Source organism: Manacus vitellinus, unplaced genomic scaffold (assembly GCF_001715985.3).
Source record: "Manacus vitellinus isolate BGI_N305 unplaced genomic scaffold, ASM171598v3 scaffold_6_pilon, whole genome shotgun sequence".
NCBI lineage: Eukaryota > Metazoa > Chordata > Aves > Passeriformes > Pipridae > Manacus > Manacus vitellinus.
In genome coordinates this window covers 35,603,194-35,675,282 of record NW_021940750.1, presented here as the reverse complement: position 1 = coordinate 35,675,282, position 72,089 = coordinate 35,603,194, and the positions used below count along the sequence as shown (strand labels likewise).

Genomic DNA, 72,089 nt, shown 5'->3' with positions numbered 1-72,089 from the left:
CTAAATAAAACTTTTCCCTCAACTACTGCCATATTTAAAATACATTTGTATTTTCATGTGTAACTCATAAAAGGTCAGCCCCTGTGCTTTGAAAACTCTGCACAAGTTTATACTGCATAAATAAGCATGTTTTACACAGCAGGCATGTAATGTTATCTTCCCCTCTGACTTACACTCAGATTAATTATTCTTCATAATTTTTAACTAAAGCAAGTTAAAGGACTTTGCTTTTTGGTCCTGTCCTTCAGACATTGATCAAAATCTTCTTAATAGAGTAACACTAAAGTTTGCCGAAGTTTAAACAAAGTGAAGCTCAGTTTTTCTTAGTGGTTGGCTCATGTCACACTAAAGCCCTGATCACTGATCAAAACAGCATTAATTATTTGTTTCACATTGCGGTTGCTGTGTCAAAATCCTTTAAATACCTCTTGGAGCAGAGAGGGAATCTTACGGCCTGTGACAGAGCAGCTGGTCTGGACATGGGCTGATGCCCCAGTTGACAGGTTGTTGGATTAGAAAGAATATCAAAGGCAGTGAGTAAGATTAGGGATAAGTGAACATCTGACAGCAGTTTGCAGCAGGGGAGAACAGATGATAAACAATGGGAGCGGGGTGCGTGGGGGGGGCGAGAGGTGAGAAGGCCATGGGAAAAGTGTGGCGGCAATCACTAAAGCTCCAGGTTGCTGAGCCTCATGAATAGAACAGGAAATGGGATTTGCTGGGACAGATGTGCTGAGCAGTGATGAATACATTATAGGGAAATGAGGCTAAACTCCTGAAGGTGAGAGATGTTCTTTCTCTGCAAGTAGAAAATATGGGAAAATAAAAGTTTACCCCCCCTGGAGAAGTAAGCATTAATAATTGAAAAATAATCTAGAAAAAAGATGGTGATTTTAATAAATTATTATTCCACAGTAGCATTCACGATGAACTCTAGGTCATGTGCAGTCTTACAGTGCTATTGCATAGGTAGGATTGAAACTATTTATTTTAGTCATAAGATTGCACAAATGCTGGGATAGTTTGAATGATGGAACAGCCTGGGATGAAGGCTCTGACTGGATAATGCTTAGACACATATTCTGTATCTGGCATGTATTATATAGCACTCACATAACATATGTTTGATCCTGCCACCCTTAAGAGACTTGCACTGAGTGATCTTGTGAGGTCCTTCCAGCCTTAACATTTTTTTCAATTCTGTAAAGTGATTGAATGCTTGCAGAAAATCATGCATAACTCTTCCTGTTCCTTAGGGTATTGTTTCTGTACTTCGTAGACTTCCTTAGTTTATATTCTTGAGGGATCCTTTTCCAGTATTTATGATACATTTACCTCAGAAAGGCAACAGAAAGATTTTGTATGTTTACTGATAGGACTGTATGTCAGTTCTCTGACTAAGAATTTCTTCTGTGTTTTTTTTTTACATTTTTTTAAAAGAAAAACTCCTTAAAAAACTTCTTGCACTAACATTTTAATAGTGTACTACTTTAGCTGAAGGGGGGAGGTGCAGAAAGGATGATTGTTGGTGTTGTTCTGAGAAGGTATCAATAAGATTTGTTCACAAAACATATAGAAATTTCTTCCACAATGTATTCTCCCAGTTTGAGTTACAAACACGAGCTTGCTAAAAGAATGTAGACACACAAACTGTGAGAGTCACCAACTGGAAAACATAAAGCTCAACAGTGTAAGGACAAGAGGTGACCATCTGTCCTCCCTGACCTCAAATCCCTCATATGTGCTGCCTCTGTCCTCCAGAGAAGGGGACATGTAGCTGGCCTCCTTTAGTCCCTGTGTGCTCCTAGCCATGTGTACTGTAACTGTAGCTCTGGTTTTTAAAAGTACAAGGGATTGTAACCAGAATTTGGGATTAATATGTCCTATGGCCCCTGCTTCATGGAATTAGCTGTTCATGTTCCAGAAATCCTCTGTGTGGTTTTTTGACCACAGCGACATCACTTGAATACAGCAGCTGTAGAGCTCAGGAGTTTCTGGAAGTTCCCCGGAATTACTGATCTACAAATTTTGTCCTTCAGCTGGCTGTAATCAAAGAAACAAATTGGTGGTGAGCACAGCAAACCTAGATTAAAAAATATACTTTACTGATTCTGATCAGCATAAGTACTGCCCTAATAGTTCTGTTTTCCATAAAACTTTGATTTCTGCATTGGCATTAGACTGTAACCGAAGAATTTACCATTTGTTACAGCAGTTCCCATTTTAAAAAAGTGGTTGAAAATTATTTGCAGTTGGCTTGAATAGTTCTTTGTATCTCAATATTGAAACTGCTGCAGGGTCACTGTCATCATAAAATTTCAGAAATACTGCAGTAACATATGGAACTGTACATAAATCACTAATCAGTTAATCACCAATTAATTCAGTTTATTGAATGCCAGTTGTACATGACTTTCAAGTAACAGGTACATTTCTGTGTAGTAGTGCTCTCTTTAGAGTGGGTGACAAGTTAGATGATGTTCACAAGTTCCCACAAATTACTTGAATCTTTCTGTGTATTATTTTTTTCCCAATGGGAAGATGAGATGACCACCTCTATGGGAATCGGATTTCAGTTGAGTCTATCAAAATTGAGAGGTAAAAGTGAAATTAAGAAAATAACAGAACCTGGAGCTAGTTGCATCTGTCACTTTGAACTGATTTTGGGGGGGATGGGGAGAAAGGAGAGGATGAAAAGCCCTGAGGATCTTTGTGAGGAGGGTCTGTGAGAAAGTCTTAGGAGAAAAATCTAAAGATTGTTCCTAAGCTTTGGCTTCTGTTAGCCCCCTGCTGCTGTTCTTCATCAAGTTGTTTTAATGGCTTTCAAAGCAAGTGAGTGGAAAATGGTTTCTCTGGAACTTTAAGGAGCATGAACTGAAAACTGTCATTGCTTTATAAGTGAAACACATCAAAGATTGATGGAAGAATTGCTTGTTAAACACATTGTAGATTTAATTAAAAAAAATAGGACATATCATAAAAGAGACATCATATCATCATAACTACCTAAAGGTGAAAGTTTAATGGCTTGTCATCTGCTCAGGAACCTGTGTTAAGTATCTCTTTCATAGCTTTTTTGACCCTCTCTATGTCTGCAAGATTTTTTTTTTTTCTGAGAATTTTTTTTTTCCCCAAAGTACAGAGGGAAAAGTACCCAAACATAAAAATGTACCTGGTGGTTACTGTGCTTTTTCATTTTCTTTCTGTGTTTAGGGATGCCTTCTTCTGGTAGTTTTAATTATCTAGTGCTTCAAATTCTTATCTATTTCTGAAATAACTGGTTTTCTTTGTGTTGCAGTGCATAATATTTGTTCTGTGTGTTCAGTGTGTGCAAAGTGCATTTGTGTGTCATCTAGTAATTGTGTGTTTCTTCTGGAACCTGGTCCTCTCACTTTCCAGTCCTCTTCTCACCGTCTTTTCCCTCCACAATCCTCCCAGACAGTAAATAAATAGTATGTTCTTGAGAACTGTGTAGTAATTATTAAAAAAAAAAATAAAAAGTGTGCCTAGAAAACAGTGTTTCCACTGAAACTCTGAGCTTCATTTTGTTAAGCTAAATGCTTGTTCTGATGTCATGCTGCATGTGATCAAGGTGCACATTTTGGAAGCAAATGCAAACAGTTGTTTTAAAAGGCTAGAAGAATTCCTCAGCAAGCTGATAAAGCACACTGTGCACAATTCACTCTCCATCTTCAGATTTCAAAGATATTCAGTGTTGTAGTTCTAGTTTTAATTCGCAAGTTTTTTTCTGGAGTTAAACAGCTGCATTTATGCATGATTCTGACTCTAGATCTGATTCTTAATGTAAAAAATTGTTTTTCCCAAGAGCATAATATGTGATGACTGCAATTACTGGATTTTGTACATGTGATAGGCTTAAAAATCGTATTTATTATCAAAAATCATGGCATTATTTGGGTGATTCATAAGATTTTCGTGATGTATGAGACCAGTTAAATAGGGAGTAAGAATATTGACTATGCAATCAACTACATAGGAATTGATAATTTAGTGTTATTGTTTTAAGGATTCTTTTCAATTACATTTGTCATTTTAGGTGATGTTTTAATTGGCTGTAATGGTTGTTTGTGAATTCAGAATGGAGGTAGCATTTTGATTTGCTGCATAAGGAGGTTCAAGACTATAAATGGGCCTGGCCAGACATTAAGATCCTTAGCATGTATTTTTATAACCTCCTCAAACTCCAGCCTTGCTGAATAAATTGACAGTTTTGCTCCTTTTGTTAATGAGGTCAGGTCTTCCCTTGCATTGTTTCTACTCAGTCCTAGTTTAGGCAAATTCTAAAGTAATCTAACTTTTTCCTTTTTTTTTTTTTTTTTTTTTTTTTTTAACTTAATAAGGAAGGTGATTGGAGTAGCAGCAGTGCAATGCTTTTTGACCAGAAATTATATGTTCTGACAAACTGAGCTGGAAGTCAAGATGTGGCAAAAATAGGGGAAAACAGTGAATTTGTATATTGACTGTAACATAGTAAATAATTAAAGAAAGTATTTAGGATATGAGCCTACACAGCTCTTGTATATATTCTTACCCAGAACTGCTGAAATAAACTATTACTGTTGACTTTGTTCAGTTTCATTTTGGCTTTAAGACCTGCCTTTGTTATCATTTGGCTACTTAAACTTGTTGAGCTTTTGAACCAGCAGGCTTAGAAGAAAAATTTACCATCAAATCTTTTGGCAAATCTGTCTTAGAATTTCATGTGTATGTCTGCACTTAGCACTTTGCTTTCAGCATTGTAGTATTTCTGACACTTGAAAATATTGGACTTGGGCAATTTCTGGCTTACTTTGTCTGCAAGGCTTGTGTTGCTCTTCAGAGTGACATTTCCGTAGCACTGCAGTTCGCACAGTGTAAAATTTGATCTGTAACTCATCTGACTTGCACTGCTCATATAAGTTAAAAAATAATGTGAGATAATTTCATGTAGTGATAAGACTACAAGGGAGAATGGCCTTAAACTGGAAGAAGATAGATTTAGATTAGATATTAGGAGAAAGCTCTTTACTGTGAGGCTGGCAAGGCAGTGGCACAGGTTGCCCAGAGAAGTTGTGGGTGGATTCCCCATCCCTGGAAGTGTTCAAGCCTAGGTTGGATGGTGCTTTGAGCAACCTGGTCTAGTGCAAGGTGTCCCATGGCAGAGGGTTTGGAACTCAATGATCTTGAAGGTCCCTTCCAGCCCAAATCATTCTGTGATTACTGGCCTTCTATTCAGTGGAACCAGGCACTAATCATTAGTACAGAAATTACTACTGTAATACTTTATGCGATAGTTCCGCCAAACTTGAAACCTCAATGTCTCCCTGATTGTTTCCGTAAACCATCCTTTTTTCTTGTCAAGGAGAGATGGTTGACCTGTCAGTCTGAAGAACCTTGTTTCTTTTTGTCTCATTACTTTCTCTTTGATCTGTCTAGGAGTTAAAACGTCTTGGCAGAACTCTCACAAGGCTCATGGGAACGTACGAGCCTCCCTAGAGCATTATGGTACACTCCATAGAGAAAGATTAATTTGTAAAAGTAATAATATAAATGTCAAGATTTAAGTGTAAGAATTATGTTGGGGGGTGGGAGAGTAGAGATTTAATCACACCCAGGGGCTGAAAAAAGTTAGTCAGGGAAACTATTTCACTAAACGGAAAAACTGTTGAAATATTTGCTTTTGAAGTGTTTCTCAAAAAAACTAGATGAATGCCAGTTGGCATTGTGTCTTCCCTCCCCTCTGTCTGTACATTCCCCTAGGATAGAGCAGTGTCATGCCTTCCAGTCCTGCATTAAGTGAGATGACAAACCACACCTAACAGTTGTGCCTTGGGGAGATGATGAAAGGGAAAAGAAACAACTTTCAGCTGTGCTATGTTTTGTATACTTTTTTGTCAGAAAAGTGTGGCTTGCTCTTGCAAGGGAAGGTGTGTAATTGTCTGTAACACTTGTGCATGTTAAATTTTCGTTCTCAGACCAGCCCTGCTGACCCTGTGGAGTGAACTTGTGACCTTCATTCTTTGTCTAAGATTTTGGTCTCTTCTGTACATGCTGGGTTCATGCCATTGCATGCTCGGGATAAAGTCTTAAACTGTCTTGGTATTCTGTTGAAGGAGCCAACAGCAATGGCCAATAAGTAGTTTAAACATGCTCACAGTATTCAGTACTGCTGAGGAGACATGCTCAAAATCCTGGGACCTTGTCTATGAACATCCTTGTAGGAAGCAGTAACCTGGAGTTCCTGTGAGCCATGGTGTGTAGGAGGTGTCCTTCCCTGCTCTTCCCTCACAGCAGTGCTGCACCTGCCTTTGTTCCCAAGTTGGATGAAACTTGGGGTCACCCAAGTGCTGCCTACTAACCTTGGTCAGTCTTGTTAATGCTGTTCTTTGTTGGCATGTACCAGCCTGGTGTGCTGGTTATTGAGCCAGTTATTGAGCTCTGTTGTTCCTGCATTGGTTTTAATTCTGCATCAGAAATATTTTGTCCTTTGTAAGTTATATATAAATGAACAGATTTATTAACTATTTTATAATCATACTTACGTGACCCACACTACTGCTTTTAGGGTACATTTGGAAAACCAAGTAACTTTGGAGTTATGCATGATGGATTGCTTTCTGTGTTTTTGTTTTTGTTTTTTTTTTTAATTAATCCAATTTTAATGATACAACAGTCAATGCACAGGCTTTTTCTTATCAATATTCTGCTTTAGGTGATGTGGTCGGTAGTTTTTGTTTCTGAAATTAGAACAATGTTCATCAACTGCATAGTTTTTTAATGCAGATTTATTATCTCTCTAAAAATGGAGTGGTCCAGTATTGTGGTAGAAGAGGGATAATTTTTTTTCCCTGCTGGCTCTTTGTCAGCCAGAGAAGATTTTAATCAGATCCTATATAAGTTGCAGTGGATTGTTAGAATGACTAAAGAGCTAATGAGAAATATTAGGCAATTGATGGTGGTGATTAGCTTTTGGCTGAAATACCAGTGGCAACTTAAACTGTGGTTTTATGGTGTTGTCAGTGTTGTTTTCCTGAATGGCATAGCAAAATTAGCGATGAAAGGACAGTTTCTTTCCTTCCTCTTTGGGATGAGGGTCATGACCTAGGGTAGCAAAGAAGAAGAAATTATGCTCGTAGGCGTAGTGGTTGCCTTGGTACTGATGATTTTAAGATTCATTTACTTCTTCTACTTACTATAGTTGTGTTTGCTTCTCTCCCTGCTGTGCCTGCAGACATGAGGTGAGAGCCCTAAATCCCAGCAAAGTCAGTGGGGTGAAAGTCTCTCCGAGTCAGAGATCCTACATGAGGTGGCAGTCCCAGATGCCTGGGAGGTGCTGTACCTGTCAGAGGAATCACAAGTTGTGGGAATGTGATGTGGACCAAAGGAGTGTTTGCCCAGTGTGTAGCATTTGGAGAGTCCTCTTCCTAAGGGGTTGAAAGGTTATTCTGACTAATGAGTGAACAGGATCTGTACAGGAAGGAGCTCAAGAATATTGAGTGAGAATTCTCATCAGCTGTGGGGTCTCGGACTTGCAGTGGGTACTTTATATTGAATTTCACTCTGTCTTGAAACAGCTACTACAGACAGACATGATTGATTTAGGTATGTTATGATGAGTGCAGAATTATTTCCCTTGCCTGTCATTAAATATCACTAGTCTGAAATTTCAGTCAGGCCCTTTATCTTGGTAACTTTGTGGTCAAAAGAATCAGCAGTTATCTACGTCTTGGCAAAATTTAGCAGTTTGGAAAATGTTGTCTTCAGTAACTTAGGAGTTTAAGTGCTGTTTTCCGAAGGAATTTTCAGGAATCAGTCTCACTGAATTTCACTAAAGCCCCATCAGGTAGAAATAGTTTTGTAATCTTAATCAAATATTGCAGTTTAAATCCCACCACAGAATATGACATTATTCAGTAAAGGTGTGTAGATGCTGTTTGGGGGTTCTGGTGTCTGGTTGAAATTACCGTGGTCCAGAGAAAAGTCTAAATTCTTCCACCTTTCCAGTGAGGGCCTTAAAAGTGGAGGTTTTTGAATGCTAAAAAATGCTTTCTTAAATCTTATCTTTCATGAGTTGTTCATGAATTATTATAAACTGAAGTAGGGGTATGAACCCATGTCTGTATTTTCCAGATTCATTTATTACTGAACTACAAAGGCCATGCTGTTTGTTTGTTTGTTTCTAACATTTCATAAATGAACATGCAACAATTTATACAGTTGGGGAAAACTCCAGAAAAAGAAATGAAGCAGGGAACACCCAGGAGCTCTCAGCAGCCTCTGGTTGAGGTGGTTACCTGGCTTTTATTCTCTGAGCTGGAGCCTCCTGGATCTGTGTTTCTCAGCCTCTTATTATAGTTATTGCATATCATGGGAGATTTTTTCCTTTAACCTTACTAGAAAAATATCCATAAAAGATTAGAGAAATGGCCTTTGCTGTGAAGGTTTTCAGCAAATATAGATAGAAGTGGTTGTGTGAGATCTGCAATACTTTGAAAGTACAGCACTTATTTACAGTAAAGTATTTTACTGTATTTTACTGTCACATCAGCTGAATGCACAGTTTTTGGAAATTATATTATCTCTGTTAAAACATCTTTCGTTATTAGGAATATATTCCTTAACTATGTCCAGTCAAAGTTTCAGGGTTTATATTTTACTGTAATGTTGTGGGAAAAGTAGTGTTAGTAATTTTGTAACTATGGAAAGGGTGTGTTCTTTTTATCCCTGCAAAATAAGCAAGTATGTCACAGACTTCCAAGGGAAGACAGTGTAGTGAAAATGGCAAAATACATGCAGCAAAATTCAATAACATGACAGGAATTTAGGTAAAAGAGTAGTTGAATACTAGCTTTAAATTTTGTCATTTGTATACAATGACACTGGAATCTGAAAACTCCACCCGTTAGCAATTGGTTCCTTTGTGTAGAATTGAATTGAACTCAGTATTAGGAAGTCCCCATCTGTATCTCAACTTATAACCTTAAATTATATGCTGGCTTGGCAGTAAAATGATGTGAGAAAAGTCATAAATTTGACCTTTGTGCATATCATGTTTCTTAACACACGCACTGTGTCCTTACTCTTTGCAGTATGGATTTCAGTGTGCTGCTGCAGATTTGCCTTGGAATACAGTGTCTTTGATCTGTATATGCAATTCTTGTTGATAATGGTGGATATCAAAAACAGAAAAACAAGGTTAGAAAAGAGATTTGACTTAATTTAGTGTACTTATATGTGCTTAATTCTCGTGTTTTCTAAATTTCATTCAAAGGTAAGCGATCTCACTGATAGCTGAATGCCAAGCTAAACTGCAACAACTCCATTGTTGAAAAGTACACACAAAAAACAAACTGTGACCTTAAAAGTAAACTTCCAGAGGATTATAGGAGAAAGTTTACTTACACATCAAGTATCTCAGTTGTAATTGTTCTGGCAGTTGATGTACATAAAATGAACAAAGTGGCTTGGCCCAGTACTGCATTAACAGTTGAATAAATTAATGCATTCTCCATTGTTTATCTTACCTCCCAAAGTGTGAAAAAATTGCACCTTTGAACAGTAAACTCTCTTGCTATAACCATCTGTTTGCAGTTTCATTACAAACTCCTACCAGAATAACCCTCACTTTGAAGAGAAAATTGATATGGGTTGTAAAAATTACAGTCTATGACCTTAGGTTTTATGTCTCCTGAGGTATCCCTGGTGTGGTCTCCACTGGAATACGTTATGGTTTCTTCAAGAAGTGCCTTTATGTCTTCGAGCTAATTTCAGATAAGAAGCCCAGGCATCAAAGAGTTGGCTGTCACACAGAGCTGAGCACTCCTGCCTCTTGTTCAAGGCCCAAAATGAGCATTGTGAGACCACAGCAACTTTGTCCTGCCCTGCCCAGAACTGCTGTGTCAGCTGGGGCTGGCATGCCCTTCTTCAGTGTGCAGGATGAGTTGTCCCCATGAGCTCTGCTAGCTCAGTCTTACCTCTGGAATTGTTATTATTGCCAATTAAAGCCAATTAGCAGAAGTAGTATTTGTGCTTCAGGTAAAATGTTCACTTTTAATGTTGTTAAAAAGTCATCCGTTTGTGTATTTTTGCGTGCATTAAACCCAGTCTTTTCTCACTGAAATATTTGAATAGGGAAGTTAAAAACTGCAAAATGCCATTATTTGTAATCATGATGCTTTTAAAATAAACACTCTGGATAGTTTAGTAATGAAATCTTGCAAGCTTTGTTTAAAAAGCAAACACTCCCCCCCCTTCCTCTTGAGCTTAAACAGTGGCTTGTTTAAAAAAACAGTAAAATTCCATAACACTTAAACTCTTTTGAAGTAGTTTTTCAACATCAGCAAGTAATTCTGCAAATTGCTTTTGAAGATGAGGCTTCATTTACTCCAGCGTGTGCAGTCTGATGGAGTGGATTAGTGGGTGTGGAGTGAAATTGTAATTTAGGCTTTTTTGTGTGCATGTGTCTCTCTGTAGAACACTCCCTATTAGATACATCTCTGTCCTCTTGGAGTAGCTGTGGATAGACCAAGGCTGCTCTGTTTAACAGTCACTGGTAAAACCTTGCAATATATATAATGACATTACTTTCATGCTACTAAATACCATTTTTTAATTCAGTTTTTTTTTTGTTTTGTTTTTTCTTTTTTTGTTTTGTTTTTTAATTAGGTCAGTTCCCAGAACCAGCTTCCTGTGTAGTTACACAAATGTCAGTGATGGGGTAGAGCAGAGATGTGCAGCTGGGGCAGCAAAAGGAGCAGCCTTGGTTTCCATTGACTTGCACTGTTTTGGGACTGCACCCCAGGACTGAGTGGGTTCAAGGCCAACACTTTGCATTTGAATTAGGAGTTATGTCATATGATACCCCAGCATGAGACAGTACTGATGTATACATTCAAAAGGAAAAAAAAAAAGCCACTCAAGTAATGCAAATTAAAATGATTTTATTGATTTTATTGGTTTTTTTAACTGTTGCATGGTTTCATGCCAGCTGAAAGTGCTTCCTTTCATTTTGAAAGATATGTAGTACTTTCTATGAAATCTGTAATTATATAAAAAGAAGACAACTTTCTTCCTGCTTGCCACAAATCAAACCTTTAAAGTAGACAAAAAAATTATGATATTTCAAACAGATTTCAGATGAAAAATAGTCTGTTCAGGACAGAGCTTTCCCTTGAGATGAAAAAATTGAATATTAATTGTTGTATTTTTGACTGTTCATTTGCACTCTTTTTTTTTGTGGATGAAGGTCTTTCGGTACAGCATGGCAGTTCTCTGGCTTCTATAAACAAAAAACCACCCCACTAATTCATTAATCCAGAAAAAAAAATATTCAACAGGAAGCAATGGAACTTTAAAGTGTATGGAACAGGTATTTTATTTTACTCTTATCTGGAAAGTTTTAGAAGTCCAAACTTGTTTTAGCTGTCTTTCTGTTTGATTTCTGTTCTTCATACAGGTTTCACAGCATCATGATGACTACTAATACTTTATTTCTTTTAAAAAAATCCCAAACTCTGGATTTTTGGGGGTCAAAGCCGATGGTTTATTTATTTATTTATTCACATAGTTTTTTGTATATGGCATGTGCTGAAAATACTGTGAAAAATGTGGAGGCAGTGCAAGGTAATTTGGTGAGTAATTGTCTGATAGGGAAGTGAAAAGCATAAAGTCCTGATTTTGTCCTGGAAGTGCAGCTTCTGTGGGCACTGGAAACATTATGTATTGATTCTGTGTAACAGAGAGTTATGGCATTAATAATTCAGCTGGCAAGAAATGGTTTATATTGGATTGTAAATCCTCATATGTTTCTACTGAAAACCGCTACAGATGTGACATCAGGTTTCATTAAGCTGAAAAAAGAAATGTAACAAGGAAATCTCAACTGATAGCAGCATTTCTGTAGTGAATGGAGAAAGGAAGGGGAAGGTTCATTTACAGAGGGGTGAGGGCTTGGCTTTTTTGGGTTTATCATAGGGGAAGTCCACTCTGTTTAACCCATGAACTGTGATTTGAGAAGCAGCAGCTGATACACATCTTTCCCATTGTAGAACCACATATTTTATAAACCAAAAAGGACTGAATTACTGAGTTGCTTTTATTGCAAATTTATCTCTTGGCAGCTTTTACTGATCATAAAAAAGGGGAATATGGGTGAAAAGCATTAAGCTAAGACCACTTAAGGAAATAAAGGTGGTAGAAGGCAGCAGGAGCTGGCTGCATTGGCGCAGATTTTTGTCTGTCTCCAAGAGTCAGTTACTTGATTCCCCAGGCACACTGATCATCTGGATTAACCTGATGAAAACCCATCTAATAAAGTGACAAGTTTTGTGTTCTCTCACCATGCAGTTCTGGGCAGCAGGTAAACACCTCAGCAGGAGAACAGGTGGGGAGTTTCCAGATAGAGGCGTTGCTGTGCACGTTGATCCTAAACTGTGCAGATACACTTGTTGAAGATTGGTTGAATGTGAAAATAAGTGCAATAGAAAATCAAGTTTTACACAGATTTTTCAAGAAAAACATAACCCTCCTACCTTTAAAATTTTTTTCTGAGAACAGAAAAAAAGCAAAACCTCGTTATTCCTCTAGGGAATTTTACTGCCTTATTCCATGTAAATCATTAAACGGACTGCACACTTGCTTGGCTCTGCTGACTCTGGTTTAAGACCGTTATTTACCAATTAATTCTCTTATCTGTTTTTCTGTACCTATAGTCTAATTATTTTATTACATGAATAATGCTCATTATCCTTTTGCATTAAGGACATTAACTGCTTTTGTGTCTTAGGACTGTGGAAACAGAGTAAATGGAGCAATAAGGACAGAGTTATTTTTATGTTGTAATTGCTTCAACTTCTCAAATTGGATTTTTTCACAAATATGGAACATTTACTTCTTGGGTAACTGCTTTAAACCCAGTCCAACTGGTATAGACTAGGGGATCATGACTGTTGTTTGCCATTTTAACCCTCATAACTTCTGCACGTAGCTTATCTATACCATAACGTATTTGTCATTTTTCTTAACTGCCTCTGTTTGTTTACACCAACTTTTGTCTGGGCTCTAACTGAATTGTAAGATCATTGAACAGGAACTGTTCCCACTACATATGTTTAGTGCCTTTCACAATGGGTAGCCAAACGTCATGTTGTCTGTCCTGTAATGTAAACAGTCAGGAGTTAATCATTGTCACGGGCAGATATTTTTCTTTCTTTTTTAGTGGCATATGTGAAGTTAATTTGCTTCTTTTGGACATGTCTCCTGCATTTTAAGTGATCTGCCTGCGTGGCCTGTCACCATTCTCCTAAAAAATATTTCATACAACGTATGAAGCCTTTTTGCTGAGGTGATTTTGGTGTAACTTTACAGTTCCTGGCCACTTAGACGTTGTCTGTCCAAGCAGATGTTTTCTATGGATAAACATGGGAGATGACATAAGGCAGTGCCTTTAATTTGGTCACTTTCAAAATTGTTAAATAGTTCAATAAGACAAATAAGACAGGAGAAGCTTTAGGTAGATTTTGAGTAAAGATTGTTTCTGCTTCAATTATGCATTGTCTGTCCAGAGCTCATTGCAAGAAGTCATTAAATCAGTGCCAACCCAACATAAATTTTGGTTTTTTTGAATGGTCTGAACTCCCAACAGGGTAACAACAGGAAATCTGTGACTGTAAATCTGCATGCGGAGGATTTATTTTATGCACCCTCCTGTAGTGTTGTCAAACTACCATGACGTAGAGTTAAAGGAAACATTTAAAGAGGTTTTGTGAGTGTTCTTTCACCTGTTACACTAACACATTTCCAGTTTACTCTCCCAGGAGAGCTGTGCACCTCAGCCAGACTGAGGGGGGTTGGTTTGTTTGAGCTGGGGGTGTTTTTGAGGGCTCAGGATGGTATCAGTGTAACGCTGAGTATTGGTACCTGTGGAGACACATCACCCCATGTGTGAGCTGGTTCAAGAGCTTCTCGGGTGGCAGACTGTGCATGGGCCCTGCCCTCAGGGAAAAGGAGGAGGAAGGCATTCAAGCTGCCCCAAAATGAAGAGTAGAAATTCGCAGTAACTTGTGTCAGACCATGTCCAGGGTCTGTCACATATGGAGCACACCCAGTATCAGCATACAGTCAGTGCCAGGGGATGTTCCTTCCTACATCATTAGCACAGCATGTCCTTTTTCTCTTCTTTATGGACCAGCCTGGATTAAATCTTAGACGAGTTTCTCTAGCAAGCAAAAGTTATCCTTTGCACAGGCATCCTGGCAGCAATTTGACCTTGTTGTTCAGACACTGTATTGCCTCAGGCGGTGGAGGAAAGCAAAGGACAGTGATATCCCTGGCACAGTGATTCTTCAGGCATTTTAGCCAGAGACAGACAGAGTGTAGGTGGGAAAAAGAATGGTGTTTTGATAGGCTGCAGACAAGTCTGACTTATCCATAACAGACGGTGTGAAGAGGCTCCTGCTTGTAATTACGGCACTGAGCAGATGCAGGAAGAGTCTTAGGAAAATGATTTAAAGGATGGAAGCAGGACAGAGAATATGAAGATCAAGTGTGAGTGACATAAACAGCTCTGTGCAGGTAGGAGTCACATCTGCTGAACTTGCATCCACTGTCAACACTTGTATAGCAGAGAGCTCTTTGCAGTGCATGGTTGTCCTGGAATCACTTGATCCAAAAGGGGTCGAATCTCCTTGTGCAGATTGTCAAGCTTGGGAGTGTGCTGCTGCAATTCTGACTAAGTTATCAATGCCATTGCCATGTCAGTCTTACAGAAAACATGAGCAGGACTTGTGACACACATTCAAGCAGTATAGAAATGGCTACTTCTGCTTCCTTTTTGGGGTCAGTGGAGGACTGTTTTATTTAGATGCATTTGAGGGGACTGTCTTTTGCCAGTCTTCAGATGCCTTTTGTCAAAGTCTTGGAAGAGTGTTCTGGGGAAGCATTGCTCTATGCTTTCCCTGTTCTTAAATTTTAGAGCCAGTATGCCAGACAGGATGGACATCTCATCTGACCTGATATGGCTTTCTTATGCAATTAGTACTTCTGTAAGTGATCTGTCTTCTGTGTAACCTGAAACTAAGTTGTCTCACATGCTGCCTCTCCTGGAATACAGCTTTATTAATTTACACATACTATATGCACTAGTTCAGCATTGCAACATCACAGAACCTGATCACTGAGCACAGAAGTGGAGTGTGATTACTTTGTGATTAAAGATTTACCAAATCGATTATGTGTTATACAAAGTTGTTGCAGTACCAGAACTGCTATTCTGAACAGATAAAAGCAAGTATAAAATAATTTTGATGTATTTGTCTTTATAAAACATCACAGGGCATCTTTCCTGTTGAAGAATAATTTTTCTCAAATGTAATTATATACTCCTTTCTCCTTTCCATCATCAGTGTTTAGATCTCCCAGCAATCAGTTATACTTATTTCTCTCACTGCATTGAAAGACACTGTGATTGTTCCCTTTAGACATTGGAGAATGGACTACTTTGTAATAATGCAATTATATATGTTTATTAAGATGAAGAGCATTACAAGTTTGAGACAGCTTTTGTCTTTCACAAGGATACTTCTGTTTTTCAGAAGTGATGTTGACCATTGATACTTTAATCTTCCAACTGTCTGTAACTGCAATAATAGCAGAGCCTTGTCAAAGGCCAGTATATATGGAATGGAACAGTTTAACAAGTAATCATAGTTACTTGGCTTTTAAAAGCATGAATCTTGATCAGTCCAGCAGTTAGTACTTTTGTCTTAAAGATAAGATAGAGATACTACATAGAGCTTGACATAGTTGGTTAGAAACTGGCTGGAATTAATGTTCTGTGAAGTATGTAAAGCACCATAAGAACCATTGGTAACTGTTTACATGCTATTAATAATTAGCAACCTTCCTACTAGTCTGTTAGGAAAGAACCATGCTTTGGGTACAATAGAAAATCAACTCCGTACGGTTGGGTTCAAATTACATTTGACTTGGACAATAGGACATGAATGGGGCTCATTTGAGTTTCTGCCACTGTAAACAAAGAGATGTTGGAATGTTTCATTTGTTTATTGATTTATTTATTTGGACAGGTGCAGGTTGATCATATGAAGTAGGTTTTTTTATTCAGATATAGGCAGAAAATAGCTCAGTCCAGTAAGAATGTATGATGCTAACCAACATCTTGACTGGATAGACTCAAAATAATTTAGCTTGTGGCTGGTTTTGAATTTGGGTCTTAAACTAATCAAATCGTGTTCTAGAGAAAGCGTGTTACGTGGGCTTAGAAAATAGAAAATACGGATTTTATTTTCTCATTAGTTTCCTTTTAGATACTAAGTTCTTTCTTTTACTTTCTGCTAAAAATTACGTGCATGTCTGTGAGGTAGATTCTGTTAATGGTAATGGAGCTCATCCTTGAGAACAGGTCATTCAAATCTGATGGATCCCATCTGGATGAGGATGAATCTCCAGGGTGTAATTTTCCTCAGCTATTTGACTCTCGTAAGTGCTCCAAAGCAATCAGGGTCTATAATTTGCAAAATGATGGCAGGAGCAAAGAGCTAGGAAAATTGTTGCTGGGATCGTGTGTTTGAAAGTAGTACCACAGGACTAACAGCCTAAATTAATGCAATGAGGGACTTGATTCAGGCTTTTTTTTGTCTTCTCCATCAGCTGGGCACCCACATTTCTCCCAAGTGGACACTACAAAGGTAGAATGGATGACAAGTAGCACATTTTGGGCAGGGTAAGGTTGAAACTGGAGAAGCAATATGAAGTTACATGCAGAAGACATTATTCTTGGTCCACAGCTCTCCAACTCAAGTTAAATGGAAAATTGCCCAGCAATCTGCAAAGAAGAGAAAATCCTGCCATACAGTTAGAAGTAAACCTACAGAAGGATTGAGCTGACCTTACACATTTAATACCTTAAATTGTCTTACCATACAACACAGCCTATGCTATTACGTTCCAGTGTTGCAACTATGCGTTGTGTCATAGTCCTATCAAAGTTGTTCCTCCACCTCTACCCAGGTGGAAAGGATTGGATAAGCACTCAGCTTTAATATTTCAGTTCACACTGAAAATTTGCTGTCTTTATTTCTCTTTCAACATTATATTGCATTTAAACCATGAGAGGGCTTCTCCCGTAATGGAGACGTTTGGTTGCTGTCAGTGCTCACAGAAGGTATGTGCAGGCACCAGTGGAAGCGAAGACTAGAGTTTCTCTTGAGGTGAACAACTGTTTATAATTAGAGTTGTGGGAATGAAGAAAAACCCAGCTAGCAAGCAAACAGTCACTCTTCCAAAAAGCTTGGTAAACTCATAAAGCTCGGGAGCTTAATCTCTGAACCAGAGTGCTTGTTATCTAATCCCCACCAGCTGTTGTGTACTTGGTAGCCATGACATCTGTAATAGAGCTGAAGGGCCTGTCTATATTGGTTGGCACCTTTACCACCAACTGAATTTGATTCTTCTTTCACTGCTCAACATTTACCTGCTTTAAATCATTAACCAGTTGCTCAGGGTTTGATCATCCGTTTAACCATACTTTATAATAGAAACCTAGTGCTGCTTTTCACATTAAGCATATTTTGGGTATGTAGGTTTTCAGCAGGTCTAGTTTTTGTGTTGCTAATAAGAAAAAGGTATCAACCACAAGAATTTCCTCTGGTTGCATTCTGATTCCTCATATAAACTTAAAACTGACCTGGGAGTGAAATCTCTTGACTTATATTTCAGCTGAAATACATCACACTTCTAATAAGCAGGGTGAGGAATTATATACATGTCTCCAGCTTGTGTGTATGAATTGCTATAGGTGACTGTAGAAGCTATAAATGTAAGCAAGTGTATACCTGTTCATTATAACTGTCGAATAATACCTGTTTTCAGGGATGAGTTTCAGCTGTGCTGTAGTGGATATCGGTTCTTTTTAAGCCCATCTTGGGAAAATAATCCATTTTATGTCTCCTAGTTCTTGGGTGAGTGCTGTGACTTCAAACCTGCTGTTAGACAGTGCTCTCAGCACCACCAGCAGTGCAGAGGAACAGCTGCTGTGTAGAATGGAGTATGTTAGGTGTGGACAAAACTGCTATTTTAGGCCTTGTAAGGGGTGAGAGTGAAGGATGTCTTGTTCCTGGATCCCAAAGGAGTTTGGTTAGGAGGTAAATGCTGAGCTGTCCACACCAGACCATTTCTGGACATGGAAAAACATAGATCTATGGGTTATTTTACAGTTTAAAACGTGGCTGTTTATAGCTTCCTGACACCTTGAATGATTAGCTTAGACATCTGAAGTTGATGCTGTGGCCAAAATTGGGCCTGAAGACTACAATAATCTTGCATTAGCTGTCATCATGATATTGTGGATCTGAGATTTTGAACTGTCCTGAGACAGTTCTCAGCACCTGTAATACTTACTGTCAAAACAAAGAAGGATGGTCTCATAAATAAAACCAGCTATACTAAGTTTTTAAAGAAATGCCTGTTCAATTTTATTAAATTCCATTATAGTAATTTTTTCACTTGGAATTAATTTGACTGATGGATTTTTAAATTTTTTTCTCTCCCCAGAATGGTACGAAGAAGTTCTGGGATTTTATGAGAACACATGACAGGTAACGATGGAATCACGTTATTTCCCATTGTCTTTATGTTGTATTTCGTGCTGTAGTCTCTTCCATTGATCAACTGGTGATGTTTTTTCCCCTCCAAATTTCTCTTCAATTCTCACTTCTTTTGTTATACTTGCAGGTAATCCTTCACTGTTTTAGACGGAATTAGCAGAAGTTTTAAAATCTCATGGTTTATGTTTTCAGTAAGTTTTGTCTGCGCCTGACTATTTAAATATTAGAGTTTTAGCACATGATGTACTGTACATTTTAGTGATTACAGAGAAGATACAAATGAAAGTTTGGATTGTATGAAATTTTCTTTTTTGAGTGGGAATATATCACCTGAAGGAAGGACTTTCTTCTGTCTTTCTAATTGTATTTCTTCTGCTGGGGAAGAAAAGCAACTAACTCCTGACTTCAAAGATCAGTTCATACAAGATTATAACAAATAAGGTATATATGAAACAGACCTAGTCTCAGAGTTATTAAAAACTAAAGTATTTATGTGTCTTTTAGAAAAAGACATATAAATAGTTTAGTTAATCTGCTCATGGAAGATAAAAATAAAAAACATAGGTAACAAAATTTTCCTAGAAAAAGCTTTCCTAAATTTATTAAAAGTAAAAAGTGGTGCAAAACACTAATGGCAAAAAACCACTTGTGACATAACCAGAACCATGTCAAGAGATGTGTTTTTCTTGTGCATGAAGTAAGTAAAATCAGTTGCATTTTTGGACGTTGTGCTCTGTTGGAACCCTCTAAATCCTTACATGAGTCTCTTTGTGTGTAGGTGCCTGTGAGGGACATAAAATGCTAACAACACTTTTTATCAATATAGAGATTATGAAAGTAAAATTTCCAGAAAGACTGGGAAAGTATTAGGTAGACTAAAAATGCCTGTACTGCTTGAAACTAGGACAGAGTAGGGAGTGATATTTCATTACTGAACTTCACACTTGCTTTTGGAATTTTTCTGGAAGACAGTTCTGTCTTTGCACTTTGTCTGTCCATATGGGCATGTGCCTGAATTTATGATCACAGATACAAAGGCTGAAATGATAATTGATTGCTGGAAATCTAATATATGCCCATTGTAGCAAATGAATCCAACCTCAAGTCACAGTGTTGGGAACATGACTTAAGGATGAATTTGTATTACTATTTTTGTTTAAACTTTAGTTTATCACTGTGTGATAACGTGTGAATATATGCAACTAACGGAGTGGGGTAAGTATTAAAGGATCAGTTTTCCATGAACTTCTTGGGAACAGTATTTCTGAAGGACTTTTGTGGGCATTTTTAAAATAGTTGAGAACATAACTTTATAAAAAGGCTACGGCCACATGTCATGCCAGTCATCTCTGGTCACATAACATTTGTTAGCTTCAGATGCACAACAGCTGCCACCCGAACTTATTAGTGACTACTGTTGAACTGCAGAATGTCTAACACTCTTTCATGAGGAAATTCATTGCAGCTTCTGACACCAGAGGTAATAATGTGAACTTTCTGTGTAGGAAGTCCGTGGTTTCACATAAATTCTACTTGTGACTGGGAAGCCAATTATTATGAGATACATTAGTCGGGTTCAAAATCCCTTATAATGCATTAAAGCCCTACATTTTGCTGTATCTTAGTAGTGCAGCTGTGGTGCTTGTTATATGGAAAAGTCACATTAACTAGTTGCTGAGGATTATAGAGGACTTCATACTTAGAGAGCTCTTAAGTGTTCTTTACCCTTGATGAAGAATAAATCTTGAAGAAGAGGAGAGCTTTCCAGGACACATGTCCTGTTGGTCAGGATTTCCTAGCGCTTATGTCTGCTTGAGGAAGATTGTAGATGTTTTCCATAGATAAAATCCCTTTTTCTTAATATTTTTTCAGAAGTATTCAGAAGTTGTGCTACCTCTGAGAGTGCCGTAATACTGTTAAATGCTCAAAGAAAACCAGCCTTTTTTAATAAAGCTGTTTACCTAAATTGAACATATGCATTGGAATGTCAGATCTGTAAAGTACATATATGTATATATTATACATTTGCATACAATTGATATGTAGAATGGATTTATTGTTGCTGAAGAAAAAACCTACAACTGTGCTAATAATATAAAACCAGATATTGTGTCTAACTCATGTCTTTGTCTGTCATCCTCTTTCAGCAGCACAAGTAAATGTGCTTAAGGCTGACTTCCTTGCTGTGTGACAGTGAACCCAGTGTGTGCTGGGTTCCTTTGGGACCCCAGTGTTCTTTCTCATTTCAAATTAGGTCAAGATAAGCCAATATTCAATAGATTTGTATCAGAAGATAGACTTGATACAGGAAAATATTTACCACGAGAGATTAAGTTATTGTCGTATAAATGTATCCTTTCCAACTGTTCAGATGAACAGCTGATTAAATTATATAAAGACAAAAACATGAGGACTGCAATAGTCACTTCATTTGCCTAAAGTGTGAGTCACCTTTTAAAATGTGACTATATATTGCAGTACAGCGAGATCATTTAACTGTATGCAGGCTGGAGTACCACAAGCACGAGCTAAAATAGAAGAGTTGTTATTAGGTATTACAGGGGGAGGCTTTTTTCTGTTTTTTTTTTTTTCTTTTTATTTATTGCAGATCTGGGCATGAGTCTACAGTGTGTGGTTCCCAAGCTTTTGTAAGACCAACACCATTCAGAACTAGAGTATCAGTCCTGGAGTCACCTCTGTAATTTATGTTGAACAAGTAATTGCTTATTCTTAATTCCTCCATGCCACTTAGAAAAAAGTCTTCTGCAGTTTATTACTGGTCACACAATAAACTGTTGCCAAGGCAAACTTTCAAAACCTGTGCTGTCAGAAGTCGACTGAGTCCATAGACAAAAGAAGCAGCATTTCTTACCATATTTAGGTTTAAATTGTAACAGAAGGAAGACCTAGGACACAAGGACATACCCATGGGCAGTAGTTTAGTCCTGGAATGTTTTGCCCAGAGAGACTGAGGAACCCCCATCCTTGGAGAAATTCAAGCCTTGATTGGACAAGGCTCTGAGAAATCAGACCTAACTTAGAATTTAGCCTGATTTTGAGCAGGAGATTGGATCAGATGGTCTCCAAAAGTCTCTTCCCACCTGAAGGTTTCTACGATTTAAGTAGATTAATTACTTAATGAATGTTACAGTTCCCATCTGACAACTGTCAAAAATTTGCAAACTTGTCAAGAAATCTGTCAACTTCTAAGCCATTTTTTCTTTTGGAAAATAAGGAGTTTACTGCTGTCCTGTGGAGTTACATTTTAGTTAATCTTTCTTTGAAACATGCAGATGAACATTACCAGAGCTCATTATAAGGTTTTATTACATCATTAGAAGCAGCAGTGAAGTTTGCTAAAAATGAACGAAGAAAAATAAAAATCTTTGATTACCTCTTTTCCAGTGTAATTATTGAACAAGTTTATTGAGGTGGTGCTTGTAAGCATTACATAATTCTGGCCTGTGGTGTTAGGCAGTGACACACAGCAAAAGATGCTTTCTGCAGTTATTTAACACACTGCACAATTAAGTGTAATTTTTCCTTTAATACTCAGCTGATGTGTTCGCTGATTATTAAACATATCCTTATGAAAATCAAGCAGAGTGCAAACAATGAAAATTTAGATGCAAGGTGTATTTCAAGATTCTTTTTAGACCTGGGTCTGTCAGAACTGGTTATCAGTTGGTGGGGGTGTGATTTGCGGGGTGAGGAGTTGGTAATTTTTTTTAAGGACTCTGCTTTTAAAAATAAAAATCTTGATCAGGAGAACATTTGTGGTGATTTTCTGTTAGAAATAGAAACATACCAAATATTACAGAGTAACCATCGATACCTGTAACAAAAAATTATTCTCTAAAACCAGACTCAGGTTACAGTTATATTCTCCCTCATCCTAATTTTGCTATATTTAGTACAGTAAGAGCCTGAAATGTAATACTTAAGTTTTACATTCATCTACTTTATAAAGCAATAGACCAAGTTCGTTTCAGGTTTCAACAGCTCCCCTTAAACAGATTCAAGGCTTTTAAAAGACATAATTTGGGAACAGATGAAGGTCAGTGTACAGTCATGTGCTCCCTTCTGTGCTTTGAGTAATAACTCTTGAGAACAGGGACACAAGTGTACCTTTGCTAGTTGACAACTACAAGGACAGTTTTCCAGTTGCACTGGGAATGGATATAAAGTAAAATTATTGCTACTTCTCCATTTAGAAGTATGAAAAATTCACTGTAAAGTTCATTACATTTACAAGAAACAAGTTCTGGGAGACTGGATTGTGTGCAAGATTATTATGTGAGTTCCTCTCAACTCTGAAAATATCATGTGACAAGGAAAAGGCATTTGGACTAAAAAACTTAAAACTCTCCACGTGCATTCAACCCTATTTATGCTGGACTTTTACCTTCAAAAACATGTCACAGTGGCTCAGTAATAGTTCCTTACTTAAAAATTCTTAATGGAAAAAACTGAAAGCCTTTTCTTATCTCTCTAAAAAGAGAACGGAAATAACGTTCCTGCCTTATAAGATTGGCTTCTTTTAAGTAAAGAAATTAATTAATTTCATATTTTAAACAAACTAATTCCTAATTTAGTTTGTTCTCTCAGAAAAAAAGGCTTAATACTATATCAGTTGCAAAGACAACTGCAAAGTGTAGTTTTCCATCAGGAGGGAGTTTACAGGGAGAAGGAAACCGAGGCAATCAGCACCTCTGCATGTTTTGTCCTGTGAGTACCAGCCCTGGGGGGCAAACAGAAAGTGGTTCTCAAGGCAAATTAAAAATGAACAGAACTCAGAAGGAGAGGATGAATTTATTCATCCGTTCCCTCTGTGCTCTGGAGTTACCTGGCCGAGGTCTGGCTGCTGCTGAGGTTGGGGAGTGTGGCTGTACAGGGGAAGTGTGGAATGTGGCCACCCAACAGCTGCACCAGGAGCCTCCTGCATCCCAGCCCTGGCCATGGGAGCTGGCCAGGGGACGGGTCACCAGAGCTGGGAGAGTGACCTGGAGGAGCCAGGGTTGCTATTCTGGCTCGGTGGCTGTAGCAGGCAGCTATGGAGACAGGATGGAAGTCATGTGCCCTGACCACATTATAGGAGTGGATTAAATTCCTTCTCCTATTTCATATGCCAGATCATTTGGGCTTTATGGAAACTTAATCCTCTATGTATTTTTCTGGTTTATGTCCTAGTGTATTATAAGACACCATGAAATTTAACTCAGATGCTTCCTTTGTGCAAGAATTATCACAGCAGCTTTAAAATGGGTAAAATACTGTTTTATAATATCTTTATAGGTAAAAAAAAAGTCTTTCTTGGGTGGCATGTGCCTTTTACATGCACTGATGTGCTGTTGTGCTGTAAACCTTGTCTGTCTTTGTGATGTCTCCTCCAGGGTGTCAAAGATGTGGAATTTTCTTGATTATCTTCAAAGATAGTGCAGAAGATAATGCACTGTTTAAAATCAACTGGATGTAGTTCAACGAGCAAAAAAAAACCATGAAAAGTTTAGGGAAATAATAGCTGGGAGAAGGTAATGAGGGCTGGGCATGTTCGTGCAAAGGATAAGACAACTGAGGAGAAAAATTATTTCTTATCACAAAAATGTAAAGGAATGTTATAGAGCAGGCTGGAATAATTTAATTTCATCAGTGATCAATGACAGAACAAGAAATGTGGATCATGTGGAAAGTATTTTTTAAATTAAACACTAAGAAGATGTTTTTACCAATAAACAATAAGACAGTCTGGGAAGGCATGTTTGGTAATTGCTGTCCTTGAAAACGCTCAGGTCTAGGCTTGATATCAGTCTATCAAGGATGCTATCAAGATAATGATAATTTTCCTGGTATTAGCAGGAAAAAATGTAGTAGCCTATTAATTTCCTTCAACCCAAGTAATTACACACTATTTGTTTGCATATGATATTTGCAAATAAAATGCACTTAATGCTGTATTTTTTGTTGTTCATTTTTGGTTTTTTTTTAAAGCAAAGACTTGACAGATCCTCTGCCTGTGTGCCAGGAATTCTGTAGGCATATTTACTGTCTTTTAAAATGTCTTATTATGTTGTTACCTTAGGATCCAATCTAAATAGAAGCATAGCAATGAGGCAAACATAACTGTATTCGATGCTGTAAAGTTATGAGAGAAAAACAAAATTGAAAGCCAAATTTTCAGATTCTCATTTCTCCTTTTAAAGTATTTGATAAGAAAGTATCATACAGCATATAAACTCTTCTCTGCTGTGCCACTGAAACAGGGTAGAAGGTCAGTAGCATCTCTGTTGAGGGCACTGCTTCATTGGGAAATTAAATGTTTGCCTAATTTTAAAGCTGGAATCCATGGAAATTCTTATAACTAGGCAGGTACACAAGAGTTTTGACTGATTAGCCATAAATTTCTAAATATATGTTTCTAGTATCCAGATTACAAGCATCTTGGGTTTTTACAGTTTTAGGGATTTAATCTATTAGCGTTTGCAGTAATACACAAAAGAAATGGATGTGTTTATTCTCTTAGAGTCACTGGAATCAAGGAGAGTCTTCCCTCTGCTTTGAGGTGATTTTGAAATAAACCAGTTCTTTCTGAAGAGTGCCAAAAGTTTTTGCATGGCCTAGAGACAGTAGCGTGGTCGTGACCTGCATTTGGATTGGTAAAAATAATCTTAGGAAAGCTAGGAAATGTTCTGTAATTGGAGTGCCTGTAGGTTTAGAATTTCAGCTGAAAATATCTCTTGGAAAAGGGGAAACTATTGAAACCATTATTCTAGAAATGGGAAAATGGGGGAAAATGTGAACAACTACCAGTTTCTCAGTCTGTGTTTCTCACTCATGGTACTGAAACTGTGCAGTTTTACCTGGCCAGAGGTTGTGTTAGTCACCTCATATTTGGGTTTTGATATATGAGAAACGAAGTTGCTGGTTTCCCTTACCTTAGTTAGGGCAGAACACTTGACCTTGTTATTTTGCAAACTGTCCTTAAACCTGGTATTGTTTTAAAACTTTAATTTTTGCCATTTCAGAATGGAGTCATACTCAGGCCTTTTAGGTGGATTATTTATTGGTCTCACTATGTGATAGCATTTATAAATGGCGGTTTCACAAATAATTAGGAATTGGAACAAAAGCCCATCAGGCTCTGACATCTGTTGCACATAATGCCCACAAAGCTTTATTTAATCAAATAAGTTAGCATAAAACCTGAATTTATTTATTAAAATATTTTGTTGAAAGAAACCCATTGAGATGCAATGTGTCATTTCCAAGGGTATCCTGGGATACTGGCCAAGATATGACACTTAAGGAATGTTATTGAGAGCAACGTGCTTTGATGTCTCATTCATTTTGCAGTTGAATTTGCTTTCTCCTTTTTCCTTTGTTATATGAAAACGGGGTGCTGGGAGGATTGTTTATTCTAAAGAAGTTGTCCTGATCATATTCTCTGGTTGGGTACGAATTGCTACTTAAAAAAGTAGATCTAAATTATGTTTTAAAAGTGCACATATATGGGTTTGTTACCACTTCTTAATTCACTCTTGTACTGGTCTGATGATCATATGCTTCCTGCTTTATGGTGTCATGAACAACTTCCTGCTGTAGTTCAGTTTACTGAAACCAATCTTCCTTCTGATTTTTTCCAGTGTAACATTTATTTTCTTAAGCATACCTGGCTCACCACTTTATTCTAGTTTTACTTAGTATTAAATATTTACGTTGTATCTGAGAAAGCATTCAAGCTTCATCAGAATACAGAAGTCTTCTAGATGTCTCTAATTATCTTTTGCCAAATCCACTTTATCTGTGATTAGTATGAAAGGGTGAATGTTTTTGTCAGGAGCTTATAGCTTTGCTTTTGTAATAGGCTGCATTTTAAGCAGCCAATTGGATTGGTGTTGGCCTTTGAAAAATGCAAAACTCTTTGAAGGAAGACTTAAATGAACCAGTAAAGATTGTGCAAGCACACACATTTAATCTCAGGACTATCTACATTATAGTTAAAGCTCTGGGATACTAAAGGAATTGCACTGGAGAGTAATCAAAGGGTACAGCTTCATTACATGTCAGTTCTGAAAGTGAAGGGACTGTTTTCTCTGGCTTAAGGTACTGGGTGCTGTGCTGATAAAAGGAAGAAGACAGCGCTTTAGAGACCACATTAGAAGTTTCCAGGGACATGTCCAGCTGTGAAATGGATGGTTAATTTGAATATAGAAGTGACACAGGGACTAAATGCAATTCTTTCTTGTGGACATCAAAAATAATTTTGAAATAAGATGAAGTAGGCCCTCCTGAAGGGTGACTCCTCCCAAAGAATTACTTTGGAATGTTGGCTCTCAAACAAGTTTTGGGGTTTTTTTGATTATCACTTTAAAATTGAAAGCACAGTCATTTTAGATTTGAACAAGAAAAGGATGTGTGTTCACTAAGGTGCTTTAATGCTGATCTGGGGTGTTTTTAAAAAGACTAGATGGAATTTTAGTCTTGACATGGAAAAGAGCATGAAAAATCATTTTGTCAACACTCTATGAACAAAGAAAGCCAAATTCATAGAAGTTGAAGAAGAAAAAATTATACTTTAAAGCTAAAAACAATTAGGAGACATCTAAATTATTTATTTACTTGCTTTCATTCTAGTATGATTTTTAAGTCTTGACAATTTCTCCTTTATGAACCATATAGGCAAAAATATTGTATGTCTGCTCTCCAGCTGAAATGAGTACATCTCTAAATATTTCTGTGGTTGCATAGTACATTTGATTATTTTCTTCTGATTGTATCAAAGGATTTTTAAAACCAAATATCTGTTGAGAGTCAAAGGAACTGATTAAATCACTTTCTTGCTTTATTCCTTTTTTGTGCCATTTTTGTGTCTCTTTTATTTGGAATCTGCCATTCTTTTGTCATTGTTTTCTTTGAGAATGGTAACTGAACTATTGCAGGCTCTGACAGCATTGCATGGGTTTGGGTAGTTTGGTTTGGTTTGTTGTGTTTTTTTAAAAATCATATATCATTAGTTCCTAAAGTCTCCCCTATAAAGCTGAGATTATTGTTTGTAAGCAGCACTTAACAGTATTACAGGCTTTAAACTACTTTTGAGATACTTTTTAACCTTTAAAAGTAGGTTAAAGTGGCTGAGGTTAATAGCTGAGAAGTCTTTGCTTTCATTGTTAATGTCAGATCACAATTTGTGTGTGACACACACATACCCATGATTCAAGAAAGATTGGTTTCTTTGCCTGTGTTACCTCAACAATTATTTAAGTGTATTAGTATTTTAGTTATTAGTACAAGTTTGTCATTAAAAATCATCACCTCCAGCATTGTCTTACTTCATCAACAAACACAAGAGTCTTGTCCTTGTCTTTGCTATTACTATACCATGGGGGGAGGGTTAAATTATTTTTTAGTTTTACAAATTCACTTTTTTAAAGTCTGCATTAGGATCACATTTAAGAATAACAAAAGGCTGAGTGAATCTTCATTTATTAAAGGATTTTGAAAGTTTGTCTCATGAAAAGCAATTAGTAAGTGTCAGCATTTGCTTGTGGATTAACTGTAGCTCAGGTTAACAACTGACAAATCATGCAGACAGCTTACCTTACTGATGACTATAAGGTGAAATTACATGTCTACCTGAAAAAAAACTCCAGCAACAAAGAGCAAAAAAACCTCTCAGACAAAAAAAAAAACAAAAAAAAACCAAAACACAAAAAGAGACCCCAAACAAACCCCCTTATTCTCCACCCCCGAAACCTTCCTTCAAGTGTGTTCATGAAGCTGTGGCAAAGTTTACTTGCTGATCTTAATTGCTAGGATGTATTTCTAAATAATTGACTTTACATGTGTCCATATGTGTGTGTGCACATTTTAACAGGATGTCAGTTTTCATCTGTCCCCTGCCTCGTAACTGCCGCGGTCAAATGTTTTACGTCGCTCCATGAAACACCACCTTCCTTTCTCAGGTTTGAGAGTGTGAAGTTGTAGTAGTATTTCTGTGTAAATATCTGCTGGGCTGGAATGTCATAAAGCATCAGTTACCATAAATTCAATAAATACAGAGCTGTGCTACGTTGGGGGAAGGAACAAATGTGGAAATAATGTTCTGTGGCACACAATGGAGTAATTTTCTAAACTCTTCCAAGAGGTGTTTTCAACTGTAAAGGTTGTATTCAGGTGGATATCTTGTCCTTCAGTAAGAGTCTTTAGAGGAGGAGGAGGAATTAAACTTCTGGACTCCTGGGTTGCAGATGTCCATGGGTCAGTTGTATGTAATTTCTGCACTTAGATTTAGACATTTTAGGGAAGACAAATATCCATTAGAGAATGATAATATTTCTCTATTTCAGTAAGATTTTTCTTTGAAATTTCAATGGTTAAATTTAAATAGCATTTAAATTTAAATGCTATGTGAGAGCCTTGGCTGAATTACTGGAATCCCTCTCAGAACACATTGTGTTAGGTAACAAGACCAGACACACTTTAACTGTGAACTTGAGTACAATAAAAGCTCAAGTACAGGTTGGTTGCTCTTAATAGGGATATCTTGCTGACATTTCAGGTACATCTCTTTCTTAAAATATTTTAAGGCTACCCTAATTGTTCGAATATTTATAGAAAGAACAGCATCCTATGTTATTACACAGTATGCTGTTTACCTGCATGCTTCCTTTGGGAAAAACTGTGCTGTAATTGGAGTAGTGATTTATTGTATGTATAAAGTGATCAGGAATTACTGCAAGGGAAGCTGAGGAGGGGTTTGGCTGAAGGCTGAGCAGGCCTGTGGTCTCCACCAGCCCTGGAAGACTCTGCACAAACCCATGTCATCTCTTACTATGTTCTTTCTCTGTTTGTGGTCCCTAATGCAGGCACTGACAGATGTGGTGTGGGGAAGCCAACTCTCCGTCACTGGTCAGGGTGCTCCGTGTCTTACAGAAGCAAATTACAGCTCCAGAATGAAACCTAGAGCACATTTTTAAGGGATTCCTTCCCAGCCACCTCTTGCCTGCAGAGGTGTCAAGGCCCTGGCAGTGGCAGGTACCCAGTGTGACACTGGCAGGCAGCAGTTGTGCTGGGTGTGCTCCCTGAGTGCAGCTGCAGGTCTGTGGCTCGTGGCATTCCCTTTGCATTAATGGCCTCCCCTTTCACACCAGTGATTTCCCTGAATGTCAGCTGCTGGGGGAAGAGTCAGCAAAGATGCACACCTGTGGACTATGGTAAAAATTAGTAATCTGCCACACAAAATGAAAAGCTTAGCAGGTCTAAGCTGATAAAGTGTTTCCTTAGTGCAGAGGTGTCATAGCTTGTTTTAAGGAATGGCGGAAAGTTTAGGATTCATCGTGATCCTTTTATATCTGGGTATTCTTTTCCTTTGTAAAATCTAACAAAAAAGTGGTCTTGTGCTCCTGTTTGAGACAGAGGCACGTGAAGCCTGTTGCTACATTAGGACCTTTGATATCCATTTTAGATTAAATCCTCGTCTAGGATTCCTGCCTTTTTTTAGGAAATGTGGCTGGGCTTTTATTTCTTTCTTTTCTAGCACTTCTGTGTGTTTTTTCTCTAACATACGGCTTGGGCTTTGTTTCTGTTCTGTATCTTTTATATGTGGAGATGCTAACAAGTCCTTGTGAATGTTTTAATTTTTTATTTTATATGTTTACTCTTCACTTTAAAGCTTATAGATACATATCTAATACCCTAAATTAGGTTTGGTTGTAATAGTTTAAAGGGAATTGCCTTGAAACATCAAATACTTTTGTAGTGCCCTGTGGTATGATAGGACTGAAAGATGTATTTGGACCTACTAATGGATTTGTAGCAGTTCTTTTCTGTACCTGTATCATCTGTAAAAATAGTAATCTGAAACTAATTTTGTAGTAAATTCTTGGTATGATGGTTTCAAACTCTAGAAGATAAATACTTCCTTTTTCTTACAGACCAGACCAAACAGCTGAACACGCATGTTTGGGTCATTGCAGCAATAAGGAAACCCATTGAAAGCAGTGGCTCAGAGGATCCTCCACTTAGATCTATTGAAATGTCTTGCTCTAACTTTGTGTAATACTCAAAAAACTGTCCTAAGGGCAGCCTTAAATGGGTTTTCAGAAGTTACAGACCTGGTGACCTGTGGAAATATTTCATGTCATTTTGTTTCTTGTGGACTAAGAAACACCAAACAGCATTCCCAGTGTCACGCTCCTCCTCAGGAGGTGCAATTCTTAACTTTTTCCTCTATGGCTCTCCAACTGTGACAGGAAATACTAGAACTTGTGTGTTGTGGTTTGTTAAAAAATGTAAATTTCTGTTCAAAATTGGTTGTCAGTCTCTCAGAAAATTAGAAGTAATTAAATAGAAAGTTCTACAGATTTGTGCCATTTCTGTACCCTCTCATCTCAAGATGGTGTGAGAAGCAGACAATTGAAATAACTTGCTGCTATTCCTTTCCAGCTAATTTGATCTTGTTCCTTAATTCTGACAGATTGTTTTTAATTTTCCCATCTGTTCCATAAAAATCTCAAGTGATTGACTCCTAGGAAAAAATAATGTCTAATAGCTGAGCCATTTTTAATGAGTTGGTATGAGTTATTTAATGAGACATGACGAAGAAGACAAGCCAAGGGGAAGATTGAGCCTGAGGTGGTGGATGTAAAGAAAGGTAAAGGGCAGCCATATGTTTCAGGAAGCTTTCACTCTTCATCCACAGCTTTAGGCTGCTGCTGTCTCCAGTTTCAGGCAGTGCACATCCTTAGGCTCGTGGATAAAACAACAGAGGTTCACTAGCAGTAATTCCTTTTCCCCTTTTATGTAGTGCAGTGTCTGCCCTCAGATAGTACCTATTGGGAAAGGAACAGTCAAGTAAGGAAAAAGAAAATACCAAAAAATAAAAGAATAATATTTAAGTAATCTTAAAAATATGACAGTCCATGGTTTAACTTCATTTCTTCTGGCAATCTACACTTTAACTCCCAGATATTCTAGTCCAGGCCAGAAAGAACCCCTGTGCCAGTAAACAGAGCGAATGTTCTCCAGCCTCTCTGAAGGCTAGAACATTTGCTTTAAAATTCCCTGCAAATGGCATCTCCTGGGGCAGGGAGGCATCAATATGCAGTACAGGTCTTTGAGAATAGCAACCATGAATATAAAAGTTAACATCTGGACTTGTCCCTTCTGTTTTGGTTTGTATATGTTATTATAATAAACATTAACATTATTTTTAATAATCATCAAATAGCAGTTTCTCTGGCAGCTGGTGACTTCATTATTAAATCAAATAGTGAAAATAAATATAAAGGTCTTTTACAAGGAAAGTTGAAAGTTTGACTCAACCCTGCAAATATGCCATTGTTAGACTAAGCCATTGTAGAATTAATAGAATAATGAATTAACTTTCCAGTTGCATAGAGTGAGGCATAACAAATGAGAGAATGCTACCATGGTAATGAACAAAATATGCACTGGTTTTTGCAGGTGGCAGTGGGCTACCAACTAAGGAGAGAGACTTTTGTCTGCATTTTCTTAAACGAGTAAAATATGAGAGTGTGCAGAGAATATCAGTACTCCACATTTTTAGAGCATCTCTAAATACTCAACCCGTCGGGTGTCCCCATGGCAGGTATTTCAAGCAACCAAAGAACCATTAATGTGGTAGCACTTGAAACTACTTCTAGTTTAAATCTGTTCAGAATTGAACTTGGATGGTGTCTGGTTTAAGGCCTTAGCTCAGTAAGCAGCTACAGAGACATGCTCTGTGCTTGTACAGAAGTCTCTGGTCTGAATGACACTACACTGTGCCTAAGATTTTGACTATCCTAATTTGGGATTGATATAAGAGTAGAAAATGCTTTTAATTTTGAGGATTTTTTTCTATGTAATACCAATGTTCTTAGACTGAAAGTTTTGGGGTTTTTTTTCCTGTTGGGAAGAAGGAATTGATTGGTGCTTATTTTGCATGGCAGAAGACAAAAGAGACTTAATTTTTGGTAAATTCTCATGGGCTTTGGGAACATGACCCATTATCTATCCCTCTAGACAGATTTTGGACAAGCATCTTGCTGCATTGCACCTTTAGTAATAAATCTATGTATTTATGTAGTTAAAATTAAATTCACAAGATGTAAGTTTAATAGTTCTGCATTAATCCTTCATAAAGCATTGATCTTTTGGTTTTTTGTCTTCCTCCTCAGTGTGTCAATCCTGATCTTTAATACTTCCCGGCAGTGCTTTGTTTTGGTGAAGCAGTTCCGCCCAGGTAATCCTCTTTTTTAGATTTACTTTTGCTCTGTAGTGAAGCAAGCTTTTAAGGGGTTAGCAGTTAAAAGTTGGTGCATCTGTGGTGATAAAATCTTTGTTCTATATTCTGTTTCTTTCTATGATAGCCCGTCCTTTTCAGTTGGTCACAATTTCTAACCAGGGAAATTTCCATTACAGATGAAACAAGTGATCAGGGTAGCCTTACATTCTGCTTTTGGGCTGGTTATTGAACTCTTTTGGATGAAATAAGAAACAGCTCTACAATGACGATGCAAGAAATTGCTTTAATTTGAAGTTCCTTCTTGACCTATCTAGTATTTAGTAGGCAGCTTCTGAGCAGAAGCTGGTGTGTTGTTTTTTTTTTTTAAATTTTGTCTTAAATATTCCTTTTTTTTACTGTCTTACTGTGCAGTGTATACTTGGGAATTTAAAATGAGAGAAATTCAGGACTGTATGATTTTTCATCAGTATGTGCAGAGCTTCATTTTACTAGTTGTTATTATGAATTTAAGTTAATGTATTTTTTTTCTGAGTCTTTATATCAGTTATTTGAATTCAAAGTAATATTTACTTTCTGGAATTTAAAGGAAATGCATATTCTCTGCATGTTAATTAAAAGAAATCACAAGATATTTCACTGACTGTTGCTAAGAGACTGTTTCAAGACTGTTCATGGTAGACTTTATAGGAAACTTTCGAGGGTAGTGTCACACTGCCCTTTCTTACTGCCAGCGATGGACACCCTCTCCAGTGCTGTGCAGCACTGTTGCACTAGCAGTGCATGTGTCTCAGGAAGTGTTAATTGACTGTTAGAAAGTGTTTATTTGTTTGTCAGTAATCCAATGTCTTTTATTTGACAGCCAAATAAAATGGCTCCTGTAGCTGTTGCTCTCTTCGAGGCAACCTTAGGCAGAAACCTTCGTGCATGTGCATATATATATATACATATACATGTGTACTAAGCAGCTAAACTTCAGCAGAAAAAATTCATTACATTATCTGTATGGAAGTGTCAAATCAGCCTCAAAAAACTGGACTATTCCTGGAGCTAAACCATTCCAGAGACAGGAGCTGCTCAGAAACCTGCCCTTAGGGACAGTGGCCAGTCAGATGCCCTATAGCAGTTCAGTGATCACAGCCATGCCCTGACATTACTCACATCCCTGTAATTATCATTATATTTCCATTCCATGGTTATTGTCTGCCTTGGTGCCTGTTCCACAAAGCAAAACCAAAGGCTGGGGCTTTTCTCATTGCTGGATCCTACCAGGGTCCCACCAGGAAGGCAACAGCTCCTCGCTTGTGAGCGAACAGCTGCCGCTCACTCACCAGGCACGTCCCCTGCACGTGTGCTGGGTGACATGTGCTGGCCTTTCCTCGGGCTGTGGTGTTGTGGTCGAGTTTTCCCACTGATGTCTGTGCTGCTTGTAAAGGCAGTCATCCCTCCTTGCCTGTACATTCCACCCCATTCCCTTATGCAGTGACATTACAGGTCCTGTATGGCTGCAAACAAAAGTTTTGAGGACTAGGCAGCTCACCTGACTGGCCTGAAGGAGTTCATTCATGCTGACTTGAGGGATGGCAGGAGCACACAGTGAGGCAGGACCATATTTTTCAGTGTGCTCTGGGCTTAGATCATCTTGAATGATCATGAAATCACACATTTAGGTGGAGCAGAGAGAAGAAAGTTACACACATATCACAATAGTTTCCATATCAGTTCCTTACTTGTGACTGATTGGCAAAGGTCTTGGGCAATGCTTATTTGGGTAGTCAATTGACCACACACTTTCCAGTATAATAAAATTATATGTTCCAGGGAAGGGCGGGGGTAGCACCTATGAACACACACCCTGGTTTTTTTCACTGTAAGTATAATGCCCTTTCAGTGGGTTGTGATGTTTGGTTTTCTATTGACTTAAAATAAACAGTATCAAAGATTTGAATAATAAGCCACGTTCCATTTCAGGAGGTGCAAACCACCGGTGCTATCAAAGAGAATTCAGAAATTTTGAGAGGAGCTAGCATACATTCCCCAGTCAGCCAAACTCCACTGACTCCTCAGTCTGTACTGTTCTTCCTCTTCGATAGCAAACAAGTCCTTGTATAAGTCACCTAACAAGGCTGCTTTGAATAACAGTTGTGATCTTATTTGCTGAGTTTGGTTGAGACATCTGTCCTTTGTCCCAGCTTGCAGAAAGGAAGGCAAGTGTATCAGTTCTACTAAAGTTCCCACTCTGAGACTTTTTACAACTGAGTAGCTCCAGGGTGATTAGTCAATATGTTTAACAAGGGCCAGACAGTTGTTTGAGTTGTAGAATCATGGAGTCAGTAGGGTTGGAAAAGACCTCCAAGATCATCAAGTCTAACCTTTGACTGAACACCACCTTGTCAACTAAACCATAGCACTAAATAATGTAATGAAGTAATTCTACCTGATGTCCCACTTGAACCTCTCCTGGCACAGCTTGGGAGTTCATGCTGCTGCTGCTCATGGCACGTGTCCATCTGACTGTGGAGGAGACTGCCTGCTGATGACAAAGGGGCAGTTTCTACCAGAGAAGCACAAGCCATTGGAAGACGAGAGCAATCTGGCACAGGACTGGTGGATGGGTGACTATGCTGGGAGCTGAGCTCTTTATTCTGATTTCTGCTCTCCAAACTCTTTATCACCCAGTGCATCACTTGTGCAGTCCATTTTACACCTTCAGGAGAGGTATGGGAAACTCTCTGTTCCCAAGCAGGCAGATTGGTTTTCTAGGCTTTGCTTATCTATGAGAGACAAACTGAGTTTGAATCTTTGTGAGCCAAGTGATATTAAATTCATAATCAGACTCCTTGGTGAATGCTCTAATATTTGGACTCTCACAGAAGTGGCTGGTATTGCTTCTTTTCTTCCTTATCTGCAGAGAAAAGCTGTTACTGGGCTTTAAGTGTCACCATATCTCAGGACTTTGCTCTGAAGAGGACTGCTGGATTAGGTCCTTCTGGGAATGTAGGTTTTGATCTACGTGGAGCCCAGTTGTGCTGAGGGAGAAGGGGAATGGCAGGTGCCTGATGGAATGACAGGATGGGTTTCAGGGGTACAACAGACTTATAAAGAGGGTTAGTCAGTCACAGTTTCATATTTCTGTACCCTACAGTCTTACCTGCATCCTGTTTTGATGCCCAGGGCTTTTAATGGGATGCATGTGTTGTTCCTTTTTTTTATTTTCTTGTATGGATACATCAATACTAAAATAGAAATAAAACTTTGAGAGGATTTGGCTCATCTCAGAGAAATCTTAAATGTGGTTGTCATTTATGGTAATTGTCATAGCTTTTAGAAATTTTTGGAGTAATGACAATAGACACCCTTCAGGGATCTGTCCCTTAGAGCTGGAAGGGAATATTTTTTTCTTTTCTGTCTTCACGCTGCATTTTAAAAAGAAAACTGAGCTCTAGTCATGTCTTTCAAGTGGAAATGGAGGCTCCTGTCCTTACCTGTTTGATTGAAAGGCCTGGATGTCCCTAAGACAAGCAGCTTTCAAAGTTCTAACTTCTGGAGAAAGATTAGGTTTTGGGCAATGGACTGATCTGGACATCTCCCTTTCAAGTGCTGATCTTGGTATTCTTCATTTCTGAGGTGTCAAAATGAGCATTGCAGAAGGAGCCTAGGCACTGATTTCTGGAGTGTAGACTCTGCCTCAGAGACCAGGGTCTTAAGAAGTTACTGTGGTACTTTACTGTTAAGCAACTTCACTTCTCTATAGACCTTGTTTTAAGAAATAACAAGCCAAATCCAGTACCTGGAAGGACAAAGAGCTGTCAATTAAACTTGAGTTCTTATATACCAGTTCTGTGAGATTTAGAATGGGAAATAAAAGGTAAACTCATTTGAAAACGATGTTACGCGTATGTGAAATATGCATGTAAAATATTTTAATGGAATAAAAATAGTCTCAGACTTTAAAATAATTTTATTCAGGGTGGTTTGTAACAGCCTCGTGGTAACTTTTCATGAAAAGCAAGGGGATAGACTTAAGAAGATTTCAAAGAAGAAACGAGTGGGTTTATACCTGTAAGTTAAAGTTACAGTGATCTTGAATTGTCAGTGTTAACATCCAACCCTGCAGTTCTCACTCAGGCAAAATTTCTGTTGACATCAGTGAGAGTTTTGCTTAAATAAGAACTAAAATCTGGCATTTGCACTTTCCTTAGGAGTCCATTACAGTGGCAGCTGTTTGTAGATAAATTCAAGAAGTCTTTTTTAGACTCCACACAGGAATCTGTGCAAGGAACTATATGTTCAAAAGAGAATTATTTTTTTTTTTCAAACAAACATAAATGCTTTTCATATCCTTTCTAAATAACAGCTGAGTTGACAGGCTGAAAGACTTATCATTGTGCACATGGTACTTAATGTGCAACCCAACTTTTCTGTGAAATAACTGCATAGTTTAAATTAAATCCTGATATCCACATTGCCCAACAAATGGAAGCTGTATGGCACTTCTGGCACTTGAATTTCTTGGATGAACTAGCTTCCTTTTTCAATTTTTATTTATTTTAAGGTGTTCATGAATCCGTTCCAGATGATGTAAGCACAGATACAGCTTAAAGAAGAATTTTACAAACATGGCAAGAGAACCTTTGTTCTTTAAAATTCCAGTTTCAGTGTGTCATTATTTTAATAGATAACACAGCTGAATTCCTTGTTACTCTCAAGTGCTCTTATGGTTATAAATTTCCAGGCAAAATTTGTGTACCACCCTTTTTTCTATTTAATATGAATAAACTAATATACCCCCCTTGTTTCTTTTTCTTTTGTGTTTTGGGGTTTCTTTTAAAGCTGTTTATATGTGCGAAGTAGAAAGGCATCGGCCTCAAGTCTTTCAGAATCAGGACAAGGAGAAGTTCTCTTGCCTGGAGGATCCTTTACCTGCTGCGGTTGGAGTGACCTATGAACTCTGTGCTGGCATTGTGGACAAACCAGACCTTTCTTTAGAAGAAATTGCATGTGAGGAAGTCCTGGAAGAGTGTGGCTATCATGTTTCCACTGCAGACCTGAGGAGAATCACTTCTTACAGGTAAAGAGCAGTAAAAAGTTAAAACCCTCTGCATTTCGGTGTTTCACAGATTGCTGCAGTGTCCTGAATGTTCCCTCTTCCCTTATTTAAGCAGTGTGTTGGAGGAACGTGGATGTCTGAAAGTACATAAAAGGTGTAATTTTCAGCAAGTGAGAGGAGTATTCACAGAGACTTAAGGAATTATAAACTTATAATTATGGGATTGAATTCACAGGAAGAATCATACTATTGTGACTTATTCCAAAGACTGTTAGAACTGGGAAAAGTTGCATTTGGCTCTTCAAATCAGTTTGTTACAGCACTAGAAAACAATCCTTCTTTACTATATCTGGTGTTTTCCATCTCTGATTCTTATTATTCTGATTAACAGTAGAAACTGCCCAAGATGCTCTCTGATTAACCTTTAACATGACTTTGCAGAAGGATGAGAACTGTGCCATTAGATCTCTTCATAATATTTGGTTTGTAATTAAACCTTCTTTTAATTGGACAGTAATTACTGTTATATATGAAGATTTTGCTGATTTGACTGTGAAAATTTTACATTATATTTTTGCAGGGTTTCAAATAGTTATTGAAATAGGTTTTAAACACATTTTAAAACATTTATTAGGAATAAGAGGAAATTTTAATATGTAAGTGGAAAAATACAAAATGTGAGTTGGGGGGGGGCAAAACCCCTCAAGAGAAACTTTGCACACGGCTTTAATCCTATTATATCTCATTCCCAGCTTTTAGTATTGTTATCCAAAATGTATGTATGTTTGTATTTTACAGAGAAAGCAGAAGGATTTTTACTTTCTTTATTTTGCTTGACATCTCCATTGAACTAGGCCCTGTCATTGGTTTTTAATTTGGGAATTGAATACAAATCCACAGCTGTCAATCCTGGCAAATGTTATTTCCTGCTGGATTAACAAGCAGTGCTTCTGTTGAGGGGAGGGGGTGAATCACAGGAGCTGTCTTTTACAACTCATTGGAACCAGATTAAGGGTTTGTTCTACTGAAAGAAAAAGTGTCTTCTAGATTTATGAGCAAAAGCTGTCTATAGAATTTCATAGCTTGGGTGACACTGACAGGCTGTAGCATGCAGATATATACATATGTATATGTATGTATATATGTGTATACAAATGCAAAACAGGAAAAGGAGAATATCATTTCTGTAGCTGTAGGAGGTTGTCTCTTGAGTTTATAAGTTTGACTCAATATTAATGATTTATATGTATCTAAAACTCTGTGTGTTTTGGTGTTGATAAATGTCTTTGTATGTTACAGGTGGTTGTTCTTTCAGTTGCCTTTTTTTTTTTTTAATTGCACTGACTTGTGAAGAGTGTATACAATTGGAGTTTTCTTTGTTGAGATCCATGCAAGGGGCTCTTAATCCTCCATTGTCTCTGTGGACACAGCTTTCTGCCCATGGAGATCCATGCTGAAGTCAGAAGGGCCTGTAGAGTATTTACTTTTTTAGATTAATGTGAAAGGTTGAAGCCTCAAAGATGGTATTTTACCGTTTCTTTTGTCTGATTTCCCATGCTCTGTATTAGAATTTTATTCTAAATGTCTTCCTGTTAGGAGTGTCCTGTTCTTCTTCCTTCAGTCAAGGATTGGAGAATTTTTCTGATCCTTGATGCAAAGACAGGAAGTAATTGGTTCTCTTATGGTCTGCTAAGGACATTTTTTTCTGTAATGGCTGTGTTACATATAAGAATTCCTGGGCCATTTCCAAGTGTAGCAGGTTTTTCCAAATGGTTTATGCTGCTGTTTCATGCTGTGACTGTCAATACAAAGCACTGGCATAAAGCATTACAGTAATGCATATGCATGCCATTAGAATTACAGTGCATCATGTCCTTCTGCTCTTATCTGCCATTCCAGCCATCCGTGTAATAGTTGCTCTGCCTTATTTATTGATCCAGTGCATTGGGTCAGAGAAAAGCCTTAAAAAGCAGAATTGGAAGGAATTTTGGGGGGCTCTCATCTAGACTGCTTCTCTTCCAAAACTCAGGCTCAGTTGTGACAAATGTGCATCTGTGCTTCCTCTAAAAATCTAATCATTCCATGGCCTCTCTTGGAGACTTTCGGCATTCTGTCTGAAGTGTCTTATCTGTCTGTACTATGACAAATTCTTTCCTCATGTCTTGCCTAAATTTTTCTTTCTTTGCTTAAAGTGCAAGACTTACTACCCTGTTTCCAGTGGACATTAAGTACTTCTGCACCTTTCACCTATTTGTTAGAACGTATCTCTTCTTTATTTTATTTTTGCCTGTGCAAAGCTGTCTTAGTCGATTTAAGCTTTCTGTCTAGATCATGTTTTCTAGATATCTGATCATTCCTTCTGCTGTCCTCTGCCTTCTCTCCATCTGATCCACGTATTTCTTAAGAACTTAGTGCCCAAAGTGGAGCACAGTACTTTAGTGGGGGCTTTCCTGGATAGAGTGGAAGCATTATCTCCCTGCTCTTACAGCTAATTTTCTTTATACACTGTGGTATGTTGTTCGCCTTTTTTGCAGAGGCATTACATTGTTGACATATTCATCATCCACAATGCCTCCCCTCTCTCAAAACTAAGAGTTGTACTCAATAATCAGCGTGGGTCCCTTCCAGCTCAGAATATTCTGTGATTCTCTGGTACTGCATTGTCATTCATCTCCTGTCCATAGTTGTGCCATTCCTTGTTGCTGCCTGAACACACAACCCTGAACTTGCCTTTGCTGAATTGCTTACAGTTTTTTTCAGACCATTTCTCCAAGTTGTTGGGACAATTTTGAATTCTAATATTCATCTCTAGCTTCTTCTACATAATCTGTCTCAGCTTTGCTATCTCAAGTTTCTGTTTCAAAGGTAAAATATTGAATTATGTTGAATAAAGGATGGTCCTCAGTGGATTTCTGTTTGGTTTTATTTCCAATCTGACAGTGATATCCATTCTATGAGTACCATTTTCCTACTAGCTTTGCACATATTTCACAGTTTCTTCAATTTCTAAGTGTATCATTATCTCCTAACTTCTTAATGAACCTGTCACATTAGACAGGGTTCAAAGCCCCAGTAAACTGAAGTTGTGTTGTTTGTGTTGCTGCCCCATCAACAAGAGCTGTTGCCCAGTCGTAGCTGATGTTTGACTGCAGTTGATCCATTCCTGATAAATCTCTTAACTGTTGGTCCTTTCCTGACACAAATAAAACGGCATTAAAATATTTAGATAACTGTGATTAATAATTACTGAGTGAAGTCTATTAAATTTTTGTAGATAAAAACTCCTAATTGTGTGCACAGTGAAAAGGTTTTGTACAAACAAGAGTTTCTGTGTCATCACAGCGTTTGGTCTGAAAGCAAGGAGCTGTCTGTTGTTCCTGATGACAGCCCCTTCTGCAATCATGGTTATGAGAAGGAAGTTGCCTGCCTAGAATAAAAGCAGGAGTTGATCTAGACCTGACAGAAGGACATGGAAAGCAGAAGACACATCAAATATAAAGGGAGAAATGGTTTTGGCTGGGGAAGTCAATACAGTTCTGTGGCTGATGAACTAAGAAGGGGAGGGCACAGACAATGCATAGGGAGAACTTAGACTATGGGTAAAAATGGAATAGAAAATCCTAGAGTGGAAAAAGAGGAAGAAAAGATGAAGGAACAATATAGAGAAAAACCATGGGCTGAGAACTAAATGGACCTGGGGAAAGTACTTTGTGTTGGAGAAGAATTCTCTGTAAGGAAATGAGGAAAGTACTTGGACTGTATTCAACAGAACTTTGCCCTGTTCTCAAGCAGTGGGAGCAGTACAGATTGGAGTCATCTGGAGGTAGCAGGGGTTTTCCTCATGTATTATCAGGGCCTGTAGCAGTGGTTTTGGGGAAATTTTTTTTTTAGTGTTTCTCAGCTAACAGGAAAAGTTTGGCCACAATACTGGCACAGGTAATTTGTACACACATGCAAGTGACCCACTGGACCCCATTATTAAGCCCTGTCAAAGCCCCTATGACATAATGCTCATCAGATGGAAGTCAGGCACTGAATTAGATCTCAGACTTAAGTACCTTGAATGATCCACGGCGTAGCTGTGGAATCAATGAGGAATCAGGAAAGAAGCCAGGAGTTGGGGAATTGATGCCAGTTGAGTAAGAGTCTTTGGAACAAGTTGTTCCAGCAGCAGGAGGACAGTATGGTGTGGGTGAATGAAGGAGGCTGGATTGGGGGAGGTAACAAGAAAGACAAACATATTAAGAGGGACTTGACTGGAGGAGGACAGAGGAATCACACTTTGAAAATCAGAAATATCTGCTCCTATTATAGAAAGATACCAGACAGAAGATGAATTTAAATACAGGGGGTTCATGTTGCTGTGTAGACAGAGGCAGGGATGATTCTGAAAAAAACCTGTATTGTTTTCAGCCTGTTTGGTGAGTTTCCTCTTTCATCACCGCTACACGAATTGCTACTTTTGTGCTTGGTATTCAGTAAGTAACCTTATTTTGATATTTCACAAAGTTTGTTTTCTATGCTGGCAGCAGCTAATCCACTTTTGGAGGCTTCCTGAAAGTTCCAGTGGCTACTGGTGTCCTGAGTTCTTGTCAACTGTAGGTATTGCATCAGTCAAAAATAGCATAGATGGCAGTGGTGAGTGGTGTAAAAAAACCACTTAGCTCAAATAATAAAATGATGCTAATTCTGTGGTATTGTAATTATAAACTGAGGCTTCATGAAAGTTGAAGGTTGCCAGTTAAACTGTCCATTTTTAAAAGCTCTGAAAGAAATCTGTGAACTTCCCTCAAGGTTTTGGGTTTTTTTCCCAAGAGCAAAATTTTGTAAGTGAATTACTTACTTTGGACTTACTCATATATCATATATAACAAATTTTCTATCTGTCATGGGATCCCAGCAGCTTTCATATTGAATCCACGTGAAATTCAACTGTGGGTTAGTTTCTTAGGTTGAAGTACTTCCAGCTATCTTCTTTGAGACTTGTTTCCTTAAAAGACAGGGGCAGGGAAATATGTTGGGGTTTTTGTTGTTATTAAAGATGTTATTATTGCCATTGCAGAGTATTTTCTTTTAGTTGTTGAAAATGTTGGTTTTCTTGAAGAGTAGTTATAAAATGGACATAAATAGCACCTCAGATCATCAGGATGAAGTTGAACCAGAGCTTCTTGTTCAACTTCCTTTTCCCTTCATTCTTTATGTTCTCCCAGAGGTTGTAAAAAACTCTTGGCTATGAACCGGATACAACAGGAGCTGTAGGTTATCAGCCCTGCTGCAAAGAAATCAGATGGATTAGTTTAAAGGCCTAGCTATATTAACATAGGGACTTACTTTAATCTTCCTACATTTGATTTTTTTCCAAAAGTGTACAACAAAGAAGAGCATTCAGAGAATTAATATTGGATGTTCCAATTACTGTGCCATGGCTATTACCCTCTGTGCAATGAGGTAAAAATGGTTTGTATTCACAGGTTTTTATGTAGAAGGAATAATAGCCCTGAAAATGTTGGAGTGCATTATAATTAGAAAGATCACCTGCTAGTACACCTGTTGGGTGATGGCATAATGTAATATAATTTTATGTTAATTACCTCTATGCTTTTTTCCTTGCACCTGCTGTTTATAATGTCAGAACTGTACAAAGGTCCTAAGAAGTGACAATAGGAGCTGCGTGTTGCTGATCATCAGTTTACATATTGCATGCCTAAATGGATCTTGATTTCAGCATGAATAACAGAGATTTGTGCCACATTTATTTGTAAACATGAATTATGTATTCACTATATACCCAAATTTTGCATTCAGATGGCTTAAATCTTGTAGAAGTATATATTGCATTCAGGAGTCTGCACTTTAACTATGTCAGATTAAAACACAAAAGAATTTATTTCTCGGCTGATAGGAGTGTTGATTGTTTATAGAATTTGTATTTGTTAAATATTAAGAAATTATGAGACATTTAGCTTTTAATTGCTGTCTGTCAGAAGTCTGAGTTAAGCTAATAAGTCTTCACAAGGATAAGTCAATCATTTGTTCCCCACGTTGCAGCAGAGTAGTAGAGTATAAAATATTGTTTCTTTTCTCATACACGCTTCTTCCTTCAAATTAAAAATGTAATATTTATGAATGTGTTAATTACGAATGCAAGAGGTGGTTGGCATAGGTGTGAGCATCCAGACATGAAAAAAAGGCAGAGCTAATCTGAAATACTTACTTTGAATTTTGACCCTGCTGACAAACGTTCATGTGTGTGCACACACTCAGGTTGAAGAAGAAACTCACTGTTACTGAGTGTTGACAAACACATGACATGGACTCAGTCTCACTTGTGGCTTTTAGGCACTGCTGAGCCTTTATTTTATAAGCAATAAGAAACTGTTACCCACTTGGGATAAAAAATGTGTGTACTGTATCTTTATGCTTATGAACTCAGATATGATAAGTGAAAAGCCCCATTTTATGAGCTCAATTTAATGTGCTGTGTATTTCCTCATGCATTTGATAAAAGGGAAGAGCTAAACAAAGGCTTTGTGGTAGCTGCTACTGCCGTGTTTCAAAAACAGATTGGAGTGACAATCTGTCTCTTGTGTTTTCCCTGGTCTAAGAAGGAAGTAGATAGAAATACTCTAATTCCAGCCTCGTGCTGCCAGCTAGTCCCACCCCTGGGCAGGAGGTGAGGAGAAGCACTTCAGAGCCATCCTGCAGAAAGTCCTTCTCTGGTGTGGTGTTGCCTTCAAGTGTGTTGCCCAGGGTTTTGAAAGCCATCTCATGATTTAATCTCAGTGTTTGAGTGTTTTATTTAAAATGAAACACGGGAAGGCAGCATACAATCTTGTTTTGATGTGTTAAACTTATATTTAAGTTACCGTTGTGATGAAAACCATACCACTTTGGTATCCTTACTTTGACATGCTTACATTCCTAGACTTGCTGTTGTCAAAGGTAATGAAGGTTTCAAACTGTCTGAAGGAGTGCTGAAAGTGCTAATAGACTTTGGGGTTTAAAAAATCTCTCTGTTGAAGTTACAGGGCTTGTGAGCTTAAGCCCTAATGATTTGACAAAGATATTTGTCGGCCATGTAGCTGTTAATTGGAACTGTAAACTTCTCAGAGGAAACTGATCCTCACGATAAAGAGAGGAGGAAAACAGAGCTGTATTTTGTATAGACCATTTGCATTTGTCCCACAGTGGTAAATTGGAGCCAAGCACTGTACAGACACATCAAAATACATCTGGAACAATCAGCTAGGTCAAGCCAGGCTTAGTAGGTCTGGGTCAGTATGAGCCACGACGTGCTGGGTTTGGGCAGTGCAGTGCTAAACTTCAGACTGACATTGAAGGCCCAACTCTCACCACGGGCTGGTGCTGTGAGTTCAGACCCTGCTCACCCTCCCCCAAGCCAAGCCTGTCTTGTCCTGGGAAGGCACCTTTATTGGGAAGGTGGTTTTCCCAGGGTGAAACTCATCCCTTGCGGTTCGGGTGTGCTGACCCCTGTGATTTCCACAGATGCAGAGCTAATGAATACAGCTGTAATCTGTTAATAGGTGACTCATTTCAGACCACGGCAAAAGCATTTTATTTGTAGTGTGAAATACTGGGGTAAGGAAAAGCATATGGCACAGACTTGTGACAGGGAAGATGGTAGCAGAAAAAGGAATATAGCCATGATTAAAGGCACAACAAAATTCCTTAAACATCATATTCAAAAAGTGCAAGTAGTTGTACAAAAGCATAGGAAGTTCATAGTGGCAGATAAACCTGAAAGCACAGCACAAACATCATAGTGCCTGTAGCCTATTTACCAGTCAGACCCACCTTCTCCCTCTCTGCTCTCTTCCACCTCTGCCCCAGTATCCAAAATCACCTGAAATGTATGATGTTTTCCAAGGGTGTGTGTTAAAATACTTTATTGCTCCAACCAGAAGAGCTTCAAAACAACAAACCTAACTTTTGATTTCTGTAAAAAAAACAAAGGTACTAATACAGATGAAATGTGAATAGCATTGATTTTTGGGCAATTTTCTAAGGACAAGCAGGGTACATTAAGAGTCTGGAAATGTCGTCAAAGACAGCAGTAAGGAATATTGGAGAACATTTAATTTAGTAAAGGGCATTCCATGTGGATCTATGCAAAAATGATCAACTGGCAGTGTAAGACAGAGCATCCATAGAAAGAAATACCAAGTAAAAAACGGTAAGAAACATGCCTCCTTTATGGATTCAAGTATTTTTCTGCATCTTTCAACTTCTTTCTGAAACCATTGAAATGGACTTTTAGAATCACAGAATCATGGAATACGCTGGATTGGAAGGGACCCACAAGAATCATCGAGTCCAGCTCCTGGCCCTGCACAGGACATCCCAAGAGTCACACCATGTGCCTGAGAGTGTTCTCCAAACACTTCTTGAACTCTGTCAGGCTTGGTGCTGTGACCACTGCCCTGGGGAGCCTGTTCCAGTGCCCAACCACCCTTGGGGTGAATAATCTTTTTCTGATATCCAACCTCTGTCTCCCCTGATTCAGTTTCATGCTGTTTCCTTGGGTCTTGTCACTGGTCGCCAAAGAGAAGGAATCAGTGTCTGCTCCTCCATTTCCCCTCATGAGGATGTGGAAGACCCCAATGAGGCCTCTCCTCAGTCTCCTCTTCTCCAGGCTGAACAAACCAAGTGACCTCAGCTGCTCCTCACACGGCTTCCCCTCCAGACCCTTCACCATCTTCGTTGCCCTCCTTTGGACACTCTTTAATAGCTTTGTATCTTTTCTATATTGTGGTGCCCAAACCTGCACACAGTATTCAAGGTGAGGCTGCACCAGTGCAGAGCAGAGCAGAGCAGGACAATCCCTTCCCCTGACCAGCTGGTGATACTTTTCCTGATGCCCCCAGGACATGGTTGACCCTCCTGGCTGCCAGGGCACTGCTGACTCACAATCAGGTTGTCATTGACCAGGACCCCCCACATCCCTTTCCTCAGGGTTTCTCTCCAGCCTCTCATTCCCCAGTCTGTGCACACAGCCAGGGTTGCCCCATCCCAGGTGCAGAATCCAGCACTTGCCCTTGTTAAGCTTCATACAGTTGGTGATAGCCCATCCCTCTGATTTGTTGAGGTCTCTCTGCCCTCAAGGGAGTCATCAACTCCTCTCAGTTTAGTGTCATCAAATTAGGAGGAGCTGTCCACTCCCTTGAGGGAGTTTAGTTAGACAATAAATAAAAGCAGTGAATATGTTTATAAATAATGTCATGCAACAATTTGCAAAGTCACCATCTAAATGGTGAAGGGATTCTAAGTAGTCTTAGAGATGTTAGATTTGCTGGTTTTAGGAGGAAAGAGTAGGATAGAATGACATGAGTATAAATACCAGCATTGATTTTATTTATAGCTCATTTGGAAATTTTTATTAGTTTTTAATTAATACCTTATGGCAGAGTTGCACCAGAGGAAGATAAGTTAGATAATCAAGTAAAAACAAAATGGTCATGTGGCTATGTCATCCTTTGAATGTATATTGTTAAAATTCTCCTGTTGATTTCTGTTGCAAATTATGTGCAACATATATACATGAAGAAATGCCGTAACTTTGGACATCATAACAAAGGAAAGATATTGATGTCCAGGGCTTTCATTTTTTAAAGTATATTCAGGGTAGTAGCCACTCTTGATGTATTTAGTTCATAAGAAGAGAAACACTGATTTAATACAAGTATCATGTGAATAAATACAATGAAATAACAGCATATGGAAATCACTCCGTGCTATTTGAGCTGTGGTGGCAAGAACCTGAATCTTACAGTGTAGCACCTTGGGAAGCAGTTTCCATTTACTTTAAAGAAAAAATGTATAGAAGGTGAGCTCCTGTGATTTCTACAGCTGCAGCTATTTCATAAGTAAATGGTCACAGGTGGTATGGAAGGAGATTATGCTGTAAATAATCAAGCCAGAACATTCTCAAAGAAGGGCTTCTTAAAAAAAGTCTTATGTTTTTGTATATAACCTTTATTTAATATCAAGTGGACATAGAAGCACTCAATTTAGGATCATTTTCATTCTCCAGATGGGACACCCTAGATGAAGCTCAGACTTGACACTCATCAGAAATAACAGAACATTAAATATATTATGCTCAGTCCTATGTGTTTTATGGTACCTGTGGAGACCACCCAGCTGCATTCTTTGTCTTGAAAATTTTACAGTATATATTAATATGTGGTTTTTATTCTTACTATCAAGTATCAAAAAACAATCTCTGAAATCCAGGTTTCCTATGTTTATTTAATTACTAAAAATCAATTCTTGTAGAAAAAAAAAGAATAATGAGTAATCACTGTATATAGAGAAAACCAGATCTGGATCTCTAGTTGATTACAAAAATAAAAAGCCTCTCTACCTTCTCACACAAGAAAAGAAGAAGGAAAGGAGGCAACAAAAAATGAACAAATTCATCACAAATTCCATCACAAATACGTTCTCTCAGGGAGACTCCTTGCAGTGGTCGTAGCTGTGATAGTGAGGAGCAGGCAGCACATGGGTCAGTGGTCAGCCCTGGATGGATCTTTTGTTGGCAAACCATCTCTGACGGTTGTCAGAACAGTGCACAAATACCAAGGACAGTGGCTGCAGGAGAGAGGTCCTTAGGGAAGGTAAATATGGAATCAGACTGACTGAGGAAGGAGATCATGTGGTTTGGTGAAGTGGCAGAGACATCTCACCCGCTGCTGTATCCTAGGAGGTCACATTTCATTGTTTAAAACATGTATCAAAAATCCCACCACTGGCATTGGAATAAAATGATGAGCCCAGAATGAAAGAAGTCTCATAGCAGCCTTCCGAGTTCCTGGAAGTGCCGAGGATGGTTAAGTTTCACTTCTCAAATGTTCAGGAATGATCCTGAAGGGCTAAAACCTCTTGTCCAATGTTACAGAACGTATCAGAAGTAATTTTAGGAAATAAATTCACTGGTATGCTCCCTACTCAGTATTAAAAAAAACCAAAATGAGTGTATATCGATGCAATAAACCAGCTTCAATAGTCACTATTAATCCTCCAAACAAAATAATTGCCAGTGTTCTTAGAAAATTGAGAGACAAATGATTAATTCCTGCTGTGGGGTGTGATGTGTGCTGGATTAACTGAAAGATTTAGTTGACTAATGGTTGGGTAAGTCTGGATATATGCTCTTAAGATCATAACACTGCTACAGATCATAGAATCCTCTGTATGTGTAATAATATGGAAGCTAATTTTTCAGCTTGTCCTAACACCTCATTCATAGTTTCAGTGAACTTTGGATCCAGATTTAATGTGAAAAGTCACTGGTAATCATGTGAAATGAAGAAGTTGTGATTATAATGTGAATATTTTCTTGGAAGGACTAAATGAGTGGATTATGTTCTTATCCCTTATTTAATAATACCTAAATTAAATAGTCCTAAGGAAATGGAGGATTAACAAGTAAGAAGTATAATACACAGAAAGCAGTCTAGCTGAAGAAAGACTACATAATCTAAAATATCCTCAACTAAATCCACTGAAGCAAATTTAGCAGGGAGACTGAATTACTTGGGATATGTGCGTGCTTACAGTGGTCCATTTGGGTCAAGGCTAAAGTTCAGAAAGGATAGAGTCTCAGACTGCCTTTCTGCCCTTGTACCTATGCAGTCCATGAGCGGAGGACTCCAGCTGTGAATGGACATAATCTTCTTAAGAGTAAAAAATCTAAATATTTGTGTAAAAACAGGCAAACAAATGTAGCACGATAGCACACAGATACTCTGGGGGAGCTTCGTCCTGTTGTTTGTGCATCTCTGTGAGTCATCCTGCAGTTCTGCTCTCCCTGAGGTCAGCTGAAAAAACTTCTCTTGACTTCAGTATATGTAGAACAACAGTTCACCAATACAAAATTGGGGTTTTTTTTATTTTCTCCCAAACTCACATTTTTCCAAAGTTGTAGAATACATTTGAAGACGGATCCATTTCATACCCAACTGTATTCAGAAGTGCTGGAATTTCTGCATGAAAGCTGCAATCAATTCCTGTCTTAACAGAATTGCAACTAGAGGTTCTAATTGACATTAGCAGAGAGTAAGGACATGCATTTTGATGTTGTTTAGTGACACATGTTAAGGACCCAGGTTTCCATCCTTGCTGCCTTCTTTTTATCTAAAACAGAGTTTCCTCTCCTCTTTTTTCCAGGTCTGGTGTTGGTCTGACGGGTTCTAGGCAGACACTGTTTTATGTAGAAGTAACAGACCAGATGAGAACCAGTGGAGGAGGTGGCCAGCCCGAGGAAGGAGAGCTGATTGAAGTTGTGGAAATACCTTTGGAAGAATCCATGAAGTTTGCTTATGATGAGACTTTCCCGAAGACGATGGGTGTCATCTTCAGCTTCACGTGGTTCCAAAACAACATAGCACCCAAACTACCAAAAAAGTAAAGCACTGTGATCTTGAGAAAAGCTTTCCTGCTGGTTCTGTGGATACAGAAAGCTGCAAATCTTCCTGCCTCCATCAACCCAACTTCTCACAGAGCAAATATTTCTTGAAATAAATTTGGAAGTAAAATCTGAATTAAAATCCTGACCCAATCTCCATTATTAGCAAAACACTTACTGGCATCGGTGGGGCCAGGATTTGCCTTTGAGAGGCAAATGCTGATTCTCGTGCAAAGGTTAAGTAAATGTGTCCAGTTCTCCTTTTTCACAGCACTGTTCTGAAGAGCTGCTCAGGCCCTCGTTGTGGCTGTCACTGTGGTCTGTACATACTGGCAGCTGTGTATTCACTGCAGTTTTTGATATTTTTTGGAGGGAAGCAGCAAACCTGAATAGTGACAGATACCCTAACTGCGTTCCTGAGTCCTGCACAGCTTTCAGGGAGCAGCTTTCTCTGCAGAGTGTAGCTCCTGTGCAGAGGAGGCGTTTGCATTTCTGAACATGCAAACCTTTATCATAAGCAAACACGTCTGTAAATCCTTCTGCTGTCATGTCATTTTGACAATAGAGCAGCTGTAAGATTATGTGCTTCTGTTTGTTCCCACTACAATGCTGATCAGCAGTGATGGTGATAGAGGGGTGAAGAATGGGGGCTTCTGCTGGAACACATGCTCCTTTGTTTGCTTTATGGGTAATACTTGATTAATTAGATCAAACTTTGTCCTCTAGACCAGGACTAGAGAGGCCAAATTCTTTTAATTTGACTCAGATGTGAGTACTACAAGTGATTTCTCTGAGGTCTCAGTTTCCTTATCACCCAAATTGGAAGAATGGAACTTACCCCTCAGATAACACTTCTTGGAATCTAATGATTGGAAGTGCTTTATTGTGATTTTATCATGATTTGTGCAGTTTACATGGAAGCCTGTGCAACCTGCACAGACGTACTGAGCAACACAATTTGATTTAATGAAGTGGCCTAATTAGAATGTATATTAGGTCTTCTATCAGCATAGTTTAGATGTGAACTATTTGTCATGTGAAACTGTTATGAGCATGAATGAAAGAGAATTGAGTCTGTCAATTTAATTATGCACTGGTTTATGTTATTCACTGATTTAATCAACATGCCTACATTGTATGTGCCTCCAGGAGTACTGAGGTGCTAAGTGTGTTTAGAAGATGAGGACTGCAAATGTGCAAACTTGAACTTAGCACCTGGAATAAATGCAGCACATCAGGTGCCTGATGGTGTCCAGTGGCTGATTTTAAATCACTGCATGTCTAAATAGGTGTATAAATAAATAATGTGGGTTTTTTAAAGAAAGCTTTTAGAACTGCTACTTGCTGGTTCTTCTGCTGACTGGGAGGAAAGGTCCTTGGAAAGCCACTGAAGAAGGAGCAGCCTTTGTCTGTGAAGTCAGACACTTTTTGTGGAAGTTCAGGCACAGCTGTGTTGAGCTGGACTGGGTCTGTGGTGAGTCAAGGGCTGAGTTATTGTGAGAGGCAAATAAATTCTGTCTGTCTGATGTATTTACATTGGAAGGTGTTTTAAGGTGGGGTCTCCACTGCTCTGTCTAGTACAGTATGTCCTGATTGCTGCTGAGCCCTATACTAACTGCTACAGTCTATAGAATAAATAATGCCCGTGTCTGTGATGGGCATTCAGAGTGTGACTCATCAGACTAAATACACAGTTCATGGATTACCCTCTCTGGAAGTGCCTTCAAATCCCAACACCTGCATTCGGTTTGGGGTCGTCAGAGCACCCTGGGGAGGCAGGTCAGCCACTGCTGGGTCTCTTGTGCCACCACACAACATGCACATCCTGGGCTGCCGAGTGCCAGGGACAGACATGGACAAACCCAGCAAGGAGGGTGGGCAAAGGTCCTAAAATAAAATCTCTGTGAGCATCACACAGTTGGTGCCAGCCAGTCATGCCATGGCTGCACATCTTTGAGCTGGGCCTTTGAAACACACACATTTTGCCCCCTCCAAGGCACTGTGGTTGTCTCTGTTATGTACCAAACTTCCCCAAGGGCAGTGCCAGACTTGCCAAAATCTGTCCCAGACTCCTGTTGCTGGTCAGCAGAAGGCTGTCCCCCATCACTTGGCTGGGTGGAGGGCTTGCAAGCTGTGCATGCCCAAGAGGTGTTGCTTTACAGCCCGGAACTGGGGCCGTGCAGGGCGATGCCACCTCCAGAGCAGCAGCAGAGGCTTCCCAGGTGGGAGAGTGGGAGATCACAGTGTGGGAAGAGAGGGGCACATGATGCAGCAGCCTGGAGGAGTGTGTGGGCAGGGAATCCGCAGCCCTTGTGAGGGCACAGGGATGACACTTCGCTTGCTCTGAGGCAACCTCACCCATACGAGCTACAGCCTTGGGACTGCCTTTATGCAATGGATACTTGTGGATAATGGTGATGGAGGGCAGTTGCGTGAGCTGAGTAGTCCCTCAGCACTTCTCCAAAAGACTAGACAAGAAGTATTGGCCCCACCCCACAGTCTGCTCCTCCCCAGGGGTCTGCTGGGCACACACCTATAAAACCCTGGGGGACTGCGGTGTCTCTGAAGCTTTTACACCCCAAGGGATGCTACACCCCATCCCTGTGCTCTGCCTGGCTGTCCACACAGTATGCAATTCTCAAATAGAAACGAAAGTCACATGATTACTTTCATTTTCTTCCCCAATTTGGGAATTTTCCACAGAAACAGCAGTGATGCAATATAGTGAAAGCTGTACACAAAACAATGGAGTATCTGGTGTTTGTATTTGCAATATTAAATATAAACGTATCTTCAACCTTTACTTTTTCCATGTTAATTTTGGTGGGGATTTTTGTCAGTAATCAGGAAGGTTTGAGAATGTGGGAGAAAGGGCTTGAACTTTTTTTTTTCCCCAAAACAGTAGATGATTCATATTTATAAAAATAAACCCAGAACAATTCAGATGTCACTTCTCTCATCAGGGCTCATTTCAAAGATCATAATTAGAGCAAATCCAATATACATCGGCCAAGCCTGGGCAGGAAAAAAGTTCTTCTAATGGAATCTTGAAATTGCATCTGCATTTTAGATTCATCCTTCGGACGTGCCACCACACATACATCCATGGAGAGTGAACAGTTCAGCATCAAGCAAGGTCCCCATTTGTTGCTAATGAATACTGGCTCCAGCCTGCAGAACTCTGATCTGATCTCATCCCACCGTCCCCATGAGATCAGTGTCTTTCACTGAGTACAGCCGAGTGGCCTGCATTTATGATACAGATCTGAGCATCTCTGTCACCTCTGTGATGTGACTTGGAGATGTAAAAATAATCTAATGAACCCGAAGTTATGACTAAGGCTTCTAATGCATTAAGCATGAAATGATGAAACCTTGAATGCAGTGTCACTGTCGGGCTCACTATTAGGTGGCAGAAGAGACGTCACCAGCACCTTGCAAGCACATGGGCCTCGTTTGTTACTGCTCTTTACGACCCTATTTGTAAAGCGGCTGCAAGGCCTGAGCTACTCCCGGGTCTCATGGTTATTAAGCACTCAACAGTGATGTGATTAAAACGGCTTCTCTAAAAGCCTGACACTGTAAGTAAACGACCTGAAATACACCGTGAGGTTGGTGGGGGCAGACACAGGGATGGGGCGCGGGGTCCCGGCTGCCCTCCTCCCCTGGGATGCTCCCTGTGCTGCTGGAAGTGCTGCCCTCGCAGGCGGCCGCTTGCCTTTTCCCGCTCCCTCATTACCATCCCTCCCCGCCGACCATAAAAGCCACGTTCCCGACTCCCCACAGGGCTGCGGCCGGGGCCAGGCCAAGGGCAACCGAGATAATTGCTCCTGAAATACACGTGCCGACCGAGCAGGGCGACCCGCCGGACAAATAGGATTTTTGCTAAATTAGGACAATTGCCGAGCGCGCTCCATCCCCTCTCCGGGGCTCTATACATAGACGGAAGGCACGCCCAGTTGTGCAATCTGTTGCAGCGGCACACCTGGCGCTGTCTGCAAGTCTATTCACAACCGCCAGCAGGTGCGAGGTGGCCTTTGTGGCCATAAAAGTCCGGCTGGGCGGCCCCCGCTGCGCGCCCTGTGCCGCGGCCGCCCCGCGCCGGGGCAGGGGAGGCTCTCGCAGATTAATGCGGTTGTTTGAAGCTGCTGGGAGCCACCGCCCGAAGGCTTGTAGAGGCTTCGGGGGGGGATCAGAGTAAGGCCTGTGCACACAGAGATGGATTTGCAGCTCCCGTCTCGGTGCCAGCGCCGAGGTGGAGGTAACAGGCAGGGAAGTGCTGCTGCCTGAGCAGGGACATGGTACAGGAGCGACCTGAGCAGATGGAACGTGTCCCTGTCCATGTCAGGGGAGTTGTAAATAGATGATCTTTAAGGTCCCTTCCAACACAAACCATTCTATGATTCAGTGATACAGCAGGTCTCCGTTTCTGCAGCCCCAGGGGTACCCTGCCAGCAGGTACCAGTGATTTGCAATCGAGCCCCTGTTTGGGCTCAGCCTCTCCAAAAAAAAAGGATTTTACTTGCTCTGCTTTGGGATGCTACATCTCACACAGCACAGCACTGAGATGGAACTCCAAACCCGCCATCCCCAGTCAATGCTTGAATTTAATTTAAGGAAGGGCATGATGGACTTTGGAGCATGTTTTCACCAGGAGTTTTCACTCCCACTGCTTCACACAGGATTTTGCTTGATAGAAAAGTAAAAAAGGGATGCTCATACAAATCCTGCGCTGCTGCAAAGGTACTCCTCAATTAGTCTGGTCCTTCAGAGCCAGTCTCACTCTTTAATTGGGAAGGCATTTTTACAAGGACTTTAAATGCTCTCGAGATGAATCATGAGGGAAGAGAGGAAGAATTCATAACAGCTAAATGGCCCAGATTTGTGGTGCTTGGGGCTCTCTGGCCTCAGGACTGGCTTCAGTGCAGTTCTCATAATTGGAAATATGATCAGATACATATTAAACCCCAACAACCATGCACTGTATTGCTCTGCTGCTGAAGTGCTCAATATCCTGTGCTGGCTTTGGTCTCTAATAAAACATTCAAAATCAGTGGTGCTCTGAGAAACCCCTTTTAGACACTTGGTTATGATGAAAATGGGCTGGAAGTAGGCAATGGGGGAATGGCTGTCACCTGTCATTATTAATGGCTGCCCTCATGCCCCAGAATCGTTAACAGAAAGATCCCTGGGCTCCTCTTGTGCCCACCTGTGGGCCAGTTCTCAGGGTATTGGTGTGATGGGTAGAGCTTTCAATAGTGAGATAAATATGATTTGATAATTTTGCAAGAGCAAAATGTTGCTGTGCTGGCTACAAACATGCCTGTGGCAGCCGGGAGCCAGCCTGGGCTCGGCCACATCCGACTGGCTGGGCATGGACCAGGTGCTGTGTGAGCCCTGAGCAGTGTGTGTGTGTGTGGGGAGGGATCAAAGCCAGCTGTGTGGAGAGCCTGACCCCTCCAAACAATGCCATCCGAGGGCATGTCCACCCCACTGTAAGCCCAGCCTAGTTTTAACCCTGTTCCTTTGGACTTGTGGAGAGGTGCTTAGAAAAAAAAAAAAAAAAAAGAGCAATTCATCAATACCCCTGACAAATAAGCATAGGAGTACAACATCCCACCTGGCTCTAGGTGCAATGGAAACATTTCTGATGAGCCTTGACCCAGTGCCTTAGAGTGTCTGGCATAGAACTGGCCCCATACCCAGCCTTTTCCGAAGTCCTCAACAGGTGATGGTGGGCACAGATGGGTTCTGTGCCCTATGAATGGCACAACTCAGCCACCACCTCCAAAGCCTCCCTTGGAGCTGCAGGGCAGGGTGTGGGGCCATGAGAATTGCTGTCCCTCAGCCTGTTGGTCCCCTCCAGAGCTGCAGCTGCTCCAGCTGCTCCTGTGAGCCTGGGGATGGGGATGGGTTTGGGAACCAGAGTCACTAATGGGGCTTCCAGTGCTCCTGAGCCTCTGACTCCTGCCCATCCTGTGGGTCCCTCCAGTGGCCCTGCCCTGGCTTCTGGGGAGGGGGTGTTTGGGTAACACTCGCTCGTGCAGCAATCGCTAAAATAACTGGACAAGGCACAGTCACGCACTTGAGAGTGCGAGAAACAATTTGAGAAATGTTCTTGGGACCAACGGCGGGCGCTGTGCAAACAGCTCCCCGGGCTTTGTGGAAGGGGCCCCGGCTGCCGGCCCACCTGGCCCCGCAGGAATGCACTCACACTGATAACCCACTCCACTCCTCCTGTAACCTCCTTCGTTTGGCCCTTCAGGCTCCCCCCGCTCCCACTCTGGGCTTTTGGGGTCCTCCTTTTGCAATTAAATCAGGAAAACAAACCCAGAGGTGTTGCAAGCCCATGTCATGCTATCATTAGTGCTTCTTTTCTATTCACTGTGAAAGCGAGGGGCTTCGTAAGGACTTCAGCACTCCCCATGGGTCTCCCTAGAGACAGAACTTGGGGTTTGCTGCTCCACAGATCCCCAGCTTCAGCAGGCTTTCAACAGAAGCTCGCTGGCCTGGCTGGGTTTGTACTGCAGCCCAAGTGCTGCTGACCCTGGTGCAGCAGGGATGTGAAGGCTTGAGTTACAGCAATCCATCAGCTGCTAATCCACTCTGCCAGCCCCTACACTCTGTCCTGCTATCAATCATGTGCAGAGCACCAGGGCAGGTTTGCAGCCCAGTTGTTCCTGCTATGGCAGGTTAGCAGGGTGTCAGCAGCACAGGGGAGCCCCAGGCCTGGTGGGGACTAAATGCAGCCACCAGAGCTGGGACCTTCCAGAGGTGACAGAAGAGGGAGGGGGACATCAACAACACGTCATCTTCATCTTTGAGATTGGCATCAGGATCTGTCCCATCTCTTCCTATTGTGGTCAGGATTACTGGGAGACAAGCATCAGGGCAACACAGCTGAAATCACACTCAAGGTTTTTGCTTAGTCATGGAAGTGCTTCAGAAAACCCCATTTGCTGGAGTGAGCAACCTCTGCCTCCAATACTTTTGTCTGATATTTATGAAATATCTGTAAAGAGCAGGGAGGGGTGTTTGCAACAGGCTCCCAGGACAAAAAAAGGAACAGGGCTAGACTGGTGCAGGGTGAGTATGAAAGTTGCACAGACTCATACTGGCCCCCCAAAGCAGCCTTGACCCTTTGCATCCCCAAACAGCTGATTTTGGAAGGGTGGAGACTGTCCCAGCTGCAGCAGCAGCCATCATGCTGAGCAGCTTTTGGGCTGCCCGGAGCCAGAGCAATGTGCAGGAGATGGCCAAGGCAGGTACCAGCTTTGTACCCAATGTTCTCATCTGCTGCATCTTCCTGGTCATGCTGCCAGCTTCGTTTTTCCAAATGGCTTTCTTTTACCTCTAATGTCTTTGTTCAGGGTATTTTTTTACTTCTATTTTTTTCTTTCTCTTAGTGCTCTTCCATGCAATCTGATCCCAGCCTCTCAGATGAGCACAGGCAAAATCACACCAATACATCACAATAATCAGATCTGATTCCAGGAGCTCTCCCGGAGCCAAGGCACTGAGTGAAGGCCAACAGGCTTATTGATCCCAGCAGAGCGACAGCTCTCTCTAGCACAGGATTTAGCTCCTAGATGGACTCTAATATGTAGATTTGTCTTTTCTCACTGGCAAAAGCATTGTGTAAATATTCTGCCATTAGTGGTATAGGTCTGTTCCTAGGTTTGATAAACTGGGAAATGAAAAGATTGAAGTGGAGGTCTTGCCTTCTAAAGCTGCATGACTGATCCTAATGCCCTGTCCTTTTTCTATCAATCAAGGCTGATTGGCAAAGCTTTTTAATTCAAGTCTCTAAGCAGGATGATCAGCATTTACTTAGCTAGTGTTGATTTCCATTTGACCAGGCTGCTCTGGAGTAAGGTATCGTCTTAGAGTGCAAACCTTCTTACAGGGGATAAAGAAAGTGATTCCACCTCGATCCTCCTCATTACTTCCTCAGTCCTAACAATCGTCCCGAGCGGCTCTTGGATTGGGTCAGGGGGTTCCACAGGAGCTGGGCAGGCACCCAGTGAGGAGCTTGGCTCTGAGGGAAGGGGGGCAGAGCACAGGGCATCACATGTGGCCCCAGCCCAGCTGCACTGTTTGGCTCGTGGCTGCTCAGCCCTGTGCCCCCCCATCCCCAGCCCTGGTTCCCAGGCACTGTGCGTGTCCTGGGATCGAGTCCCAGTGCTGCTGCAATATAAAACAAACCTGGCACTGGGAGCGTGCAGCCTGTGGCATATCCCCCCGCCCCCCCCGGCTATTTTTAGCTTCTTTTCCAGAGAAACAAGGCTTATGCAGCCTGCCTCCAAGTGTAGGGACTCCAGTTAGTGCCCACCCCAACAACTCCACCTCTTGGATGGGTTAGTTGCTGCAGGATTGGTTTAATAATGCTATTGGAGAGGGCAAGCCCACAGATTTGCAACACGAGCATCCCACAGAGCCAGACCAGGAACTCTTCTTCTTGCAGGGTGATACATTTCTCCCAGCATTTCCTCTGCCATCTGCACCTAAGCACCCACCCTGGGCTGCAAGCAAGGAGAGACAGGAGATGGAAACATGAAATGCAACCAGGTTAACATTAAACAAAATGACTCATTTTTATGTAGTGAATTTGTTTGCTCACAAAGCATGTTGTTCTGTAAGGTCCTGTTCCTGGACAAGATGAGAGAGGGTCTTGTGGGTCAAAGCTGAGCGTGGTTTGTCATTGCAGCCCTGGTGCTCCCACGGCTGGTTTTGCCTCACTGGCTTCATAAAACTCATCCAGAATGTGCATACAGCAGTGTAGAATTAACCCTGAGCATTTAATCTTGATACAAAAAGGAGGAACTTTTTTTTCTGCAGGTACTATATTTGGATCTTTTATGTGGAATAAGAATTCGTTGGTTTTTTTTTTCAAGAAAAGTAGAGATTGCTGGAAGCAGGTGTGTCTGGGAGGGGAGTCTGGAGCCAGGCAAGACCACTCTAAATGTTTCAGGGGGCTCAGGACCTGCCTCCAGCCGAGATTGCCACAGCATGAGGAAGCCTTCAGTGCTTGGGAAGAGTACAGGAGGCTGTCAGGGCAGTGGTCTGGTGCTTCATGCAAGGTGCCTGACCACTACAGCCATCCTCCAGCTGCAAATATCCATCCTATTCATTGTTCAAAACAAAAGCTAAGCACTTATCTACAGGACAGCAATCAAAGGCAGCTTGGGCCATTTTGCAGCCCCTCTCGTTTTTCCAGCAAAGCAGCACAAGCTCTGCCGTGTAACACCGGGCTGAGCCATAGGGATGAGAGAGGGGAGTTAACAGGAGCCATCTGTGCAGGTTAGGAATGATTTCCTTCCCTTTAACCAGTATTGGGCCAGCTGGGTCACTCTGAGGCACAAGGAAGTGTGCCTGCCCCTTTGTGCCACCCGGAGATGATAGATCCCATGGTACAGCTCCACAGTATTCCAGGTCATTAAACTGATGCAGTGCTCAGCCCGCCCAGCAGCCATTTGTGTACAGATCACGGATGCTGTAGATCAAATAAATTCCTCTAAAATTTCTGTAATTTTCAGCATTTGTGTACATAAGTCCAACAAGTGACAAACAGTCAGCAAAGAAAACAAGATTTCAGGAACTGTGTTGCAGCAGGAAGGCTAGGATCGAGTTTTCCTCTCTGCTCGTTTCTTTGATCCATCTATGTACACTCTGCCATGGGATCAAGCACTGACTTATTGGATGTGCCTCCAAAGAGGATGTGTCCTCTTTTCCAAATGACACCATTCAGCTGTTGCTGTTTAGTGTATTCACACACTCACAACAAAGATTTTGTATCTCAGCTTGTAACAGTCTTAGCTTACATTTAAAGCTTACCATTTAAAGAAATGTAAATGCCTAACAATAACAATATTAGACAATTCTTCTAAGCCTGTGTGTATGCTGATATTCCTGTTAGGCTACAAAACATAGTATTAAGCACAGAAAGACTATTGCACTAATACCCCTTATAAAACCAGCCTGAGTTTGAGTACCCAGAAAGCTGCTTATCTGTTCCTCTGGACTAAGAAGACTCAATGCCTTTCAATTATTAAGAGGGCTGAATTATGTCTTGGTCTAAACTTGGAAGTCAGACAAGCCACAGACCTCTTCAAGACCTCTGAAAGAAGTAAAGTCCTTTAAACTAAAGCTTTTCAGAAAGAGCATTTGACTTCAGGAGGGATCCCTCATTTGTTTGCTTGGTTGGTTTTCTGTGTGTTTTCAACCAAGCTTATTTTCAAGTGCTTTGCATCAAACACCCTTTATGGGCTTGGGTTTTCCAGAGCTTCAAGAAAAGTCCCAGCCCAAAGCACTGTGCAATCCCAGGCAATAACAGATGGATGTGCAGGGAGGAACTCAGCTCACAAGGTCTGACACCCTCCCAACATCAAGCCACCAAACAGCCTTTTACAAGGGACACTGTTTTCACCTGAAAACCTGGAGACTGGGAGGCTCATTATGCTTAATTAGCCCACCCTAATGCAGCCTTGTACTCTTAGAGGTCTCTGCATCAAAGGCAATCATTTCACTGTCGAGCTGCAAAAGCTTAGTAAGTCAAATATGTGCATGTGGAACACCAGCCCTGGGTAACAGCCAAGGTCCTGAAGGTTAAGGGACGATAGGAAAAGACAGCAGACCTCAAGGATACTGGATATATTTTCTATTTGCAGATTGATGTGTCTATCCTGGCATGTGGTTTTTGTTATGCATACAGCATGAACGCTGTATTTGACACTTTAAATCGAGGAACAAAGGACTATAACAGTAGAGGGGGCTAAATTGAATAGAATTAATTTGTTTATCCTGCAAATCAACATCTGCTCAGACCTATTTCTTTCAACTCTGAAGTTGTCATAACGGAGTATTTTGCCTTCTGCTCTGTCTAATTATAGATGCACGAGCCAAGAACTCTTAGTTTTGTTCACAGCCATCAGCAGGAGCTCTGCTGCCACACAGTTAAACCAAGGCTCTTTCTTAGGAAGGTGTTTTCCCCAGTAAGCTGTGTGTTGGTACCCATCTAAGGGGATGTTTTTACACTGAATTAATTGAAAACCTGCTTTTCGGCACCGATGAAAATCATTACAAAAGAAGACACAGAATCCCAAAGGATCAGGTCTGCTCAAACAGGGATGGGAGGAAAGCTCTTGGACACACACAGCTGTCATTGTCACCCTACAGTGCTCAAGAGGACATGGACTTGTGCCACAGTACAAAGCACCCCCCACTACTGAGGGCCCCAGAAAGGATCATTACTCCACAAATATCGACCATGAAAACCTTTCCACCATCCTCACATCTTCATAGAATCCTAAAACGATATGTGTCAGAAAGGACCTTTGAGATCAGCTAGTTCCAACCCCCCTGCCATGGGCAAGGATGCCTTCCAATAGACAAGGTTGCTCCAAATTCTATCCAACCTGGCCTTGAACATTTCCAGGAATGGGACATCCACCTACAACTTCTCTGGGCAACCTGTTCCAGAGCCTTTCCACTCTCCCAGTGTCACAGTGAAGAATATTTCAGGGTGGCTCCTGCAGGATGGATGTGCCCAGGCTGGGGCAACCATGGGGCCTGTGGCTCCCCCGAGCCCAGCACAGACATGGCCATGGGTTCAGTGGCATCAGCCTGAGGAGCCTGAGCCTGGTGCAGGCTTGTCCCTACAGCTTCAACTGCAGGAAGTATGACCTTAGCAACCATGGTCATGTTTGTGATCATCTCAAACCGTCACCTTTTTCTGCCACACCGTAAAGAAGTCCAGGTGTCCCACACTGTAATGATAAAGGGATGTGGTTTAATCCTTTAAGGTTTCATCAATTTTCTGGGAAATATGAGGCATCTCTACTTCAAGAAGTCTCTGAGAGCAGAGGGTAATTTTTAGCTGCTCACTGACAGAAATTACATGGTTTTATTTGCCACCTCGGGGCCAAATCAGGGTGGATGTAAATAAATATACCTGTGTTGTTGCCAGAGAAGAGTCTCTGTTGACTTACACTGCACAGGAAGATAGAATGACTTTTCTTTGCCTTGATTGTTTTGGCACAGCTCTGAAAGCAGCGTGTCCAGCTTACTAGGAACTGTCAACACCAAAATCCAGATCTGCTGCTGAGGAAGAGGAGCGCTCACAGGGTTTCCAGGACTGCTGACCACAGAGCCTACCAGAAAAAGGACATAGGGATGGATACGTGCAGAGGAACGACTCTTCCCTCTCTCCAGAGCCATACCTGTCTCTGAGCTCCCTGCAGCACCTTTTTGCAGTCAGGAAAAGTGTCTCCAGCATCTGTCAGTGGCTGCTCCCCATAAGGTCCTGCCCTGAGGCTCCTCAAGATGTTGTCTGCCTGCCTACTGCTGCTGCTGCTTATCAGCAGCCCTGGCTTGAGGCTACCCCAGCAGTGCTTGGCCATTATTTTTTCTGTAGAGTTGCAGAGTTGGGTAAAACAAGCTTTTCCCAGTGTTTGATATTCGCAGCTGAGGGTTGCAAACTAATTAGCTCCCCTATCTAAAGTCATCTTCAGCACAGCGACTGGGGCTTCTTTAAGGAAGGCTTATTTAAAAAGAGCATCATTGCCAGCATTGGGCCTCACACACTTAGAGTTTTTTAAAAGAGGCTTGAGGAGATGAGGAGTTTTTACCCTTAAGTCACAGTCTTCAGATTTGAGTGCTTTTCTCCCCTTTAGAAATATGGCCTGGAAAACACAGCTGCTGAGTGCAATCCTTGTTCAGGGGTCTGTATTGGTGTGCATATAGGAAGAGTCAGGATGGATGTTTAACATCTCTCCATGTACCTGCAGCACCTTCCTTACCTGCTCTCTCTGGACCCTCCAGCAGAGTGGTTGCTTCAAATATCTCACCCTTATATATGACATTTTGGACCAGAACTTATGGCAAAAGTTTGATATTGATATTTAAATATAAAGACAATATTAAAATAATTAAAAAAAAAAAAAAAGCAAGCTGCCCTGAACACCAACCCACCCACTCACAGCAGGTAGCTCAGTTGCAGCCTCATCCTCCAGGATCCCTGGAAAGGCACAAGACCCCGACTGAGAGTAAATGCAGGCATGGTCCAGATGTTCCCTGTAAAATGCAGAATAAACAGCTGGAGGGCAGTTAGTGCTGTAGTTAACTACAGAGATTCTTCCTGGTAAATGGGCACAAAAGACCCAGGACAAAGGGACATGGAAAACATCCTTGTTCCTCCAGACACTGGTAAATGCATTTCTCTGGCCGGTGCCTGGCTGGTCTGTTCAGTTGGATTTTAGGTTCTACTGAACAATGAAAAAAGGTGGGAAGCTAAGCAGGAATGTACCTGGCAAAACCCTGGTCTATGCAAGTAAATCCACAAGTTTTTGTAGGGTCAGGATTTGACACTCTGCCAGCTGGCCTGTATCTGTAATGCTGTGTAAGGAGGGTGGCAGTGGCTGGATGTAGCTGCTGTGCCCCAGATATCTGCAGGACCTCCACTGCAAGTGGCACAGGCTTTCTCCAAGATGAAAGGCTTGGAAAACTAAGTATCGTCTCCCAGAGAGATACTCCCAGAGAGCAGGAATTTGGAGCACTTGAACAGTCCCCAAAGAATCTTTTCCAGATCTGACTCTGATCCTGGTACATGCTGAGACAGGACTGTGCGAATTCACAACCAGTGCTGTAGACATGATTTAAGACCCTATAATATGTATCTCACTATCACATCACAGTGCTTTGAATTGAGGAGCTCCATGTATTGTATTTTCATGCATATAGCCTGCATCTCAGATAACTCACACCGCTGTAAAAGACCTGTCCTTTCGAACAAGGACTTGGCTAATCTGCATCCTCAGATAACCCAAGGGTCACCTCAGAGTATCAGTTATGTGTATGGAACCACAGGTATAGGGGGGCAAGCAGCTATCCCCTCCTTCCTCTAAGCCTCCACCATCCCTTCCTGCTCCCACCTCCTTCCCTCAAAACAACGAGTTTTCTGCAGTCCTTGTCTCCTTCCTCGTGTGCAGCAGATGTGAGACAGAACAACAGAGCCAAGGCTGAGCTGTTCACAGGTACTTTCTGGTCCAGTTTTGTTTCTACAAACTGGTGCTGAGCAAGGACCACTCCAGGGGCTCCAGGGGACAGTCAGTGTGGTGGCGCCAGCAACTGATGAGAGGAGGGTGGAAAGATGGGAAAAGTCACAAGGTTTGCCCTAAAACTGCAGTGAAAAACAAAACAACTAGTTCTTTCTCCATTGCCTATGTTGCCCTCTCAGAGGGAGCTCCATCCAGGTGATCTTCCTGCGTCTTTTTTTCTTATTCCCACTTGGAACACTGACAGTAAAACCTCCCTGATGCAAATTTCCACTCCAGCCTGCAGAAGCTTGGCAGAGAAACGGAGCATTTACAGGGATGCTTGCTGCAGCCAAGAGCCTAAATTTAGACTTTTAATGCCACCGCCAGCACCCAAGAGGTGACCTGGTTTTCAGAAGTGGGGGGAAATTTCAAAGCCTGGCCCGTGTATGGCTCGATGCTCCATGGAAGCAGCTGAGCCTGCAGCTGCTCTGGTTCAGCTGCTTAAACCCTGGTCTGCACCAGTTGGGCAGGTCTGCAGCTTGTAAGGACTCCATGCAGGGAAAACCCAACTGCCCTCTCTTTAGGGGACCTACATGCAGAGGTGTGTCATCTGTGGCATATCCATTCACCCACCTTGCATCCTCCAAACCCTTTTCACTCACAAAAATGTCTGAATGTCTGTTCAAGTTCTGCTGTTGAACAAGGTTGCACACATGTTTATTGGGCTGATGAGGTAACAGCATCATGCATTTACAAACATCAGCTCACAGGCACAGAAATTGGCCAGGCTATGGGGTTTATTTAAAACCATACATTGTGTTTCAGGATTTCCAAATGAGCCAAAGGAATAGCTCCCTGGCCATCAGCAGTGCTGCTGCTTGGTGTACCCAAGGCCAGCCAGCTTGGCAAGACAGTGACACATAAAACCTCTTTTATAACAAAACCTGTGAGTGTATCAACCCCCTTGCACATGCTGCACCTTGGGGCCTGTGTTTGTTTTTGACCAAGGTCATCAAATGAATTATATCCTCATTGCAGGGTTTGTTAGAGAGGTCTTTGAAAGCAGATGGGATTGTGAAACACTCTTTTACTACACCTAATGCATTGCAAATAGCAGTGAAAAAGTGACAGCAGGCTGGAATGCTGAGAAAATTGCTTTGATAAACTAAAGTGTTTAAAATAAACTTTAATGTTATTGATTTTAACCCATATTGGGAAGCTGAGGCGAGAAACATTCTTTCTAGTATAAATGAGTTCAGCTTCAAGTCTCTGTAAAGTTGAAAAGAAAAATAAAAAGCAAAACCACAATACAGGGAGCAAGAATTAATTTGTGAAAAATTAGAGATGTGTGGGCCACAGCAGAAGTAAATAAACACAGGCTGGGCATCCCTTAACACTTGTTCTGGTTTTATTATTTTGTTTCACAGAGGAATATGAGCATCCTAGCTAATGCTGTGTGCCCCAGCTTGAGAAGGTGCTGGATGAGGGATACGGATCTGATATCCTTTGGGCAGGGAGAGTTCATGTAAAGCCTGTGCCAGGCAGCACTGAAGGGCCATTGCCTGTCCTGGGGCTGAGCCAGGACCTTTCCAGACAATGTGTTTTAGAAGACATCTCATTTGGTTCCTATTACAAAGCCACCTCTGTGACTTTGGTAGCTCCTGTAATTGCCACGGGGAGGTGGCAGTTCAGTCTCTGAATCTGGGCTGGGACAAGCACGTTCAGCACCAGGCAAAGGCAGCGGGGAAGGGGGGGATGCTGTGATCACATCAAACTGTCCATTCAAGCTGTGAGATGAGAAATCAGCACTTTCTGGAGCAAGGCCTGCAGGCAGTTGCTAAGTCTCTGGCCTTCATCTCGTCCCACCTCATCCCCATCCCACTGGAGGAGTGGGAGTTGATTTTGTACCATGACAGACCTGGAGGAGCAACAGTGACAATCTCAGTCCGCGAGGTGGGGGTGGGATCGGGCTGTTCAGGGGCGTTCCTGGACTCGAGGACACCTGAGCAGCAGTTCCGAGCCTCGTCAGGACTCAGCAGCTCTTGGCAGACAAAAAAGGGGAGGAGAGGGCGGTGCAGGGAGCATCCGAGGGAGATTTAAACAGCGCCAGGGAGCGCGGGCGACCTGGGGAGCGGCGAACAGGAGCGTGGCAGGGCAGGGCAGGGCAAGGCAAAGCAGTTGTTCCCCGGCAGCTTGCAGGGCAATTCGTGCAGGTGGGCTGAGCAAGAAGGGCTCCTTTCTGACCATCCAGGAGCAGCCAATAGAGGTGGCAAAGAGACTCAGTAGCTGGTAAGAAAGAGCATGAAGAGGTCCCTTCAGCCCCAGTCTTACCAGCATACTGGTGTGAGTGTGGCTGCCCCATGGATACACGGCTGGTGGCTGTGCCTTACTGGCAAGGACCAGTGTGTCTGGTGGGTCAGGCCCACTGCACACCAGTCCTGCCAAACCGACTGGAGGGGCAGCCCGACCCTGGGCACTGGGATACCCCCTGTGCTGGCTCACTGTGTCCTCTGGATCATCCCTCCTGCCCCAGAGGCCGGCACTGATGGAAGCTGCCAGGGCTTCTCTGGGCATGGCTGTTTCTTATGTAAGCAGCTGGTTACTTGCCTTCAGAAGTGAGAACAGAACTATTATTCTCTCCCAGGAGTTTTTCTGCTTCTTGACCTTCCTTTTATCCCATCCCCCCTTTCTGGCTGTGCAAGTTCCATTTCTGCTCAGGGATTGTGTTGTGTCCATCCATCTCCATTTGATGGTGGTCCAAACTGAAGACACAGCTTTTAAACAGCCAAAGAAACTCTATCAACAGCACAGGAAAGCTGGGAAATGCTGCCTCCTGCCCAGGCCATGTCACAGAGCTGGTCTGGGACTGGGGTCTTTGAACTGACCTTGGATTTGGGGCTTTAATGCCCCATCCTGCCCATTATCCCAGACTCCTTGCAGGGGCCCTGAACTGAATAAAGGGTCAGATTCAAAAAGGCAGCTTGCTTGCTTGCTTCTTTTTCCTGGAAATCTCCCAGCCAGCTGCTGCTGTGGCCTTGTCTTGTTTGGCTCACGAGGTCTGATAGGATCAGAGCCTGAGATAGTACAACCGCAGGCCAGAATTACTGGTGTCATCTGCTCCTCGCTTGTAGGAACAAGCTCCCAAGGACCTGATGGTGGCAGGTCTGTGGGGTCCCTCTTTGGGGTCCTCCTGCCCACACCCTTCTCTGCAGGGAGGATGTTGCTGACACACCTTCTAGGTCCATCCTTTCAAAAGAGCACAAAATAACCCTGCATTTATCTCCAGGCTTTGATAGATACTGTAATGTAAAGCAGCTGCCTAGCCCCTGAGGGTTCTGTTCTCTCCTTTTGGCTCAGATCAGGATATGGAAGCAAGATAAAAGCAAAATCTCCTGATGAAACATCTCTTCTGGACTGAGGGACTGGGGACCCATGATAGGAGTGCAGAACACCCAGCCCCAGCCCCATCTTGCCTTAGGCATCACAGTGGTGTCATCCCCTGTTGTGACTTGATCTGTCTCTGCCAAAGCCCCACTCTACTTTCCTGCAGCAGCTGAGGGTTTGATTCTTTGCTTTTTTTGTGCATACCAACACAACCGCACTGGGTATTAAATCCTACCTCAGGTCTGAGTTTTTAAAAATATGTATCAGTATGGACCATTTCTGAGAGTCTGTTTGCATCAGCAAAGCCCCTGGCGTTGGACTACAGGGGTATTTGAGGGGTAAATAATAACAATAATACTAAATCTCCAGTGAACCTGTTTAGGATAATGACTATTCTGTGGGTGGTCACTGCAGGCAGGGTCCCACAGGACAACATCTCCCCATCCCAGCATGTGCTGGTGGGCAGTGGGACTACCTACATTTGGAACCAAAGTGCCAAATGTGGGCCAAAAATGGCAGAACGTGGCATAAAAACAAGGGTGTGATTTGGCCCTGGAGATGTATTTTTAGACTTTCTATTTCAGACTACTCATCTCCAGCATAACATCTGTTGGATCATTTTATAGCTGTGATTGTTTACTGGTGACCGGCTGACACTGACACTGCAGGGATTTGATAATAGTAGTTTTTCTGTGTAGCTGTGGATACACGTTACTGGAAGGCAGCAGGGATGGGTAAAACAGCTGTGTTTAAACTCCACAGCAAAGGGAATAAATTTTTTTAATCAATCTTGCTACTTGTGGGATTGTCTTGTCTGTAAAAGACAAAGGAAGTGATCTCTAGGCTTATGTTTGCTGTTCAGAGATTACCTTGAATTTGACCCTTCTGCTCAATTTACTCTGTCGAAGCTGCTGAAATTGTCATATCCAAAAGCCACAGAGTCAATTAATCCCGACTTTGCAGTTGCAACTCTGTCCAGGGACTCCATGGTTTCTGCACTGTCAGTTCCTGTGAAAGCCTTATCTGTAGGGCTCATCAGACAAAGGAGAGTGAGGAGTTTTTAAATGATAAAACTGTGGTTTATTGCACCAAAAAAGGAGGGAGAGAGAGGCAGAGAGGCAGAGAGGACGGGCAGTTTACACGACAAGAGAATCAATCCGGGCAGAATTTCCAGCAGGGCACATTTAGAGGTGGTGTGTAATGGAGATTACATTGATTTTCCTCCATTTACTGTAAGGTAACTGCGAGTGAAACTGTAACAGGAAACTTAGAAATGCTCTTCACAGAAGCTATATTTAGGCAGACACACTGACATGATACCACTGAATAAAATAAACATGCAGGAGACAACCAGTCCTGAGAGACTCAGCTCCATCCGCCTGACATGAGCAAGGGGAATGCATTATTCCCAAGCCATCTATGCGACCTTTCCTGTAGGATCCTATAGAAGCCAGCAGGCTACTGGGCAACAAGCTGGGTAAACTGAGAGGCATCTCCCTTAAATGCAAAGGTTTTCCCCCTCCCTGCTAAAACCAAACACCTGCTAGCTGGCTGGAGCACAGCTCCTCTGGCTGCCGTTCCCTTTTATAACGGGATAATTTGTAGCTTGTTGTCAATAGAAAGAGCAACAATTCTGCTTGCCATGCAGGTTGGAAGAGATGAGCTTTCTCAGAAGTCTGGGTGATTTTTGGAATCAGGAGGCAACTGCTTCTTTAAAGTCTCTGGCATCGTCTCCTGCATGAAATTAAGTCGTGCATGAGATCCAGCTGCCTGGCCTTGGTGATGCCATCGCAGTGTATGCCTGACTTTTTCATGGGGCACCCAGAGCTTTATCCAATTGCCTGTGCTGATCTCCCTATTGCTCCTTTCCCCCTGCCAAGGGACAGCTTTCCCCAGAAGGGTGGCTCCCAAAGCCCCAGTGAAAGAGAGCAGCCCTGTGCCCCAGGGGCCCTGACAGATTTTAGGTCCTGCTAGGGTCTTTCCAGAGCAGTCATGGAAAAGTCACTTAGCTCCCCTGTAAGTGGGAGCGATGATGCTTTCCCTCCTCGCAGTCTGCACGTGACACACGCTATGTAAATATTTAGTATTTGAACCAACTAATGCTTGCCGGAGTGGCACAAGTGAAAATCAGATCTGCAAACATTACATCCAGGAATGCAGCTGAGAACACTGTTTATTTTTATGAGCTAAGTGCACACCTTCTCGCCTTGGCTGCAAAGTCTGCATGTGAAGGGAAGTGAAACCATAAAATGTCTGAACACCATCCCAAATTTCAATTTATTTCTCCTTGCACAGCATCCACGTTCAAGTCATCCTTCATGACCTCCTCAGCTGCATCAGCTCTGCCTGCCCAGAGTCTGCTTTTGCAGTGGAGGAAAGGTGCAGCAGCAAATCCCACTGCTGATACAGCAGCCCCTTCTCTGTATCCAGCATGCCCACTCAGGTAGCACCAGATCCCTTGGGAAGGTATAGGGTGTCTGGTGCATTAAAGATATTTAGCATAAAAGAAAACTCCTTGAATTCCAGCTCTGAGATAAGACTCTCTGGGTGGAAATAGGCTTAATTTCTGATTAGAGCCAATTCAGTAGTATAGGTACAACAAGAACTTGCACAATCCAGATTATGGAACAGTACATTTTATTGAAACAACAGGGAAGCAGGTTCAGGATTACTCAGGATAAATGCACTAACTACCTATTCGCTACTTATATATTAACTACTGTTAAAATCTGCATGTCTGTCCTCAGGTGTGAGCCCCACAAGCACAGCTCTGTGTGTGAGCACTTCTTTCAACGGCAGCAAGCAGGAGTCCTTTGAGCCAATGTTGCAGGCCAGTGTACTCCTGCATGGCCCCCATGAGGGCTTCTGGATCTTCTTTTCTGTAGTGTCCAGTTCCAGGTGGAAGGCATGCCCTGGGAGGATTCAGGGGTACAAGCACATGGAACACAACATCCTCCAACCTTCAAATGCGCTTCCACCCTGGGTTTGTTGTGGCACTGGGTTTGTTGTGGCACTGGGTAGAAACAATTTGACAGGTAGTGTCCAAAAGTACTTGTGAAGTTGTCCATCAGGTCAGGGATCATCACACAACCTCTGTCCAGGTCCAGAACAGGTCACTGTATGTGCTCCTCTAAGAGCCTTCCAAGCTTACTTTCAACATCATGGTCTTTGTCTTCATTTGCATTATATTTCCCTTCATTTCCAACAGCATTGCCTTCCTGCACATTTGCATTGTCACTTACTTCTTCCTTTGTTTCCTCATTGCCTTCTTTTCCTCCATTTCCAACATGGTCTCCTTCGGTTGTGACAACATTGCCTTCTTCTTCTCCATTTTCGCCACCATTGTTCTCTTCCTCCACATTCACATCATTTGCTTCTGCATGGTTTGCATCCTCATTGCCTTCTTTTCCTTCCTTTTCATAATCACCTTCTTGATTTGTGTCAATATTGACACCTTCTTCATTTCTACCCTTGCCCCTTCGTCCCCATCCCAGCTCAGTGACTCGTAATGGCCCTGGGCAACCAAAGCCCTGACACCCACAAAATGAACCCACCATTCTGGAATGGTCCCCCAGGGGCCCCCTTAACAAAGCAGGCAGAAGCCCCCCCAAGCCCCCCATCAAATAGAAAATTGGGTGACGTGACCCACAGCTGCTTTGCTCCTTGTGATCCCCTCCAGTGAGATGGGATCTGTTCCCTTGGTGCTGACCTCTCTGCTTTTGGGGGTGCTCTTCTTGGGGCGTTTGATACAAGGCCTCAAGTTTGATGCAATTCACAAGGAGGCCACCGGTGAAGGCAAAGAGACATCTCTGCCCTCTCTCTGGGGAACGTGTCTCCACAGCATCAGTAGCTTGATCCATGTGGCACCTGCCCCTTAGGAGCCCACATCCACTGGTGGCACTTGAATATCTTTAAATAGGAGGAAGAACACGGTCCAGTGGTTGCACCCCCAAGAGGTGATGCGATGGGGTGTGATGCTGGGGGAGGGAATTGGAGCCTGGAGAAGGGTGAAATGTGTGTAAGGAGTTGCGGGCACAACACAAGCCGTTGAGTGCCATCTGCTGCTATCTGGAGATCATGTTAGCTCTGGGAAGGGCACGACACTTAGGGGTCTGCCTAATATGGAAGAAAAAGCAGGAATGAGCTCAGTGGTGCTGCATCTGCTCTCCCAGGCTACGGTCGAGCAAGGAAGGGGTCTGGAAATTGTATAGATCCACCGGCTGGCTCAGCACAGCCCCGACGCAGAGCCCAGCCCTGCCCCTGCGCTGCAGAGGAGAGTGTTTCCCAGTGATGTTTTTCTCGCCACCAGACGTTAATAACGTGGTGTGAG

The 72,089-nt window shown here is 41.3% G+C and overlaps 1 protein-coding gene across 1 annotated transcript; it reads left to right on the top strand.

The window, feature by feature from the left end:
* Positions 1-18,520: 18,520 nt before the first annotated feature.
* NUDT14 (nudix hydrolase 14) lies at positions 18,521-51,586 on the top strand. Its single transcript, XM_018082785.2, has 4 exons — positions 18,521-18,614; positions 32,801-32,865; positions 37,699-37,936; positions 50,105-51,586. Exons 1-4 carry the CDS (start codon positions 18,598-18,600, stop codon positions 50,343-50,345), a joined length of 561 nt encoding a protein of 186 aa, XP_017938274.1. The 5' UTR covers positions 18,521-18,597; the 3' UTR covers positions 50,346-51,586.
* Positions 51,587-72,089: the final 20,503 nt, after the last annotated feature.

What these genes read in the sequence shown, in the direction of transcription:
- NUDT14 (XM_018082785.2), top strand. An exon ending in GGTGAAGCAGTTCCGCCCAG is followed by an intron (nt 32,866 to 37,698) that starts GTAATCCTCTTT and finishes TTTCTTTTAAAG; the next exon opens with CTGTTTATATGTGCGAAGTA. An exon ending in AGGAGAATCACTTCTTACAG is followed by an intron (nt 37,937 to 50,104) that starts GTAAAGAGCAGT and finishes TCTTTTTTCCAG; the next exon opens with GTCTGGTGTTGGTCTGACGG.